This window comes from Xiphophorus couchianus, chromosome 9, assembly GCF_001444195.1.
Source record: "Xiphophorus couchianus chromosome 9, X_couchianus-1.0, whole genome shotgun sequence".
Classification (NCBI taxonomy): Eukaryota; Metazoa; Chordata; class Actinopteri; order Cyprinodontiformes; family Poeciliidae; genus Xiphophorus; species Xiphophorus couchianus.
This window is the reverse complement of record NC_040236.1, coordinates 21,522,610-21,574,375: the sequence shown is the minus strand read 5'-3', so window position 1 is coordinate 21,574,375 and position 51,766 is coordinate 21,522,610. Positions and strand designations below refer to the sequence as shown.

General features: G+C 42.1%; 2 protein-coding genes across 3 annotated transcripts; both read right to left on the bottom strand.

The window, feature by feature from the left end:
• Window positions 1-7,973: 7,973 nt before the first annotated feature.
• Window positions 7,974-25,565, bottom strand: LOC114151554 (sodium-dependent phosphate transport protein 2B-like). Of its 2 annotated transcripts, none has more exons than XM_028028832.1 (13): window positions 24,440-25,565; window positions 12,986-13,033; window positions 12,752-12,883; window positions 12,528-12,656; window positions 12,248-12,391; window positions 11,111-11,222; window positions 10,834-11,029; window positions 10,657-10,752; window positions 10,290-10,401; window positions 9,676-9,843; window positions 9,295-9,411; window positions 9,089-9,213; window positions 7,974-8,926 (listed from the first exon to the last, which is right to left on the bottom strand). In XM_028028832.1, exons 2-13 carry the CDS (start codon window positions 13,029-13,031, stop codon window positions 8,378-8,380), a joined length of 1,926 nt encoding a protein of 641 aa, XP_027884633.1. In that variant the 5' UTR covers window positions 13,032-13,033; window positions 24,440-25,565; the 3' UTR covers window positions 7,974-8,377. The 2 variants fall into 2 exon arrangements, with proteins under 2 accessions (XP_027884633.1, XP_027884632.1); XM_028028831.1 differs by lacking the exon at window positions 24,440-25,565 and adding an exon at window positions 14,207-14,308.
• A 128-nt stretch (window positions 25,566-25,693) lies between these two features.
• LOC114151555 (chymotrypsin-like elastase family member 3B) lies at window positions 25,694-30,412 on the bottom strand. Its single transcript, XM_028028833.1, has 8 exons — window positions 30,271-30,412; window positions 30,074-30,162; window positions 28,729-28,826; window positions 28,494-28,622; window positions 27,457-27,593; window positions 26,210-26,352; window positions 25,965-26,117; window positions 25,694-25,830 (listed from the first exon to the last, which is right to left on the bottom strand). Exons 1-8 carry the CDS (start codon window positions 30,311-30,313, stop codon window positions 25,813-25,815), a joined length of 810 nt encoding a protein of 269 aa, XP_027884634.1. The 5' UTR covers window positions 30,314-30,412; the 3' UTR covers window positions 25,694-25,812.
• Window positions 30,413-51,766: the final 21,354 nt, after the last annotated feature.

Here is a 51,766-nt window from a genome sequence, read left to right as displayed (position 1 = left end):
ACAGTTTTCTATTTTTAGAATGTCTGATTCCAAAGACAAATATGTTTTACAGTTTACAGAAGAAAGGGGTTGTCTGCAGTACAATGCCCGTCCACACTCAACAGTTTACTTATTTTTACTGGGAAATATACCATCCATTTCTGTTCACCCTTGTCCCTAAAGGGGTCGGGAGGGTTGCTGGTGCCTATCTCCAGCTACGTTCCGGGCGAGAGGCGGGGTTCACCCCGGATAGGTCGCCAGTCTGTCGCAGGGCAACACAGAGACATACAGGACAAACAACCATGCACACACACACTCACACCTAGGGAGAATTTAGAGAAACCAATTGACCTGACAGTCATGTTTTTGGACTGTGGGAGGAAGCCGGAGTACCCGGAGAGAACCCACGCATGCACAGGGAGAACATGCAAACTCCATGCAGAAAGACCCCGGCCGGAATCGAACCCAGGACCTTCTTGCTGCAAGGCAACAGTGCTACCAACTGCGCCACTGTGCAGCCATCTGGGAAATATACATTTTTCTTTTTTTCTTTTCTTTTTACAAATATAGGTAAAATTTACATCCAAACATTATGTAAATTGTTGACATGTTAACAGTTTACATCATGACGCGACAGTGATCACAATGGTTTTATTTGGAAAATTCGTCTTATTTTTTCCACAAAAGATTCTGCATTATGATTAATTAGGATTTGAGCCTTCCACATTTTTTAACACGAATGTGTAAAAATATATTCAACAACATTATTCACGCAACATTTTTGACCTGTTAAAACTTATTTTAACAGGTCGGATGATCTCATGACTTTTGTTTTAAACCGACAGTAAAGATTTCATCCAGCAGCTGGCAATAAGACTTATCAGTTGTTACAGATATAATATTGTCTACGACATTCATTTGTTATTTTGATCATAAATCTTAAGGAAAAACATATAAAGAAAATCCACTGAACTCAGATGTTGTTTTGTAGAATAGTATATCTTTTATGCTTCGACTCTCTTGAGAATCTAAAAAGATGATGTTGCTTGTGAATTTGCTTTAAATAATCAAAAAAGTATATTTCTTTGTCACGTAATATACCTGAAAACAGATGAATTTATCGTTTTTGTAAGCAAGAGAAAGATATGGGAGCTTGATGTTATCCAGCTGAGCTGCAGTGTGCAGCAATATTTTAATAAAGTTCACTGCATCCATCCATCCATCTTCTTCCGCTTATCCGAGGTCGGGTCGCGGGGGTAGCAGCTTCAGAAGGGAGGCCCAGACTTCCCTCTCCCCAGCCACTTCTTCCAGCTCCTCCGGGGGAATCCCGAGGCGTTCCCAGGCCAGCCGAGAGACATAGTCCCTCCAGCGTGTCCTGGGTCTTCCCCGGGGCCTCCTCCCGGTGGGACGTGCCCGGAACACCTCACCAGGGAGGCGTCCAGGAGGCATCCTGACCAGATGCCCAAGCCACCTCAACTGGCTCCTCTCGATGTGAAGGAGCAGCGGCTCTACTCTGAGTCCCTCCCGGATGGCTGAGCTTCTCACCCTATCTCTAAGGGAGAGCCCAGCCACCCTACGGAGAAAACCCATTTCGGCCGCTTGTATCCGCGATCTCGTTCTTTCGGTCATGACCCAAAGCTCATGACCATAGATGAGGGTGGGAACGTAGATCGACCGGTAAATCGAGAGCTTCGCTTTTTGGCTCAGCTCTCTCTTCACCACGACGGACCGGTACAGCGCCCGCTTGACAGCAGACGCTGCGCCAATCCGCCTGTCGATCTCCCGCTCCCTTCTTCCCCCATTCGTGAACAAGATCCCGAGATACTTAAACTCCTCCACTTGGGGCAGGACACCCCCCCTGACCCGGAGAAGGCACTCTACCCTTTTCCGGCTCAAGACCATGGCCTCGGATTTGGAGGCACTGATCCCCATCCCGGCCGCTTCACACTCGGCTGCGAACCGATCCAGCGAGAGCTGCAGATCACGATCTGATGAAGCCAAAAGGACCACATCGTCTGCGAAAAGCAGAGATGAGATCCTGAGGCCACCAAATCGGATCCCCTCAACACCTTGGCTGCGCCTAGAAATTCTGTCCATGAAAGTGATGAACAGAATCGGTGACAAAGGGCAGCCCTGGCGGAGTCCAACTCTCACCGGAAACGAGCCCGACTTACTGCCGGCAATGCGGACCAGACTCTGACACCGGTCATACAGGGACCTGACAGCCCGTATCAAAGGGCCCGGTACCCCATACTCCCGGAGAACCCCCCACAGGGCTCCCCGAGGGACACGGTCGAACGCCTTCTCCAAGTCCACAAAACACATGTAGACTGGTTGGGCGAACTCCCATGCACCCTCCAGGACCCTGCTGAGGGTGTAGAGCTGGTCCAGTGTTCCACGACCAGGACGAAAACCACACTGCTCTTCCTGAATCCGAGGTTCGACTATCCGACGGACCCTCCTCTCCAGGACCCCTGAATAGACCTTGCCAGGGAGGCTTAAGAGTGTGACCCCTCTATAATTGGAGCACACCCTCCGGTCCCCCTTTTTGAACAGGGGGACCACCACCCCAGTCTGCCAATCCAGGGGAACTGCCCCCGATGTCCATGCGATATTGCAGAGTCGCGTCAACCAACACAACCCTACAACATCCAGAGCCTTAAGGAACTCCGGGCGGATCTCATCCACCCCCGGGGCCTTGCCACCGAGGAGCTTTTTAACCACCTCGGCGACCTCGCCCCCAGAGATTGGAGAGCCCAACCCAGAGTCCCCAGGCTCCGCTTCCTCAGTGGAAGGCATGTTGGTGGGATTGAGGAGGTCTTCGAAGTACTCTGCCCACCGGCCCACAACGTCCCGAGTAGAGGTCAGCAGCACACCATCCCCACTATAAACAGTGTTGGTGCTGCACCGCTTCCCCCCCCTGAGACGCCGGATGGTGGACCAGAATCGCCTCGAAGCCGTGCGGAAGTCTTTCTCCATGGCCTCTCCAAACTCCTCCCACACCCGAGTTTTTGCCTCAGCAACCGCCCGAGCCGCATGCCGCTTCGCCCGCCGGTACCCATCAGCTGCTTCCGGAGTCCCACAGGCCAAAAAGGCTCGATAGGACTCCTTCTTCAGCCTGACGGCATCCCTCACCGAAGGTGTCCACCAACGGGTTCGAGGGTTGCCGCCGCGACAGGCACCGACAACCTTGCGGCCACAGCTCCGATCGGCCGCCTCGACAATGGAGGCACGGAACACGGTCCACTCAGACTCCATGTCCCCCACCTCCCCCGGGACGTGTTCGAAGTTTTGCCGGAGATGGGAGTTAAAGCTCCGTCTCACAGGGGATTCCGCCAGACGTTCCCAGCAGACCCTCACAACACGTTTGGGCCTGCCAGGTCTGACCGGCTTTCGCCCCCGCCACCGGAGCCAACTCACCACCAGGTAGTGGTCAGTGGACAGCTCCGCACCTCTCTTCACCCGAGTGTCCAAGACATACGGCCGCAGATCCGATGAAACGATGACAAAGTCGATCATCGAACTGCGGCCTAGGGTGTCCTGGTGCCAAGTGCACATATGGACACCCTTATGCTTGAACATGGTGTTCGTTATGGACAATCCATGGCGAGCACAGAAGTCCAGCAACAGAACACCGCTCGAGTTCAGGTCGGGTGGGCCGTTCCTCCCAACCACGCCCCTCCAGGTCTCACTGTCGTTGCCCACGTGAGCGTTGAAGTCCCCCAGCAGAACAAGGGAGTCCCCAAGAGGAGCACTCTCCAGTACCCCCTCTAAGGACTCCAAAAAGGGTGGGTAATCTGAACTGTCGTTCGGCCCGTAAGCACAAACGACAGTCAGAACCCGTCCCCCCACCCGTAGGCGGAGGGATCCTACCCTCTCGTTCACCGGGGTAAACCCCAACGTACAGGCGCCGAGATGGGGAGCAACAAGTATGCCCACTCCTGCCCGACGTCTCTCTCCCTGGGCAACTCCAGAGTGGAAGTATGTCCAGCCCCTCTCAAGGAGACTGGTTCCAGAACCAGAGCCATGCGTCGAGGTGAGACCGACTATTTCTAGCCGGAACCTCTCGACCTCACGCACTAGCTCCGGCTCCTTCCCCACCAGAGAGGTGACATTCCACGTCCCAAGAGCCAGTTTCTGCAACCGAGGATCGGACCGCCAGGGTCCCCTCCCTTGGCCGGGGAGGCCACTGCAAGTTCACTGCAATGGTACTCAATATTTCAGACAGATAGAAAAAAACCCTCTAATATCTCACTAAAAGGACTTTAAACATCTGTTTTCAGTTTATCTAACCACTGCTTTTGCTGACTCAGTTTATTATCCAAATTTAACAAGTAAATGACGGAAATGTACTTGTTTCCATTGTGCGAACTGATTTCTAAAGTAAAACAGTTCCCCTCCCCAAAAGATCATGAGAAATAAGGGTTAAAACAAGTCGAGATTGTATGCAAAATTGAACTCAGTTATCAAATAAAGGTAGGCTAACTACTGCACGTTTGAGAATTTGGAAAAAAACGAGAACAAAATATAAATAAAAAAACCCCAGTGATCTGTAGTGGTTATGGAGTGAAAAGCGCTTTATGATCCCCAGCTGAGCAGTTATGCTGCCAAGTTTTAATGAGCTGATAGCGCGACTGACCTTGACTGTTCGTTATTCAGTTTATTGCGCGATACGGCTCACTTAAAAGGCCGTGAAACATTATGAAGTGCTGCACAGCCAACAAATTATAATTATTATTTTTTTTTTCATCATCAGTTGATCCATTTGATTTTGTTCCCCCCCCCCAACACCCTTTTATCGTCCCCCCAAACGCAGTCAGAGCCACGTGGTCAAGTTTTATTGGTCATTTCTTGGTTTAAGTTGACCTGCTGAATGTCACACCGTCACTTAATCCTGACATCAAATAAAGAAAGTCCTTTATGCCGACACGGACTTGTTGAACTTTTCCTAATAGAAGCAGCCGACTGCTCCGGTTATTTCTGAGGTGAAACCGGAGAACATCTGAAATTAAACACACGATATACCGGCGCCGGACGATACTGGCTTTTGTGATACCAACTGATAAAAGTCCTGCTGAATATTTACACTTGACATTTTTCCATTGTATGTTTTCTGCCTCTGCGTTGTGTCGGCTGATATTTCCCTCTGAATCGTTGCAGCTGCCTCTTTTTTCCCCCCTACGTGATCCAGTAGGTTTTATGGTTGAATTCTGCAGATGATAAAAGTCCTTCACAGAACTCCTGAGTTTAACCCTGATAAGGACGGCGCGCACAGGCTGTGACCGACTGAGTTCATAACTCACCTGTTGCATGTGTTGTTGTTTTTTTTTTACACACTTATTACAGGCATAAATGATCCCTGTTAACCAATAAAGTGACAAATCAACAATTGTTTAGCATCGGTTTATGGGACATATGAGTATGAACGGCTCCATGTTTACAGTCTGACACATGGCTCCTGTGCCACAGCTAACACACTGTAGTGGTTTTCCACTGCACTGAAACCGATGGCTAGAAATTAATTATGATTGCATTATGATTATGTGAATGGAACAGAGTGCGATATCAGACTGAATGCAATGTATTCTAAGTCTAGCAAATCTCTTTCACCGAGAAATACCTGAGCAGAAGGTGCGCAGGTGTGGCAGTGTGGGTGGTAGACCGTTTATTATGGGCCTCGGGTCACCAAGTTCACTTAAACCACGTTTAAAGGGCCAATTCTGCTTTCTTTTAAAAGGGAAAGTTAGTGGGCTTCCGTCACGACATCATGAGCAGTCAATACGTAATGTGTGACGTGACTTTTACTGCATTTTATTTTTGCATATATAGAGAGATTAGGCTGATTTCCAACCCTTTTTTTTTGGTAAAACTGAACTGGTGACAAATATTTCATTTGATTCTCTTTAGGAACCAAAATAAACCGCATTCAATATATTCTTTGTTTATTAATTATGTGAACAAAGTATTTCCAACCATTTGTGTGCAACAACTAGCTAGGTTTTAGTCATTTAAAATGGATAGAAATGACTGACATTTTAAATCTTCTCGAGCATCTTACATTAGCGCCATTAGCAGAATTAGCATATCTAACAGCGGCTAACATCAGCGTTTCCTTGAGAGGGCGGACGCTTACCTTTTCTAGAGTGTTCAAAAGGTACCAAACATTCCCAACTCCAGCAAGCTCCATACAAAGAAAAGGCTGAAAGCTTAAAAGAATGGAAAAACAGGGCAGCTTTGCTGAAGTCTGTTTAGCCTTCACAGTATTTTGGCTAATGGTTAATTTGCTCCTGTGCCAGTTTGACCAAACTTCCCTAAGTGGGGTGAAAGGTTACAGTGGTTTCAGCAAAGCATAGACGTACTTTTAGATTGCCACAGCTTTATCTATCAATAGGCTTCAGCCTCCAAAATCTCTTATAAGTCTGCATAAAAATCTAATATGCCAACAGAGTATTTTATAGACAAAATGCCAACTGCTCATAACCTTCCAACCGAAGCCCAGCTTTAAAAAGAAAAAATCTGTACTACCACTTTAAGAACTTGACAACCTTTGTCTTATCTAAACCTGAATTATGTCTATATATATTTTACGTGGGAGTAGTGATGGACTCTGACCTGAACCTCCAGAGCCACATAAAGACAGTTACAAAGTCGGCCTTCTATCACCTAAAGAACATTTCCAGGATTAAAGGACTAATGTCTCAGCCAGATCTAGAGAAACTCATCCATGCGTTCATCTTCAGTCGTATTGATTATTGCAACAGCGTCTTCACAGGTCTGTCCAACAAATCAATCAAACAGCTGCAGCTGATCCAGATGCTGCTGCTGGCGTTCTGACTAGAACCAGGAAGATAGAGCACATAACACCAGTTTTAAAGTCCCTCCACTGGCTCCCTGTAGCTCAAAGAATAGACTTTAAAATACTGTTGTTAGTTTATAAATCACTGAATGGCTTAGCACCACAATACATTAAAGATCTGCTGTTGTTGTATCAACCTTCCAGATCTCTCAGGTCTGCCGGTTCTGGTTCTGCTCTGCATCCCCAGAACCAGAACCAAACGAGGAGAAGCAGCTTTCAGCATCTATGCACCACAAATTTGGAACAAACTTCCAGAAATCTGTAAAACAGCTGAAACACTGACTTCCTTTAAATCTCGACTAAAAACCCACCTGTTTAGAATTGTATTTAAAATGTAATCAATTACAAATTTATTGATGGAACTTGACTTAATGCTGTGTTTTGATTATTGATTCTATGTTGCATTGTGTTTCTGTGTTTGTAATGATGTAAAGCTCTTTGAAATGCCTTGCTGCTGAAATGTGCTATACAAATAAAATTTGATTGATCGATTACGACTTCTCTACATGTAAAAATGGTCTCTAGTGTAACATAAGGACAAATTCTACCTATTCAGCTGCGTGTTTTTGTCGCTTTGTAATTACGTGGTTTCAGAATGACATTCATCTCTTCGTTCAGCACACCAACGCTACACTGCAGAAACACCAAGTCTTTCCAAGTAGTTTTAGTTTAGTTTCTAGTGCAACTCTCTTAGCGCACTTGAAATAAGGCAAAACTAACGAGTAACTTCAGCAAGAGATATAGGAGCTTCTTTTAACTAAACAAAAAAATCCTTAATATTGATGGAAAAGGATCCGTTTCATCAGCAGATTATTTCACTTGTAACATGGGAGAAATGTCTTGTATTAAGTGGAATAATTATTGGAACTAGCACTTTTTCATCAATATTAAGTACTTATTGACTCTAAGCAAACTCCTAAATCTTGCTTAAAAGTTACTGGTGAGTTAGTTTTGTCTCATTTCAAGTGTACTAAGATATTTGCAGTGTGACTTCCTCACCAGTCATGTGAAACCTGCTGGAGCAGCTCAGTCTGAGTCACAAATTAGCTAAATATGTCATGTTGAGTAGAAAAAAAATTATCGCAAGCTGTAATTTACGAACATAACAAACAAACCATATTCAAAAGACGACAAAGTAGTACTTTAAAAATAGCCATTTTTTACATGTACAAATATTACACAGTTTTAAATACTGAGTGTTAGCATAGGCAAATAATAATGAATTTAAAATGCTACATTGGAATCCAAAATGTTCAGATGTGAAACAAATTTTCAAATAATAAAAAAAGCTTGTATTCACAGAAACCTATATGTGAACTTATAGAAGACAGGCGGTATGTACATTGATTTGGGAAACATTAAATAAATGTGTGGCAGTTTTGTCCGTAGTCTCCAAGGCAACAGGCAGTGTATATTACAGTTTGTCATTAGATAATCAACACCTTACCACAACCTGAGAAGGAATGAACAATTGCAAAATCTGTCACGAGAATACAGTTGCATTAAGTATTGCACCCGCTCACAGGAAACCCCGCGATGAAATCAGAACTGCGTCGCTCTCTCGCTCTCCATCTTTTCTTCGTCTCTGGACATGGCGGGGTTGTCGTAAGTCGCCAGGCTCTTCCTGCTGGCCCTGGAGATCTTCTCCGCCTCTTCGTCCTTTCGGCAGCAGCTGCTGCACTTGCAGCAGCAGCAGCAGTGTCTGCCACAGAGGAACATGGAGGTCGTTATCACTTTGTCCCACGGCGCCATGGAGTGCAGGGGCCGGGGCAGGAAGTCCCAGTTGCGAAGGAACTTGGGCAAGAAGCGGGCGCATCGCGACTGCATCACGTTGATGACAATCACGAATATGGCGAGGGCCGCGATGGGCACGCCGACGCCGACCAGGATCTGCCAGCCGGCTATGGACAGTCCAAACACGGCCAGGGGGAACACTAAGAAGCACAGGAAGAGGTAGAGAGCTGCAAACCAGCGGTATTTGGCGGTTTTGTTCCCGAGGCCTCTGGCTAATCTGATGGGCACCCGCATGAAGGGGATTGGATACCACAGGAGGATACCCATGATGTTGAAGAAGAAGTGGCAAAGTGCAATCTAGGCAAGAAGAGAACACGCACATTACATACATGTCTTAACAAATAAGCGATATTAAGCACAAAATAAGCGTGAGAAGCTGACTAGAGGGGCGGTATTATGCGTTTTCCAGCCACATTGTGCCTTTTTAAAGCACAATCAAATAACTACATTACTACATACCTGCAGCGAGTTGCCTAACTTATCTCCAGTGCTAGCCATTGCGGCCAGTATGGCGGTTGTTGTTGTGCCGATGTTCGACCCCAGGGTCAGCGGGTAAGCTCTCTCAAGGGAAATGACACCAATACCTGGCAAATGAAGACAGACAAGATTTAAGTCTGGATGTAAAATCAAACAAAAAGAATTTAAGTGGATCCAAGGCGACTTACCGACAAGAGGTGTTATAGCCGATGTGAAGACGGAGCTGCTCTGAACAATGAAGGTCATCCCGGCTCCCACCAAAATTGCAATGTAGCCAGTAACCCAACCAAAGGGGAAGGGGAAGTCTGGAACAGAACAACAAGTTTGGATCTAATGAGCTGGTAGCATATGATGACTACCACAAAAAAAGAAAAGTACTCGTACAAAACAGAATTTGTGCCTGAGCTCTCTGAGCGACGCTCCAGTACTGTTGGACCTGGAGTCCAGCCAGGAGCAACAGGAGGGCTGTGCCTGTGCTGCTCATCAAGAATCACCACGACGACGCAGGTGCGCTGACTATCAAACAGGCTTCAGAAAGCATGTGAACGTGTGGTGCTTAATGTCTGTACCTGTGTTGAGCACTTTCTTGATGACCACAGCCACTTGTCCTTTGAGCATAGAGTTGAGCAGCTTGACGATGAGGATGAGACAGGTGCAGAGAACGAGCAGAGAGAGCGCCAGCAGAATCAGGCCTATGGCGAGGTCTGGCAACTCAGCGTAGGCGAAGATGTGCTTGCCTGCAAATAAGTGTCAACATTTACAATGAGCGACCTCACTGTAAACTCTCTTAGACGTTTCAAGCTTCTGAGACGACTGGAAGTGTGTTTTGCGCAAAAGAACGCAGTAAGAATGAAGCACACAAAGCCAAACAAGTGATTTACTTTAAGCGTGAGCAGAATACTTTGAGTAAGTGATCCACGTAAAGGACTTGTGCTGGAGAAAGGCTGCATGAAAAGACTTATTCAGCAAGATAGACACTGAAGCTGAGGCATAAACCGAGGCACTGCAGCATCTCAATGGTTGGCATTGTCCACACATCAGAGGAGCCTTGTTTTGGCCAAATGGCCCGCTTACGTTTCACTGAGCTTTAGTGGATCAGGTTGTCCTGATTGCTTTGTAGTAGTCCCTCAACCACCCCCCAAAAAAGAAGGGAAGAAAGACAAAACATTCAGGGAGGCATTACATCTCTCAAGGTAGTTGGTCCATGTTTGGTTCATCTGAGTCCAGGTCTGGTTTCCCTCCATCCAACAGACGTAACCTGCAGGGCAGCTGTCCACGGTGGCATTCCAGAAAGTCTGAGACATGTCCCAAAAAAAGTGAGGGAACACAGTAAGCAATCCAGCAGCAGACAATCATCTTCCTGTTATAGCAAGCAACATTAATTCCTTTTAAAGAACATGACCTCACACAATGGAATCACTGTGGTCACAGATCGGGAAGGACAATATCAGTGATTTAGAGGAAGGATAACAGACTCTATTATCCTTCCTAGACTCTAATTTTTGCGACTGATTTTTCTTCATGTGCTGCAGCAATTGTTGATTTCTTACCGTGTTTTTCTCTGTCTTGCACCATCTTTTGACCAGACTCTTGTTCCTAGCATCGCCAGTGCCAGTTGCGATGTCAGTGATCACCGATTTGTCCAGCTGAGAGGACAAGGAAGTGTTTCATTTGCCCGAATCTTGAACAGTACATCCAAACCCTCCCATCTCGACTCATTTTGTCACCTGGATGATGGAGCTGGTGAGGGGGTCCGTGATGACCTTCAGCAACTCGGGCGCGTCCTCTCCAGACTCGATGTTGAAGGACTTGATCAGGAGGTCGGTGAGTCTGAAGAGGACGCCCGTCGCTGCTTCCAAAGGCAGAAGGACTATCACAGACAGCCAATTGAAGAAGTCGTGGACGGTGGCGCCAGCGAACGCCCTAAAAGTAAAGAAAGCAATGCGGTGAACACTTTGCTGGAGGTCACCCTTTGCATTTTATTACTTCCTGGTTCCTGTTTACCTGCGGAACTCATTTCGGTCTCCGGCTTGCATCACAGCCACGATGGTGTTGGTGACCGACGTGCCGATGTTGGCCCCCATGATGATCGGTACTGCAGATTTGACGTCCAGCACTGAACAAAAGCAGAAGCATTAATTGATGGGTCTCAATAATCCTGCTGTCATGCTTGCATTTACTGTTGGCCTAAGTTAAGAATTAGAAAAACGTATCTTGAGTTTTCAGTCTCAAGGTACGTCGCAATCAATCATGCACTGATTTGTCCAGTTTTGAACCACTGACAATAACTTTTTAACGATCATGTAAGTTATTACATTATTGACTGACTGTTGTATTTTTGGCATAAACTTTTAGCATGCTTCCATGTTGATGTTGACCTTCAGGTCTTTCAGGTCGGAAAGCCATTCTTATCCTAATCGGTAACGCTCCGTAGATTTTCTAACAGATTATTTTGGAGCTGGGCTGCTCCAAAAATAATAATAATATCACATTCAATAAGGAAATATAAATCGGAGGAATACTTTTTGGCTTAGCTGTGCTTTGATAAATAAGTTCAATGTTCTGAGATTCAGAAGCCGGATTGTAGTCATGTGACCTACAAGTGTTTTCAGAGCTAACATGCTATCACAAGGTTTCATTTAAACAAAACAATCAAGTAATAACTTATAACTCTACTTTATAATTGTTCTTTTCCTCACTGGGCTTTTCAAATTTCAAATCAGCCAGTTCGGCCGTTATTATGCCATTTACAAAGTTTACCCAGTTACGGTTTCAGAGCTATTTAAGTTTCCCACTTTCCAGTCCTTTTCATGAGATGTCCGAGGAAGCAAAATCAATAATGGAATTTTTTCTCAGGCTGTGTGAAATATGCAGCAACACAGCGCTCGTTGGTCCTCTACTACTTGTTGCGTCACACAAACTAGAAAGTTTTTAAACATGTGTGTGCTTAGAAATATTTATGGTGGTCCAAAACCAAGGTTATGACCTAAAGTGTTACACGGCCGACTGCATCGTCTACCTGTCAGCCTTACTGACTGACGTCAGCATTACTCTATTAAGAGAAAAGGTATTTTAGCACAAAATGATCATTCAGTGAGACCCTCATGGTGACGGTCCTTGTCCGTAAAGAGTCTTGCTTACATCCAGAAGACACCATGCTGACCACAATAGACGAGGAGGTGCTGGAGCTTTGCACCAGCACTGTGACTAACACCCCGATCACCAGCCCAGCCACGGGGTTGGACAACACAGCGCTGTCCTGGAAGATGTCACCAGCCGCTTTGCCTGTACATACACAAACCTCAAGGTTCAACGGTGAAGTACTTCATAGGCTACACGCCACGAAAGCACCCTATTGTCTAATACAGAACACAAATGTGCAATGAGTCACAGTGACCCACGGCACTAATTTGGTTTTCACCTCCGACTAGCTGGAAAGCAGAGCTGAGAACATCCAGCGAGCAAATAAACAGGTAGAGTAATCCGAGCAGCAGAATCAGCTTCACAATGGCAGTCAGCACTCTCATTATCTTCCCTCGTGTGTCCAGCTCTGTGCGGCAGGAAAGAAAAAAACCCAAAACAAAACACTGAGTCAGAGTCAGCTTTTAGAAAAAGGAATGGGATGAGGACGGCCAGCTGCCTCACCTGACCACTTGATCCCGGTGTCTTTGAGTTCTGGGAGATCCCAGGGATCGTCCTCAGGAGGCTCCTCATTCTCCAGGTCCAAGGTGGAGTAAGGTGGTGGAATATCCTTATCTTTACCCTTAGACCTGTCACCTAATGAAAGACAAACAGAGGGATTGGAAAACACCGGTGTTAATGACAGCTTGAAGGACTTTAGAAGTATCCAAAAAAAAAGAAAAGAGAAAAAGAGCCTACTCATGGTGGAGGATGAGTCGTTCCCCTCCTGTGGTCTCGGAGCCATGACTGTTGGAAAAATGACAAGAAGTTAAAAGAATGAAGTCGAAGGAATGAAGAAACACAAAGCAGACCTGATGTGACTTTTAGGGCTCGACCGGGGTTTTGGTCGTCACATTGACTGTTAATGCCACTCTACAGAGCGATACGAAAACCTGCTGAGCTGGCGGTGGTTGTTTTGTGAAACATAACAACATAACATAACATAACAACAAAAAAAAATCCAGACGAGGTGATTTTGTCATTTTCACAAGTTGTCTTTCATGCTGTTAGCCAGGTGTCCACTATTAAAGGCACTCATGTTTTTATCTGGAAAAATCTAAATTTAAAGTTATAAGTAGATGGGGGTTTTTTGGGAGCAAAATGTTCCAATACTGCTTTTCCAATAGTTTTGTTGATCTTTGAGAGTTGACTTTCTGATTCAGATTTTGACTCGTTTTTATTATGAATCGGGAAGATTTACATATAAAGCCCTACCACCACAAACATTGTTTTTTTTTAAAGTGAAAAGATATTTGTACTAATTTCTATAATGGTGTCTAAATGCCATCAAAACGTGCTGGTGCTTATCTCGGTCAATTTTCTAAATAAATTCAACTCTTTAAAAATATTTTTTCTGGAGGAAAGAAGGACAATCTGTTTACATAAAAAAAAAATAAAAAAAAAAAAATCTGTCACCAGTCAGACTGATTTACAATGGAAAGAAATCACAATTTCTACTGAAACATCTTACTAATAGGGATGACCGACATTGCTTTGCGGTTGGTTGTCACAAAGTGTGAGAGTTTCCTGAATGGTTAATTATTACGTTTAACTACAATTAATTTACAAAATAATAATAATAATAATAATAATAATAATAATAATAATGAGACCCATTTTAAATCAGTAACCTGAACTTTGATTTAAAGAAGAATGATTCAGTTATGATCGATTCAAGAGTAAAAAAGCCTGACAACTTCAGGAGTATGAGATACAAAAGGCTCTTTATGTTGTAGCAGACAGAGATTTAAAAAAACCAAAAACAATCACAATCATCATCAGAGTCAAAGAAATAACCTCGCGTTTTTTCCCCAAAACGCAGGTGCACCTCTTCAGCTCCGAATCGTAAATAAGGAAGTTTCCTTTTCTAAACGCCTTAAGCCCGTTTCGTCTCGGTGTCAAACGGGGGAACCTACTCACCTGCAGATGAGCGCCTGTGTGTCCGGAGCCGCCGTGTTCACCTGGGTTACCTGACGCTTTGCTCCCACGCGCCGCGCCGCCTTTATAGAGCCAGCTGCGGCGCGCGCGCCCGCCCGCCCCGATCGGTTCAAAGGTCGCGCACCTTGGGCCAGAGTACGAGTAGGGCAAAAAAAAAAAGAAACTTTGCGCCGCAGCAGCAGCAGCAACAACAGCAGCAGCATTTACCCGGTACGCCGCCTCGCTGATAACAGAGCCAATAATCTGATTAATAATAGTTACTCACGTCGCTGACAGAAACGACACGAGGAACTTCCTTTGAATCTTCTTCACTTAAAATGACCTTCATGGAAGACCTTACTGGCTCTTAATAAGGCTAAAAAATGCCAACACGGAGCAGTTATAAATGTTTAGTGTGGCTTGGAAACGTTTGGAGCCTCAGGTGGCGTCATAAAGGAAGCTGCCCTCTGGTTTCTGGAAAAGGAACTATTTTAAACCTTTAAAGTTGAGAGGAAGGTCACATGCTGAGTTCCCTGCAGTGACTTGGCTTATGAAACAATTGCTTTTCATTATACATTTATTATTTCTAAACAAGCATGCGGTCAAGATGCTGCCTTAAAGATTTCCGCAGTTTTTTATTGTGCTCACACTTCGAAGAAGAAGGCAAAGAAAAACCGATTAAATACAATCATTTTTAATTTGAGCATAAAAAGCTGTCCAGACCAGTGTGGCTCTTATGTGAAAATATAATCCACCTCCTTGTTAAATAAAATGTATAATTAACCACACGTCTTGGATAGCTGAGAATAAACACAGCAGTGGAAAAAAAAAAAAAGAACTAAAAAAAAAACCACGAAGCTGGCTTAATGATCTCAAAAGCAACATATCATTGGCCGATTTGGAGAAAATAAAAGAACAGATGAGGAATACCGTAAATAAGTAGGTCAGTGTAAGAAAACCTTATTTTTATAAGCTCAGAGAATAAACTTTAAAATGCTGCTGTTAGTTTATAAATCACTGAACAGTTTAGCACCACAACACATTAAAGTTCTGCTGCTGTATCAACCTTCCAGACCTCTCAGGTCTCCTGGTCCTGCATCAGAACCAGAACCAAACATTGGAGGCGGAGCATTCAGCTTCTATGCGCCGCAAATCTGGAACAAACGTCCAGAAAACTGCAAACCCGCTGAAACACTGAGCTCCTTTAAATCAAGCCTAACAACCCAGCAGTTTACAGTTGATTAATAATAACTGGAACATTGGACAAATGTATTTGTTGTGTATTTGCTTGATGATTTTGACAAAATTGTAATGTTAATCGCTTGTTTCAGAATTGACTTTTACGGCGTGAAGCACTTTCAACTGTCTTGTTGCTGAAATGTGCTGCACTGTACAAATAAACCTGACTTGAATATTAATCCCAGAATGCACTGCAATAACCTTTCGGTTCTAAAGGCAAGAGGAGAACTTTGCACAAACATCATGTTTTTTGATAAAAAAAAAACTCTGCCCTGAAGGAAGCCGTCCCTTTATCCGGCACCGCAGGAAACTTTTTTTCTTTTTTGCTTGCCGAAGGGAGATATATAAATCTGGATCCAAAGTAAATATTCCGTCTACCGTCTCGGTGACTGAATTCTGGCTGAGAAACGAGCCAGAATTGTTTCGGCTTATTTGAAATCTTGAAGGAATCTTTAAATGATGGATTCCTTAAGCAGAGACGCCGTCTCTGATCCGGCGAACGTCGGAGATAAACTCAAGTCCTTCATCTGTTGTATTTTAACGCCGCAGCCTGAGCAGGCAGGTATTCATTCCAAGGCTGAAACTATTTGGCTGTTCTTTCCTCATAATCAGCTGGTGCCCTTGATAAGTTTGATCTAGTAACTAACTTTGTTAATAACTGCATTCTGCATATATTCGTGGCCAAACTAAGCCTAATGTCACACCGCATATCTTTCAAAGGTCAAAAGCCATAAACCTCCCTGCCCCCACTATCTGAAAGTGTGTCTTTAAATAGAAGATATTCACCTTTTGTTTGTGTTGTATAACCGTTCAGTGAATATTTTAGAAAAATGAATAGAACAACACAGAAAGGAGAATGTCCATCAGTTTGTGACCTAAAGTCTAATTAAACTTGGGTTTTAAAGTAGGACAACGGCTGAATGACTACAGGAAAAAAAAATAAGGGAAAGATTTGAGGGGCATAGTCAAAGTCTGGAATTAAATCTGAATGAGATACAGACGAATAATCTGATTTTTTGGTGTAATTTCAAACATTAAGTGCGACAAAACATCACAAACAGAAGAAATCAGTAAGTTTAAAAATACTATTTTCACTGCACTGTTTCAGAACACACACTAGCTAACAACACACACACACACACACACACACACACACACACACACACACACACATATGGTTATAGCTCCCTGAATTTGTCTTATGCTCATAGTGAGATACTGCGTCGATAGGACTGCAACAACAACCCGTTTTACATCTGAAATAAAAGCTGTGTATATAAGTGAATGATTAAACCCTGGTCGTGTTTCAGCTACTCCCAAAATGCTGTAAAATAATCATGATAAATTTAGTGTGGCGTCAATAAAACGACTTCACAGAGTTGAAGGGGGGGGGGAACAAAACTCTGCACATCTGACATAAGATTAATAAAAATGTATATATAAATATACTGTATGTATTAAATAGACAAAAAATTGTTTTCAAATGAATGCTGTGATTATTATGATGCAGTAATGTTGCTACTGATTCTGGTTTGGCTCTTCCACACAACTCGCTTGTTTTGCAAAAACGCCAGGCTTTACATATGTGTATTAGTTTTCAATAAAAATAATTTCTCCACACTGTGAGAGCAACAAACACGAGTCAAAAGACTCCCGACGTGCCTGAATGGATCACCAAAATAAACTAATCTTGCTATATTTGGGGCTTAAACACAGTATATGATTGGTTTTGTTTTGCTTTTTCCACCCCATCTTATAGCTTCAAAACAATAGCTCACGACCAGAAATCAATGATTACCCAGAGCTGACCTAAACTACCAATCAGATGAGTGCATTCTGCAACTAGAGGCAGAGTCTAGAAGAAATATTATGGTATGGGTTAGACGTTAAGAAACTTTAAAAAAAAAAAAAAAAATTCAAATTAGGTTGTATAATCTCATAACACCTATTACATAATCACAAAATCTCCCCTTTCACCCTCCCATAATGATAATAGACCAAAGAAGACAAACTCTACAGGGACACATGAGGATGATTACAAGATATCTACAAGGAAAAAAAATAAAAAAGTCATGAGGTGTGTCCTGAGTAGCAGATGAAGTAGAGACATGACACATGGACTAAAAATATGTCTCCCTGTTTGTTTTGTAACGCTGCGTTTAGCTCCTGTAGGTAACAACATTGTCCAAACTCCTTGAACTTTATCTCACTTCCCCCCCCCCCCCCCCCCCCCCCCCCCCCCCCCCCATGTCCACAGCCTCAAACTTCACTGGGGATTATTTCGATTTCATGTGACATTGGCAGCAAAAAATGAGTGTATAATTCTAACATTTGTATTTTGCTTCCTCTTACTCTGATGGCCCCAGAGCGTGCGGCGGAGCCGCTCAGAGTTCAGCGGATGACGGGCCGAGCTAAATGCAATCCTGTTAGAGACGCTGCGGAAGACTGGAGACGGGGCAGAGGTTTCTGGTAGGAGAACCACATTGAACATGCAGACAGAGCGACAATTTTATGAAAATTAGCTGTTTTGCAAAAAGAAAAAAAAAAGATGGAAGAAAAAGCTAGGAAGGTATGCCTTTCGGGAGCAGGAATCATGCAAAACCTTAAGATTGTTGTGGAAAATTGTACAATACTATGTATTGTTTTTTTCACAACTTAGCACCCATTTACATATTTTGTCACAGACAGAAAAATATTCCATTGGAGTTTTATGTGGACGACCAACACAAAGTGGTACACAATTATAAAGTAGAAAGAAAATTATACATAATTCAACACTTCTTTTTTTTTTAAACAAATAAAACACTAAAAAGCGAGGAAAGGTTCAAGGAGTATGAATACTTTTGCAAACTACTGCATGTTAGTCTGTTGCATACAAAATGACAAACTATGAAATAGTTCAAATGGTGTGAATCCTTTCCAGCGTACATGTGCCGGACCATATCCGAAACATTATCAGAGGAAACCTGTCTCTATGAAAGATATTACTAATTGATGAAACCCAACCGGATGACACTTGGCGTTTAGCAAAAATCTCCACACAAAGGGCCAAACTTATCTTAAACATGGGAAAACTTCAAGACTGAAACAAAAAATCAGGTCCTCTAGCCATGAGCAAGAGAGGAAAGTGTAATGCCGCCTCGTTTTAACTGACATCTAAAAAAACACCACCACAGCATTTTAACAGAAGCAGATGAGCCTCGTTCATTCGGGTCAAGTGTCATAAACAAACAGGTTCAAGACACTCTGGAACCAAAACATGAGATTAAAAATGTTGCTTGGGTCTTGTGACTGGGTAAAGAGGAGAAATGTTTACTGCAATAGACAATGTTAGGGATTAAAAAAATAAAAAAAACCCAAATAAATCAATTTAAGTTTTAAAACCCAGATTTCCGTGGATATTACAAATGAAGTCCTGCGAAGTAGGTAAGAAGCAGTTCATATCTTAATGAATATTATTGAGGTTAATTCCAACAGTGTTTGATGAAGCTCAAAATCCCTGAATTGTTCAATAGGTGCACCAGTAATGATCTTCCTGCGTGAAACACATACCAAAAACAAACGTTTAAGTTGATACCGAGCATTCGAAAAGGCAGTGTGAGAATTAAATATAGCCGTGCTCACCTAATATTATTCCATAGAATATTTCTGTTTTCAGATGCCAACTATAAACACTTCACTTGTTTAATTAAAAGATGTTTCACATACATATCTAAAGGTGATTGCCTTCTGTGTTAATAATAATAATAATAACAGTTTCAGTGTTAATAATTACCCAATGCATACGTGACAATGCATTAAGGCACATAAAATAGTATGAGCATTAAACTCCAATGTGTTTTTCAGAAAGTGTCAAATGTAAACCATCTGGTAATAATCTTGACATAATATCTAAGTCATCAGGTTGGTGCTTCGCAATCGACATCGGGACCACGACCCTGACATGTGGGCATCTTTATGTTCATATGATGGACTGGACAGTTTTCTGTGAGATGTTTGAAGCTTGGGATATTGTTGTCCAACCAAACGGCATTAAACTCTTCCACGTCTTTTTCTGTCCGCTGTGCTTCTTGCCGTTCATGACGCTGTGTGTTTGCTAATGTTCTCTAACCTCGGAAAACTGATATGAAATTAGAGTTGGGCGTTTATTTTATCAACGGTCATTGATAGTGATACGGTACTTGTCATGATAAGAATTGTGATTTATTGTTGTCACGATAAATCACAATGAAATGTTGAAAAAAAATCCCCTCTGCAGAACTGGCTGTAATGTGCGGATTGACATTTTCGCTATTTGCAGACTCTTCAATTGAAGTATCAACAAGTGTGGAAATGTGATTAAGCGCAATACAAATGGGAATGTTTTCCCAAGAGCTGTATTTGTGTTTTGTGGGACTACAATTACTGTGAGAAACAGTCACGGTCGTAACGGTTACCAAAAAGAGATGGAATTAACACTTCTTATCATCACTTTTATCGTGATCGCAATATTACCACAAAATATCGTGATGAGACTTTATGTCCATGTCGACCATGTCTGTATTAAATTCTACAGAAAATTGGGTGCGTTGGATTTTCTTGGGCGTATTCGGGAGGGGAGAAATAAATACATGCCACACTTTTCAGATGAATAATTATGAAGAACTTTGAAAGTCAAGTTTTCTTTGTCTTTATTATGCGTTGGCGTAGCACGCGGTCTCTCCATGTGACTTCTACAGATACAAGTATTAGATTATATATATACTGTATATATATATATATATATATATATAAGAGCACTTTGCGTGAAAGACCAACTATGTGCTGCTTTGTGTTGGTCTTTCACATTAAATCCCAACAAAATACATGACGTTTTGCGACTGTAATGTAACAAAAAGTGAAAATGTTCAAGAAATGTACAATTGTTTATAAAAATCAATGCTTGACAAATGCGTCCTGTTGTAGTTCACAACTTTATTACCATTGCTGGATTTTTATGGGGCACAATTCTAAGTGACTTTATTAGCTGCACGGATAACGGAGATACACGCAAGGTGGAGCCCTCAATCTCTAGCTGAACATTGATTCAATATCTTTTATTTATCTCTCTGATAATTGCCCATATGTACCGATTCCCAGAGCAGCAGCTTCTGTGCAGTGACAGTAGAGCCGTCTCGTAATGGGCGTTTTGATTCTCTTCAAAGCTTTCATTTTCCCTCCCTCCCCCACCCAGCCTTGACCTTTTCGTAGCCTTCGCAGTAACGTGGCGGGAGGACGACTGACAGCCCCGTGTGTTGCGAACCAATTAAACATAAAGAGCCACCTAAAAAGACATTTTTACAATTACCTCGGTTATTTATTGACTAACCCATCAGAATGGAGGCAGAACTTTTTCCTCCATGTGACTCCGGGAAGACCCACAGATGATGGAAGAGGATCAGTCCAGGCTTACCTTTGACCTTTGGAATGCTGCTTTCACCGCCTCTCCACCCACATAATCATGCGTTCATTCCCCCCACACAGTTCCAAATGAGTTCTGGACATTCTCCGTTTTATTTTCGGGCAGTTATCGAATGCAAGTCAATGATTGCCTGCCGGGGAGGTTGAGCTGTTTTTGCCGCGTTGCCATGCTGGCACAGTCCACAGAGGGTCAAACGGTTTTCGCCCGCGTGTTCCAGCCAGGGACGGCCAGCCCTGTAGTACTACACACACACCGTGCGTGGGTGGGCCGCGCAGTAAAACCATAAAACCGTGGCTGGTGGAGCTCGTCCAAACTGGCTGAATCCCTGCGGGTGGCGGAGCAACTATCGAGGTTCCAATCAGGCTGACACAGAAATGACCAGAGATGGAGGCGAGGAGGTCGGCGTGTTTCTGCCGCTTTTATCTTCCGCTGTCCTAAGAGGCCAAACTGGAAAAACAAAACGCGAACAAAAACAGCTTTAAATGGCCGCCAAGGGAATGTAGTAATCACAACAACGACTCGGCCTTTATTGTGTTTCGAGGCTCGGTTTGCTGGAGTTTTTTGGGGGGGTAACATTTGGAAACGTGTTGGCCCAGAAGAATCCTTTCAACTAACTCAGAAGTACGACAGTTATTTATCGGAGAGAGAACATGCTGCTAAAAGCGTATCCCGGTGAACCGAGTTCTGTTCTGCGGCCCTCAGATGGACACAGTTCCATTTCGGGCATTATAGACTAAAACAGAGCTCTCGAAAAGCAGCTCGCGTTTAGAAAAGTAGATTTTTCACACTCATTTCACATAAAAACGATAAACTTCCTTGTATTTTAATTAGGGTTTCACAAAATGGAGCCTAGAGTGTGGGGAAACAGACGCTCGGTTTTCCAAGTGCTGACGTAGGGCCGGACAAAATGACTCCAACGCATCGCAATAAAAGCGTTTCATATCTGTCAAAATCGATAATTATTGATTAGTTTTTTTATTTAAATTTATAAAATTCTGCCACACTGGTGGTATGATCTTTCCTGTGTCATCCAGTTTTCAATCCATTATTTTTTTAAATTATTTTTAAGCAGTTATGAGGCATGGTGGCGAAATATGAAATTGCTACTGCGCGAGCTTCTCAACAGGTTGTTGCTAGGTGACCAAAGACAAACTGAGTTAGTTGATGCCACTCAGCTTTGCTTAGCTTTCCTTGAGCATTTGAGCGGCTAAAGTCTTTACTCTGCCTACATCCCCCAGAATGCTGTGCAGTTCTAGCTCGGAATTCAGCGGAATTATTGAACATTCAATCAGACATATAATCTGCAGATATTGATCATGTGTGTATCGCAATATATATTGTTATTGATTTATTTTCCAGCCCTGCTGACAGCTGTGTTTTTTTCTGAGCTAATACTTTGTACCTTCTTTTCAAAAAAAAAAAAAAAAAAAGCTCAAACTCAGTCTGATCGAATGGAAAGTGTCTGTAAACACCAGACTCAATCCCAGATTACCAGATTATCATTTTTGATTTTCTGCCTATACTTTGACTGGGCCATTGTAACCATGCTTTGATTTGAGTTGTCAAAGCAATAATTAATGTTGAGTTTTGATCACTCATGTGTGCTGTCTCCCTCTCAGGCCTTGTTTTCAAACTGCAAACACGACCTCTAGTGGTTGGTTTCAGCAATGACTCGCTTGCATAAGGTTCATAACCAACAGTTGATTTTTCCACCTGTGCCACACTTTTTGGCACAACATATTTAACTGTGAGAAGTGGAAGGCTCACTAATGTTCCCTATTAAAACCTCTGAGGCCTTCGCGTCCATTTTCCACTTCTCCTTGTGTTGCCGCTTTTTTCGCCACGGTCAATAATTTATCTGAATAAGATGACACCGCGCACATCGCTCGCGTGACACGAGCTGGACAAATTATTTGTGCTGCTCTTCACATTAATGCCAACAGGATGCGGTCAGGAATGATACTGTGGCAGCGTTTCCTGTGAGCTGGATGCGAAGCTATCATTCATACATTTAATCATCTAATGAAGTCCACGTTAGCTTCAGCGGTTAGCGTCTCCACCCGTCATGTGGGGCACTGGGGTTCAGTCCCTGGCAGGTGTTCTTGATGAAAGCTATTCTCTTTCTCTTTTATTTCTCTCCATCCATCATGAGTTGCTCAGTTTTGCTTTTTAGATGGCCGTCCCTCCGTCGGGACCCAGTCAGAATCTGACTCCTTTCATTTTTATTAAGCGTTCTTCATTGGTCGCAAGTGAAAATAGAGTAATATTTTCTTCAATCAAATAAATCCCCCCCACTGTTTGTTTTTTTATTAAGCAAGTGAAGTGTAGAGAATAAAACTTTAGCTCTATGTCAAATCACACGCACACGTTGACTTTGTCTCTTCCACCCTAACTCTTGCCGTTTTGCTGTTGTTTTTTTTTTGTTAAATATGTTTTGGTATTTTTAAAGAGAAAGAAACTTTGAAGCTTCCTCTTCCTCCCATTGCCATGGCGAATCGCATTTTCTGCCTTCCATTGATGAAGGTTTCTGACATACTCGCACTCAAGCTTAACTAACAAAGCTAACTTGACTATGAAAATCCGGAGCCCCGTTTGCAGCCAATAAAAGAACTGATTTCTAAAACATCTTGAAATTGTTTTGATCCAAAACCTCCTTGAAAAACACGGTTACTACAAAACATAGCTTCACACCCCTGAATAAATTAACATATTACTTAAAAGTGAATAAATCTAATATATTATTGTGACGCACATGTATATTATATTTACAGCTTTGCCATTTTGTAAAATATAGTTTTACAAATGATCGATAAAAAATAAATAAAAATGTTGTGTTATGGCCTAGACGGTTATGAGCATTACAGCTAACTTGACAGTTATTAATTTGTCCAAAGGTCATGTGCGCGTTTATTCAGAGTAACTGCGTTCTACTCTGAATTTGTTTTCTGAAATACGGCCCTGAAGATAGTTCAGCTTCTTTGGATTTTATTTTGGATATCAGACTAAATGCACGCCATATTTTTAGATTTACTATAAGCAAAAATGAAAAGAAAGTAAAACAGTAAAATTCTACCAAAGTAAATTAAAGCTCGTGGCTAATGTGACCAGATGTAAAAAAGATTCAAGTCGTATTATGGCGTCTGTACACATTTAGAGGGCAGAAAGCTGCTGAAACCTTCCTGTCGAAGCTTCGTGAGGAACATGAACGATAAAAATCTGTCTCGGCTGCAACGCTGTGATCCTGGCTGACAGTGAGAATTTTCATTAAGTGTTTCATTAAGAGTTTAGTTAGAGAAAAATGTAATTAATCCAGTGTTTCTGCTACTTTAAGGCTCCTGTTTGTGGTTTGCTTAAAAGATTTTGTAATTAAGATGTGCAAAGATTGTACAACTGCACTGCTGGAAAATACTGTGTAAACATTCATTAGTTTTAAACAGACGCTGTAACATTTCACGTCACGACCTGCGTTTGGATTCTGGCTCCTCCGCGCAACCAGTAGAAGCAAACACACACAGAAAAAACGTATCCTATGTGTGTGATATTTTACAAAAACTCACTTTTTGCAGTGTGTTTGTTCAGCGTCTTCTTCTGTGTAGTTCCATCATCTACCAGCAGATGGAGGCAGAAGTATATGCAAAGAAAAAGTCAGTTCAGCAGCTTCATTTGAAGCTAAGCCTAACACATACAACAACGTCCAGAATAATTCATAACCCTGGCAGATTTAGATTTAAAGAAATCTTTAAACTTAACTACAAAGTATATTTAAATTATGTGAAAATGTGATACTGCAATGAACCGGTGATCTATGCTAAAAACAAAACAAAACAACAAACAAACAATTTCTGGAATTTCCCATTCCAGACTGGTTTGAGTTTGTGGGAGAATCCAAGGTTCTACAACCTTCCAAATCGTCCTTGCTGACCTAAAGTATCCTAACCACCACCCCGATTAACTGGGAGCAGCTGTTTTCATCGACATAGCAGGTGATAAACGGGAAGCGTCCCGCAGTCAATTTGTGGTGACGAGTAACGGCTGAAGCAAAGGGAGCTCAGTGAGGATCTGCGGCTGTGCATTACAGCCGACCACAGCTCAGGAAAAGGATTGAGGCCCCACAAAAGTTTTTACTTTTATTTCCGTGTTCATTGGTGCCCAGCTGCCTCAAATGAAATCTGAATCAAATACATCAGCAACGTGACAAACTGTGACCGAGTTCTGTAGATTTGAATACTGTGCGAGAAAGACGCCGTCATTATTTTAGCCTTTACTGACCTCAAAGTACTTCCGTACTTGTGTCTGATTATTGTTAGAAAAGAAAAGAGCGCTGAAATTCCCCTCAATCTTCCCAAGCCTGTGAGTTTGTTATTCGTAATACCTTAAAATCTAAAATTTTTTGTCTCAAGCTACAAGCTCATGTGGGAAAATCAGCTTGTCTCTCCGTCAAGGTAACCTATTTGCTGCAATTTATCTGGTCTGAGAAGAGGCCCTGCAGCTTTCTTTCTTTCTTTTTGCCTGAAGGCATCAGACAGTGCGTTCACCTGCACAGACATTTGCTTGACCTTGGCGGTGATTGATAGACTCTCCTGACTCATGAGTCCTCCACCCACCGCGGCGGCGGTCAGTCGGTCATCCGTCACTTGTTTTATCACACAGCAAGGAGTCATGGAGTGTTGAGAGGTAGAGCAGCCTGGGAAGCTGCATACACCAGCTCTGGATTTTTTAGGAGAGGGTTTGATGGAAAACTGCGGCATTAAACTTTGTGATGCCAGCAAACGGATGTGGCAGCTGATGGGTTAACATACTGAAAACATCAGTAGAATTGAATCAGTTTTATTTTATTTTTATTGAGGATTTCAGAAACTTTTGTTAAGTCTTTCGAGCTCGCCTACAAATTCCTTGAACGTATTTGTTTTGGTTGGCCTCCTGAAGACCCTCAGTAATTCTGGATCACCTGCAGAAACAACAGGTAAAACAGACATTCCACGTGTCTTGCTAATTGTTGATACCGGCTGCAGTACTTTAAAATTCAATTTTTTTTTTTAGCTCTACAGACAGACGGACGTGCGGCCGCACGCTGATTTTTACCTCGTTGAGCCACTCGGTGAAAGCAGAGGTGCGCGTGAAGACGGTGGGTTTCTGCACTTCGTTGCACACGGCGGAAGACACGAAGCTGGTCACGCCCTGAATGTACCACCTACCATCCTGACCCAGGCAGTTCAGAGGGCCCCCGGAGTCCCCCTGTGACACAAACACAGCATGGAGCCTCAAACCGAGTCCGGACGTAGCTGCTGAAGCTCAAACAGGTGGATTCTGTTGATGCGTTTACTCACGTTGCACGCAGAAACGACATCACCTCCTGCGCACACCATGGTGGTCTTCACTATGTGGCCCCACCAGTCGCTGCGGCTGCAGATGCTGTGCTCCACCACGGGCAGCGAGGCCTGCTGCAGTATGTCAGGCATGGGGCCGTGGGCTGATGATTCACAGAGAAGACGGAGCGACGTCAATACATAAACGCATTCAGCTGAAAACGGCGGCGTTATTATGGAAAAACCTATCAAACTAATTTGGGAACAACTCATGCAAAAAGCTTGAAAACATCCAATGTGTAAAGAGGCAATAATATGTATTTTACAGTCACATAGTGCCATTTTTTAGCACAACCAACTAACTATGTGACCTTAGGTTGTTACAAAAATGCTGTAAATGTCAAACATGACTTAAAAGAAATTTTACCTTTGTAAATTAACACCTTGAAATTGGGCCTCTGTCTCTTTAAGAAGCTCCTGCTCCTTCCGACACTAAGGCATCGCAACAAAGTTTCTCCATTAAGCCTCTAACAACATTTTTAGGAGCGTTTCACTGAGAAGTAGCTCGTATAATGAGCTCAGCAGACGAACAGTTCCTCTGGGTGTTTGCTAATTGCTGCTGGCTAGTCTGAAGGAGCCGAGTGGGGGAGTCGCGGCTGATGGCTGCTCTGTGAGACGGAAACTCAACCCCCTTTTTAAATTGCCCAGCAGCTTTTTGGATATTTCTATTGGCACTTTGAACATTTGTCTTTGCTGCTGAGCTCCCAGTGTTTGAGTGTTAGAAAAAACTCTTTAAATCTTTAGCTCCTCCCACAAATTCCAAAACATGAATAATTTTGGTTTGAAAATGCTGACCATAACTGGAACTGCTTCCTCGTCAACGTCAGAGGGCTTAATCATTGGGACATGCTGACTGGAGTCATACCAGTTGATGCAACCAGATGCGGACTGGTCATCGGGACGTTTCCCGGTGGCCAGTCCGCTGGTGCAGGTGGAGTCTAAGTGAGAACAGAACTGCTGCTGATGGTAAAGCGAACAATTTGATTTAAAACTCAATTCAATTGTGGTGGTTTGCGTTAATTCTATTAATGGCATTAAATTCATGGCTTGGATTAAAGTCCCAGTCTGGCCCTGCATGTGACGACCTGCTGCTACATGGTGCACACTCTCTAGCACATACGTCAAAGTTCTGAGAAATCGAACAGTATGTTCAAAATAGTCTAGTCCAGGGGATAAACAGCGTGAGAGAGGAGTAGCAGGGACTTTACTGTAAAGGTTGCCCCAGCCGGAGATGAAACAATGGGTCCCGTGGGCCAGGATCTCTCCTGCCTGAGGAAGACAAGCCACGCCGACGCTGTCGTTCATAATGGGGCTCTTGTCCAGCTTCAGCAGGGCGAGGTCGTTGCTAAGAGAGAAGCATTGTCACATGAAGAGTTTGTCTGAACAGGAAGGTAAGCACTCTGACGTGTCGTCTGTTTTTTTGATCCTGTGCGTTTATTTTATTGCCCTCAATCGATTAGAAAAGGTAATCGGATTCGTCACACTCAAGAGTTGTGATCAGTTGCGATTAGTCGTTATGTTTAACTGTAAGCTTGAAGTGTTGAAATTCAAAACATTTCAAAAAATGTTTATTGCCACAAACCGAATTGGATGGAGATTCCCAATTTTCCAGGTTTTCATATCCAGGAGGGTGTAAAAGAAGTAATTTTGTTTCAAACGTAATTCAGAAATGTCAACGTTGCACTATGTTGGTGCTACCCTGGTTTTATCCAAACGTCCTTGACTGTGTCTTGGTTGTTTGTTTTTTTACGGCTGTTTTTAAGGATTGCTTTGTCACCAGTGGTCTTTATTTGACAGTAATCTGGCAGGAAAGGGGCAGCAAGAAGACATGTGGCAAAGGAACTGAGGACTATACGCTTTGTATATGGGGTGTTCGCTCTAACCGCAGCGTTTGTTAAAGTGAAAGTTGCTGCTTAGCACACCAGTCTGACTCTCCTTACTCATCTTTTCGCTTGCGACTCAGCATTGTTGACCACAGCACAAGACCGTTAAATGTGCTTTTTTGAGTTAGGCAACCCTCTGCCTGAAAGAGGCTTCTAGGTCAAAATTAATATGCATTATGTCATATCAACGTGTTAAGCTTTTTAGATCAATTGCATGCAGCCCTAATCTCTATTATTTTCATTTGATCATATCTGCTGTGTGGCAAAGTAGCCATTTGCTGCTTCGTCTTGTTGATGAATTCGTTAATCTGTTTTAGGTGGCCGAACTCTTCGCTTCATCCAAACAAACCGAACACACCCACCCGTTGGCCACATGGTCGATGTCCCACTCAGGGTGGACAACGATGCGCAGGATGTCTCTGATCTGCTCCGTGCCCTCCTGCAGGCTCATGTCATGCTCCCCCAGAACCACGCGGTACACATCTCCGGGCCTTCGTAAGAGAGAACACACTCATTACTCACCAATATGTGGCAGCACCATTTCACTTTAATTATAATGTCACATTGTATTGGCGGTGCTGTGAGTAGTTGGATCACCAGATGCAGTGTCCAGCAGTCAGCACCCAGCGAGGAGCGACCAGCATTCCTCCACATGTGTGATGGAAGCGGGAGCCATGTTGAACTTGCAGGGAGATCTGTGAACGTTACGCCTTATTTTATGTTCCAACAAGCCCAGATAAAGCAATGCTCATGGTGCATGAATAAGACAGTGCGAGGCAAAAATACTTAAGTTTAGCAGAGAGTGGCTACTAAGGTGACTACTTTTAGTCAAAGTGTTCACTTTAAAGTCGCATGTCGGACCATCATCACTTAGCACGTAATAGTGAAGCGTTCAGAAAAGAACACACAGTTTTCAAAATGCTTTACAAATTCAATTCAGAAAAGTGTGGAATATATTTGGATTTCACCCCTTTATTCCGATACTACTAAATAAAACTCTTTACAACTAAATCTGGCCTCTACAGAATCCTGTTTGCAGTTTGGCGAAGTCTCTGTAGGGGGCACTCAAACATGAATTAAAAGATACCTTTTTGTGAGAAATACACCATACCCACAATAAAAAATGGCCTCAGCAGCATCATGCTGTGTGGATGCTTTGCTTCAGTAGGGACAGAGTTGGCTGTTGGGAGTTGATGGGCAGGTGGATGTAGCTAAATGTAGGACAATCCTGGAAGAAAACCTGCTAGAGTCTACAAAAGACTTGAGTCTGACTGAACTCATCTTATTTTGCAATGAAAAATTGGCAAATATAGTATGTAAAAACTCAATTTTGCCATTCTTTCACATTTGTGAGGTCAGACATTGATGTTGGATGAGGAGGTCGTGGCCAGTCTCAGCTCTAACTCACTCTGAAGGTGTCCTATCGCGTAGGGGTCAGGCCAGTGAAGTTCTTCTGCACCAACTCACTCATCCACGTGCTTATGGGTCTCGCTCGGCGCATTGGCCTACCGTCGTATTGAAACAGGAAGTGACCATTTTTGAACTGCTCTCAGAGTCGGGAGCATTACAATGTCCAACATGCTGAAGCATGAAGAGTTAATTTTACTAAAACTAAGGGGAGATGTCAAACTCATGGAAAAAAGTCCCATACAATAACCTCGTCTAAATAAAACTTTACGTTGTAAATAATGCATTAGGCAAGCACTGGTCACCTGGCAACGGCCAAATCCAGACTGGTACACATACAAAATACACCACACTTTTTTTACTTAATATGGTAACCATGTATTATTGTCCTTCAATTTCATGTTGAGATTTAGACCCATATGCATACTTTGCTTTAATCCATCACAAAGAAATTTTATTTTACTTTTTTGTGGTTTTGAATGTGTGCAAATTGACCCTGGGTGTGAATACTTTTGAGAGGCGCCATATGATTTACCTGCCAAGGCCAGCTATGGGGACGAGCATCCACTCCATTCACGACCCTGCTGGTGTCTGGCTTCACTGCAGGCGAACCGCACCCAAAAACTACGGAAAACATCAGAACAAATCATTCTGTAAATAAAGCCTAATATCAGGTAAATACGTGACAACTGTATTTTAAAATGAGAGAAAAATTTTTAAAAAAAACCTCACCAAACGCTACTTGCAGCAGGACGACGACTAGAGTCCGCAGCATGTTTTCAATGGAACAGAGGATAAAAATCCTGTTCAGCTCCTTTTATATCGCTGTTGTCCTGAGAATCCAAAACGAGACGCGGCTGTCCCCGTGGAGCGGCCTTATCACGACCCGCTGAGAAAAAGTCCCACTTCCACAGATGCGTCGACTTTCCAGCCAAAACCTACGACAGCAGCGTGCGCTCATAACTCAGCCAGGCCATTTCAGTGAGCGCATTGTCTGTCAGGTAGTGTGCAGAGAGAATTTTGGTATTTTGAACATCCGACATCTATTGAGTTTGTTGTTTCAGTTTGGTTTCCTGTGCAAGTTATAAAAAGGAGCGACATTTCTGCACTACACCATTCCACTCAATGTCAGCTCTCACGAGACAGAAAATGTCAACAGAATTGAGTTATTTGGTGGTAATTTAACAATCAATGCCTAATTAAAGTGAAAAACTGAATGAATGTTGCAGGACAAAAAGTATGTCCTGCTTTCTAATAATAAAAAAAAATGCTCAGAAATGTTGCTGGTGTTTGCCAGCTTTCCTGGGTAAATAATAAATCTAATCGACTTCAGTAAGACGGTTATCAGTTTGTGACTCGACACATGGGACATTTCCCAAGGCTGCTGGGTAAGTTGGATCAACTTCAGGGAAATCTCTTACGGAATAAGATGCTAAAAACATTGAAATTGCACAGGAAGTTCTGTAAACTGAAGCAGTTTCTTTCTATGGAACTAAATAATGACGCAAATATATTGTGCAGGTCATTTACATGCAGGTGAAGAACATTTACAGGTGAAGAACCCATCTTGTATCTTGTTTGATGATGGGACTTACAGCTCTTTGAAGGGAACTTCACTTTAAAGAGCCGTTTAAGTGCTACGTTTTTGAACATTTACACTTTTCTAACAAGCAATTTGATCCCTTATGCAAGTTTTGAAATTCACAAGAAAGTAGGATCATCTGTACTAAGAAAAATTCATATTTGTTCAAACGTTATGAAGAACAACCTCGGTGTGTTCTTGCAGAAAAAACAGTGTTTTCATAAAATATAACATTTTCAGATACAAATGTCAAAGACCTTTATTGTACTTTGTATGCGATTTTAGGACTATTTGTTATTTAGAAGCAAAATGTAAGAAAAAAATTAACTTGCTTTGGGAGAAACCAATAAACAGGCAGCATTATGTAAAACCATTTTTTTTGTTTTAGCATTCCATCATGTTATAATGTTATTCCCTCACCAAAAACATGCCTGGTTGTTTTCATCCTTTCATGCATGTTTGAGAAAGTCTTTAATCTCCTGTGGCAGCTATTCAAACTGTGCAAAACGCATCGCCTTTTCTGCGCAGCTCCTTCAGACTAGCCTGAAGCAATTAGCAAACACCTTGTAGGACTGCACATCTGCTGTGCTCATTGTGGGAGCTACTGCTCAGCGAAACGCTGGTTAAATCGTTGTTAAAGGGATAATAGAGAAGTGATGTTGCGATGACTTCCTGAAGGCGGAGTTTTGGAAAGAAAGGGGATTTCTTAAGGAGGCAGAGACCCAACTTCAAGGCATCAACCTATGAAGTCAAACTTCTTTTAAGTCATATTTAATATATCCAACATTTTTATAACAACTGAAGGTAAAACGGCTGGAGAATCCATGATACTGTCCCTTTAAAAATAGCAATGGTTCACCCATTTCTATCAATTGTGTATGCAGAGCGTTAAAAGCAAGCCAAGTGGTAAAAAAACAAAAGAGCTCTCACTAACAGAGTTGAGACTGTTAGTCTGAACTGCAACAAAACACAACCTGTTCCTCAGAACCAGATAGCTTTCTGGGTTACCTTGGAGAGAACCGGTCCTGTAACAACTGTCTCTGCTCTAATAGCAGGCTATGCGTTCACAGAAAGGGGGGCCAGCGCTCCAGCTGAGTCTGGGGCCGATTCTTCACGCCCCACTCAGACAGTTTCCTCTCCTCCTCGGGGAAACCAACGTCGCTCTCTGGAGAGGACGCGGCACATCCACAAATTCCCCCCCTTTTAGGGGCCAAATCAAATCAATAGCGCCTGGGCAGCTAAGAGGCTTCGCTTGTTTTTCCTGCCATGTCCAAATAATTCCCTCCTCCGCCAGAGACGGCGCAAAGATTTATGGAGCAGACATTTGCTGCGTGTTTGCATAACACGGCAGTGACAGAGCTGTGAATAATTCGGATTAGGGCCGGCGAAACGGATAGCTGACAATGAATTAGTCACCGACGCCGTTTACAGGAGCCTCGCTCAAGTGGAAGTTACTCTTTTATTATGGATGGGTTTCTAAAGAGCAATCAATCCCATAAAGCTGAACAACGTGGAAAAGAACCAGTGGCACTTTTCTGAATCGTATCCGTGTTGATGATTTACCGCTGCTTACAATACAAATATTGTGTTTCACAACGGGACTCTCATTCAGTGAAGTTCATCAACCTTTCAGCGCTCAGAAGCCGGGAAGCCACGCAGAGAGAGAACAAGAACCACAATTCAGTTCAGGTTTACTTCATTTTGGTAAATTACAAACACAGAAAACAAAAACAATACAACTTACAAACCCATAATTTACCAAAAAAGGAATAGGCGGAAGCAAGGGCTTGTGCTCGCCTGCTTTGATCACAATGCTGACGGAATAGTAAAGCGTTGAAAACAAAATTTACGGTGCCTAGTAAAAGTATTCACACCCCCTTAACTCTTAGGAATCATGTCATGTTACATTACAAACTTCTATTGATTCCATAAGACTTTTAAACTTTGTATATTCCAGGCAAGCGGTAGCATTTTATAACTCAATCGAGTAATTATGTTACCATCAGTTGATATAAAAACGCTGTATATATCAACCAAGACTTCAAAGAAATTTGACTCTGGAATTTAACATCTTGAAATTGGGCCTTTGTCTCTTTAAGAAACTCCGCCTCCATGAAGTCATCACAACATGGCTCCTCTACTAACCCTTTAACAACGTTTCTACCAGCGTTTCGCTGAGCAGTAGCTCCTATAGTGAGCTCAGCAGATGTGTAGTTCTATCGGGTGTTTGCTAATTTCTGCTGGCTAGTCTGAAGGAGCTGAGTGAGGGGAAACTTGGAAACTGCAGCTGGAAGGCGTTGCTCGATCCACGCAGGCGTTTTTCACAGCTGAATGGTTTGCCGCGAGAGATTAAAGGATTTCTCAAACATGCGTAAAAGAATCAAAGCAACAATCCAGGTTTGATTTTGATGAGGGAATGACATTATAATATGATGTAAAGCTAAAAGAAAAAAAAAAGTCAATGTTAAATAATACTGCCCCTTTAAGTGATAGATCAACACAAAATGTAACAAAGTCTAACATTTTCAAAAGGGTTGGGTGCATTTATTGTCACTGAATAATGTTGGTGAAACCTGCCACGTCGAAAGACTAGAGACTTAAGGCGCTACTTTTGCTAGCTTGACCTCAAATAAGTGAGGCTCTGTTTTTAACTACCAGCAAAAATCATTAAGGTATTTTATTACATACAGGCACATTGCATATATTCAAGCATTGATTAAAAAGAACAACAATTTGCTCCAAATTATGTGAGTTTTTCCTAAACTGTCTCGAGTTATAACCATTTCTAAACGTCCAGAATGTCTTTGTTTCGTTCGGTCCGTTGTTCTGCTCAAGGTATGAAAACTGATATTTCCAGGGGAGAAATATGGCTGCCCACAGAAGCGGGTCTGCCTTTCATTCGGTGGCGTCTCCAGACAGAGATAAATGGTCTGAGACCAGGCAGCTCGGTTCAAGAGCCGAGTACGCATCTCCCATGGTTTTCAGAAATGTCAGAAATCTGCTGAGGGGCCACAGACACAGGAAATGCTGCCAATTAAACCTTTGAGACATAAATCACATTTTAGAGCTATGTCACATTCAGTGACCAAAAATCTGGTCTCCAGTTACCAACAGCCATTAGGTTAAGATATATTTGCCCAATAAATTCATCACATTTAGGTCAGCATAAGCTATCATTTTCACAAAGTAGTAGGAAAGAAAATGCAATGGCGTGTTTTTTTTTTTCCCTTTCCATTGACTCTTTTAAATCAAGACACACAATTGGGGACTGAAACCAGGTTTTCTTGTGCTACACCTCTGTCACCTACCCTTAGCTCCTCCTGGTGAAGGTGTATAAATTGGCTTCAAATAATTGTACATTTGGTTGCAGCAGGATAATCATTTAAGAAAAATTTAATAACTGTTTTTTTTTAATTCAAAATGAGTGAAAAAAAGCTCCCACCAGGATATTTTTTTATATACAAAAAAACTTATATACATATATATACTTAAAAGTTATAATGTCAATGACTATTGACATTGTAGATTCACACTGAAGGCATCAAAACTATGAATAACACATGTGGAAATATGCACTAAACAAAAAAGTGTAAAACAACTGAAAATATCCCTTATATTCTAGTTTCTTCAAAGTAGCAACCTTTTGCTGTGATTACTGCTTTGCACACACTCTGCATTTTCTTGATGAGCTTCAACAGGTCGTCACCTGAAATGGTTTTCACTTCATAGGTCAACCTGCCCTGTCAGGTTAATAAGTGGGATTTATTGCCTTATAAATAGTCATGAAAATAAAGAAAACCCATTGAATTAGAAGATGTGTCCAAACTTTTGGTCTGTACTGTATATATATATATATATATATATATATATATACATACAGGATATATAACCTGCATATATAACCCATAAGGTTGAATATATGCAGTCAATGCTTGAATATATGCAATGTGCCTGACAATGTGCAGGTTAATGACTGGATTAAAAAAGCCTGCTTCCAACACTTACTGTGGTTATGTGTTTTTCACCCTAGCAACGTTTTTTCTTGACTACTAACTTTTAAATATCATGTCTCAATTGGTGTCAGAGAGTCTGCTGAAGCTCCTGACTGTGTGCGATCTGCTCCGCCGCTCCTCTGGCCCCTAACTTGTATGCACTTTAAAACAAACTGGCAAGTTCCCAAAGTAAAGGGAAAAAAAATGGATTTAGAAATAAGCGACAAGGCCAAGAGCTCCAGGTGACCTTTTTTTCTTCTTCTTCTTTTTTTAAAAATCCAGAACATCATAGAAGCTTCTTACTCGAGTTCCTCTGCGTTTGATCCGTATCGAGGCCGACATGCAGAAGCCGGACGGCATTGACCTCTAAACGATGTCCTGCCATTTAGCGTCTGCAGCACGAAGCAGCGGCCCTGACCCTACATGGTGTCGGTCAGCAGTTATTACACATTTAAAAAGTTGACACAGATGTTAACATTGGCTGGTTTTTGGGAGCAGAAAAAGTAGCAAAAAAAAAAAAAATCAAAGATACTGGAAGATCAGGGTCGCCGTCGCTAAGTAAGCTGTAACACTGATGTTGTATCGTTTATTTTACCACTGAAACCTGCCACGTTTTTGTACTTTCTCTACATTCAAATGATCATCTCTTGCTCTCTGCTCTGTTTTCCTGCACAGAATGTGGGAATTTTTGCCTTGAATCTTTTGCTCACTCTCTGTCCACACGGCCAGAACTGCCTTGAAAAAGACGTTTTAAACTCAATGGGCATTTCCTGATCAAATAAAAGTCAAATAATAATAGCAAAAAATACTGTAAAATATACAGGACCTAAGGCATTTGGAGTTGAAACTAATGATTATTTTAATAATTGATTATTCTATTAATTTTTTTTGATGATTAATCAATTAATCGGATAAAAAAAAGAATTGGCATGTACTACAGATTTTTCATTTAACTTCTCCATCAAACGTGGAGAAGCAGCTTTCAGCTTCTATGCGCCACAAATCTGGAACAAACGTCCAGAAAACTGCAAAACTGCCGGAACACAGAATTCCTTTAAATCTAGAATAAAAGCCCACCTATTAATAAATCGAACACTGACCAATATATTTGATGTGTACTGGTGATTCTAACATTTATTACTAAATGTAATATCTTATTGGTTTCCACAATTGTTGACTGTAGGATGTTTTTTTAAAAAAAAAAATGTTTTTAAGATGTGAATCACTCTGAACTGCGATGTTGCTGAAATGTGTTACGCAAATAAAGTTGACTGATTGAATAAAATCTGTGGAAAGGCTTCAGAGTCGATGCCTATAGCGACAACCTCTGTCCAATCTGACTGAACTCGAGCTTCTAGCGAAGACATTTCTGCCTCTAAATGCAAATCCGGTGGAGATGTTCTCCCTAAAAAACTTGCAGGTGCAAATTGCAGTAAAAGGCCATTCAGCGAAGGTTCGGGGTCAGATGGACCGAATACAAACACACAGCAAATGTGCACAAATTCTCATTTCTGGAAGGCACTGCAGAAGAATGTTAAACATCCCCGCTGCTATCTGTTACGTATTGCGATGTTAAAGGGCCATATTGGGCTTGTTTTAGTTCGGGGCTTGTTTTTGTCTTTTTTTTGGCTCATGTCAAAGATGGAAACGGACGTATCCCAGCTTGTTGTTGTAAGGTCGAATTCAGCCAAGAGACAAATTTGTGTTCTGCCCTCAACCCTTTTGATTCAATTGACAGGTCACCGTCTGAGGGAGGGACGACTGTGGGTTTTCTTTTTGTCGTCTGTCGTGAACTTTAAGGTCAAGAGAACGTATGAGAGGAGGAAAAATTCATAACAAGAACCCCTGTCTGATACACGGAGGAAACCTAAATCCAAATAAGCTCAGCCCTAGCAGCCGGGGCTCCACTGGTTCATCAAAGACGAATCTTCTCCAACCATCATCATCTTATGTTTCACACCATGTCCGACCTTAACACCTTGGACTCCCACCAGCCGCTTCAGGAATAGATTTTGTTTTTTTCTTTTACCAGTAATTGACTCCGTTTGGACTCCTGCTGCATCACTTTCCAGCTTGATTCAATAAGAGCCTCCTATTTTTTTTTCTCTCTCCCTCTCTTACCTCCTCCTCATTCCGTTTACTCGCCAGCCGTCCAAACCGGAGACTCCCTGCTCGGATTAAAAACAGTTTAGCCCCACGCGCTGGCTAGCATCAGCGGCGCATAAACACAAATCGACTCGGTCACGTACAACAGAGGCGCCATGATTATCACTGCTCCTTTAAATCACAAATCAAACAGTGGGCTTAGCCACAGGCCCCCGACGTTGTTGAAGCATTTCATTAGGTTGTTGGTGGCGGGGAGTGAAAATGAGAACTGTGGAGGCGAAACATCAGGGTTTGATCCCGGCGACGAAGCACAACTTCAAGCCCCGCGGCGGTAAAAACCGGTAGTGACAGTTTGGGGGGGAGCTTACGGGTAACAGTTTGTGGCAGTAACTTTTCTGGGGTGCCACCTGGCGATTGTAAGAGTTAATTGGACCAAACAGATTCGTAATTCAGGGTCGAGGACATCAAAAGGGACGTTGACATAATGAGGGTTAATCTTTAACTTTTCGCCGGCTAATGACCCCGAAACGAACTGTCGGGTCAAATTAGACGGCCCGGCGTTTTACACAAACCTGACGGAGGCGAAATGAAAAAAGAAAGAAAAAAATGCCGCTGGATTGAAGTTTGAGGTTTCAGAGAGAAGCTCTTAAACTTCCAGAGGGACAGTGACAGAAACAAGAAAAAAAGAAAATAGCAGACAGACAGTCGTCCTCTTTGGTCCCTTCTGGCCACGAAGGCTTAAATTTCTTGGTTGCTATTGTTTAATAACAAGAAAGCCTGCCGTCGTCTCTGCTCGCCCATATTTCACAGTTTAGGACTTTTCTTAGCTCTCATGAAAACGGAAATTCTGTTGTTTCACTCGAAATGAAACGAGGAAACCACATGGAGGCTCCTCACGGATCAGGCAGGCTTTGTAAGAAGATGACATTTTAAGTCAGGCGCTCGTTCTCTTTTTTTTATTATCTCCTTGTCTTCCAGGGAGATTAAATTTGTGCTTTTTGTGTGAAATGTTTCTACATCTGTCGCTGCCTTACATTTCTTAAAGATACTAGGATGAAATCTAAGAACTTTGTTGATCCCAGTAGTTAAGTTTTAAGGCGTTCAATTTTTCTTCCCCTGTTCATAAAACTTGACATTTATTTTGACAGGTTGAGAGTTGATTTCAGAAGCCAAATTTGAACTGCTCGTCCACTTTCTTAAACCTTTCTACGTTTTTAATGTCATACACACAAACAGTGTATTATTATATTGTCATCTTTCTTCCTGTCTTTATCTTCTTTGTGGTTTTCACCAGTGGCACTGTTGTTAATCATGTCACTGATATGACGGGAAAAAGTGTTTCCATTGCGATTTTCCACAATAAACCAATTTCAATACCACCTCATCCTAGTGCCAAAAAACTCTCCTTTTATTGAAAAACGAGAGTTTTTTTCAAAACTGATATGTTTCCACTAAGCAAATTTATTTTTGAAATGTCAAATTACGCCATACTGTATGGTCTATGGAAACTCTCTAGCACTAATCTTTTGTCTGTTGCACCGTCTGGTTTCCATGGTTTCCTCAGCAGAGTTCTTTATTTGCTCTCGTCTCACATTTGAGAGTTATGAGAAAATATTGTTTACTCACAACAAAAAGATGGAACTTTTGCAAAGGTGTGGCTCCCGTCACATCTGGTGTAAAACCAACAAAGCCTTTCAGAAAACAAACATCATCCGTCCAGTCAAACACATAAATTGCCCGTTTCAGGAAATAGACAACGTGCCGTCATTGATGGAACCAGAGATTCTTCGCTCTACCAGAACGTTTTGAAGGAGTGTTAAGAACAAGAACAAGGAAGCCCAGCCCTAAATTGCTCTAAAACACAGAACGATTAAGATTGTGGAGTGGTCTAGTCAAAATTTGGATTCAAATACGGTTGAAATGCAGTGAAATGATCTTGAACAAGTCATTTATGTTTTCAAAAACAAACCAATATGGCTGCAAAGAAGCTTGAGATTAAAAATAAATAAATAAATACACGGAAAAAAGAGAATTCAGATTCAAATGTAAAAGATTTAGTTAATGTAATCGCGTTAAATTTGTCAAACCTGATTTAACACGACAACTCAATAAACTTAATATATTTACTCACCCAAACTTAATTTGATTACTTGACTCCATTTTTTTTAAAAGCTGGATCACCGGTTTCCTTTTTTTAGTGCACATTTTACATTTACTCTTGTCATTTTTGTCTGATCTTCAAATTTTGTTTGATCTGAAACCTTTAAGAAATCTGTGACACACGGTTTTCAAACCTACCGAGTTTAAAGTTCCACATCTGAAAAGAAAATGCATCGGTTCCTTAACACTAAAGCACAACTTTAGACGTTTTGCCGCCTCCCATGTTTTGCTGAACAGCTTTCAAGCCAAGTAGAGACACTCTGTGCCTCACAATGGCTCCCATTTTACACATTGAAGCATCTCACCAAACACAATGTTGCAGAAACGCGACAATTATTAGAAGTGGAGCCAAAGCATTACGCTTTATTACCCTGGAGGATGGCATATTATCATGTCAAATAACACAGAGAGAAATATATGAAGAGGGGAAAAAAAGGAATGAAGATATGAAACTATAAATGGGAACACACACACACCTCAGGGCTTAACACATAAATACATCAGGAAGAGTGGTGGAGAACTGCTAATGAGGCTGCATGTGTGATCTTTACCCTTTTTTTCTGCTGAAAATGTTTGACAAATGCTCTGTGTTTCTCTCTGAATTAACATTCCCTATAAAAACACAGGAAGTGTGTGTTAGTGCAGGAAGAAAGGGCAGACAAATGTTACAGTACACAGAGTTTTGCAAGGCTCTTAATACCAGTTGATACTCCGCTTTTGCTTCTTGTCACCTTATAATAACAAACCTATACATGACAATTTAAGCGTGTTTTCGTTTAACTTAGATGTCGTGAATTAACGTTATTAGAGTCTTAAAGAGCGATTCATCGGCTTCTGGGCTTTTCTGATTTTCTTTATAGCAATTTTACTAAAACTTTGAACTTGAAGAAAGTGTCAGAGGTGGGTAGACTAGACAAAAATCAAAAATTGTACCCAAGTATAACAGTAGCGCTACTTCAACATATTTTTGTTTAAGTAAAAGTAAAATGTAGGCATCCAAGAAATTACTCAAGTAAAAGTTAAAAGTATTTGGCTATACAAGTACCGATACTTTGATTGATCAAAATAGCAATCAATTTCTATTTTAGTCCATCTGATAATGTACTTTTTACACATGAAGTTATGTGGAAACTTTACATGTAAAAAAAATACTCCTAAAAGTACATTTTTTCCTAAAGGTTTCTCAAGTAAAAGTAACTGAGTGTAAGGTTTCTCCATGGAAGCCTGGTGGTTGGGTGACAGTCATTCATCCAGCGGCCCGTCGTGTTTTTGAGTTAAAAAATGTTTGACGTTGACAGGAAATTTGAAAATATCACTTGATAATCCTGTGGTATTGAAAGATTAACACCTGAACTACTACTACACAGTCTTTAAAAAATGCAAACATTTTTAAAAGACTTAAATAAATAAGCAATGCTTAGCCTGGTGGGGGAACAAGTAAAGCCTGGAGGCCTGCCAGGCTTATGATACTCTGTGGGAAACCCTGGAGTTACTGTAACTGTAGTAACCACCCAACCCTGCATTATGTTAATCCCAACCAACTTAAAACAGGACAAGTTTAATCTGATTAAATGTCAAACGGAGAGGTAAGATTATGCATATGATCTGCTGGTTAGTAATAATGATTTCATTTCACTGATATGAAGTGAAATCGTCCATGGTTTTCGAATCATTTCAAAAAGAGAATTACAAAAAGTGTGGCATACATTTGCTTTTAGCCCCCTTTACTCTGATATCCCTAAATAAAATCAAGTGTAACTGCTTGAATTAGAAGTCTTTCTCCACCCTGTGTGGAATTAAATAGCGTCCCACAGAAACACGGCTGATAAAGACGTGAAAAGGTTCCAGGGGTGTGAATGTATTTGCGGCGCACTGTGTTGCTGCGTGTCCCATTGATGCAGTCTAAAGCTGTAGTATGTAACTTTTATTAAAATTTTTTCTTTTTCTTTTTTTTTTTTTTACATATTTGTTAAAACTGGCACTATGTTGGGAGAGTATGAGACAGCTAATCTGTGAGAAAAAAAAATCAACCAATCAGAGCCAGGAGGAGGGTCTTAGCGCTGTCAACCACCTTAAATACACGCTGTCCCAATCCTTGCCTTTGCTCTCAACCGCACAACAACTGGTACACCTCAACAGAGCCTGTCAGAAATGCTAAGGGTCGTTAGCATGGAAACGAATGAAGGCGGATAAACCATTTTTCTGGAGCGGCGAGCTCAAGGTTGATTGACGGCGCTATGACCTTCCTCATGCCTGTGATTGGTTGCGGTGAATTTCTGCAGTTGGCAATATTAGTGAACTGGGAGGAGGTGGAGGAGCTAGATTTTCTTAACAGATTTTCCATCTCTTTCCATTAACCATAAATTTGCGCAAATCGAAATGACAAAAACAAACTTGCTTAGTTAAAACACTCCAATTTCGGAAAAGAAACCACGTTTTTTTTTTTTTTTTTGCCAAAACGTTTTTTTGTAGCCGTACCAAAACGCGTTTTTCACATGACACAAGTCACTCGATCAACAGCTAGACGTTACTACTGGCAAAAACGACAAAGAGGACAATAGGAAGCGACAAGAGGATGACGGTTTGTTCCGCAGCTGGCTCCACCGGAGCTCTCGCAGCGTTCATAAAAAGCTGTGTCTCATTTGAATGTGTTGAATCCACACGTCTTCTGTAAAATCGCCAACCTCTCCTCTGATGGCTGATAGATGATGAACGCTAGCCTTGTTCGGGTCATGATTTTTAATGACCTGAACGAGCTTATTAAATTGTGTATTTCAATATAGACAAAGCTTTGCGCACATTCGTAGTGGAAACACAACTACTGTGACAGTCCTAACAAATATATAAGAAACATATTTCTTATTAAAGTTGCAGACTGCAGCTTTAAGAGACACATGGGGGGATGTTTTATATATATATGTATATATATATATATATTTATCTTTTACTTCGTTTCGGGTTCACAATCAGGCCACTGGCCAGCTGGAGCTCTCCTCACACTTTTCCTGACACCTCCAACACCACTGCAGAGCCGCGGGCGGAGGTGGTTTAATATACAGCGCTGCAAGGAGTTTATAAATCTCCTGCAAGCTGGCTGATCCTCCAGCTTCGAGGCCACAGAGGAGGAAGAGACCACTTGAGATGCACTGTGAAAAAACATAAAATAAAACTTGCTCAAGCATGTCATGCATTGAAAAATATCATTACTTCTTGGAGAGGAAAAGGTGGAAAGATGCATGAAGACAGTGAAGACAGGTAAGAACACATGGCATGAAATTATTGTCCAGTCTAGTTTAATGGCTTCCCACAAATGAACTGCAGTTTTCATTCCATTAAATGGATACCTACTGGTGACCACAAGGTAAAAGTCTGTAACTTTAGCTAGCCTTCCAGTTCCTTGGACTGGAGCGCCAACATGCTAATGAAAATGACACACACTAAGCCGGGTCTGAAACCCGAGGCTTACACAAACACACACAAATCACCTCCCTGCTGGTGTACAACGCCGCCTAGCCAGCGCCTCGACAACCTGATCCGGCCTCCCCCCCACCGCCGGCTCCCTCGTCACTGCAGGTAAATACACCTGTATATTTAGAACGCCATCCAAACATTAAGTAAATATTGCCACAAAGTCGCTGACATGAAGTCGTGGGGCAGTGGGGGGCGCAGGGTTCGCAGTCTGCCTCCCCCTCCACTGAAGTTTGGATTCAGGCACAAAGAGCTCTCTGTGTAGCGCGCAGAAAGGTTCACACGAGCGGCTCGCGCTTCGACGTTTCTGACCCAAACAGCAGAAACACGCAACGTGCCAGAAGGCTGTGGATATGAAGGTTGGGAATAATGCAATTTGAAAGTGTTCATTCCTCCACCCATCGTCCTAGAAAATGTCTCGTTGCCTCTCTGGTTTTTATTTTTTTTAAATTTTGGAAATCAATGAGTGGAGGTCAGGATTGTGGCGATTGTGCCCATATTAGAGCCCATGTGGAAGTGATTTCCCCACCCGGCCCCTCTCCACCGTATACACACTTGGATGACGGCGTTAGGGCCCGAGCAGCCAGGTGTCGCCACAGTCAGAACCTGAGTTTCCATTGACCATATAATTGAGCAAATCGGAATTACAAAAATATATTTGCTTAGTGGAGACAAGCAAAAAAATAAAATAAATTGTTTGCGCGAGGATGAGGTGATTAGTTGGCTGTATCAAAATGTGAGTATTTCACAAGACTGCAGTGGAAGTCTTTTTTTCACATCACCGTCATGTGATCAACAACCGGACATTGCTACTGGCGGAAAAGACAAAGAAGACGACAGGAAGTGGTGGCAGGATGATAGGGGTGGGGTTTTTAATGACGCATCACGTGAACAAACTTATTCAAGTTTGATTTTAATCCTATTTCTTATTTAGTAGAAACATCGTAATTAGGAGATTGTGTTTTTTCGACATTAGTGGAATATCAACAAAATTTTTCAAACATTTATGATGAAAATGTAGCTGTTGTCAACAGGCCCTCTGATTCCAAACATGGACATGAATATTCATGTGTAAGATATATTTTACTAGAAAACAAGGTTCCATATTCTGTTGCTTGATGTTTTTTAACAACATTTTGTAAAGATTATAGAGCTCCTATCAAGTTCTGGTTTTCTTTTCATCTGTTTCACCGTGCAGAAAAGGCATTGAGCTAAAGGGTGGTTCAGAAACTCTTGGGTATTGAGAAGACCCCGTTTTCTCAAATATGACAGACATTGTGGGAAAAGTAAACCAAGGGTATTACAATGAATTTGAAGAAGTTCAGTTCAATTCACTTTATTTTGGTCAATTATCAACAGCATCCGAATAATTTCTATGATCATCTGTAATTCACAAATTATAACAATTACACAGATTTTCTCGGCTTTTGACAAACATAACATTAATACATTTTATTATTATTTATGGCAGCTGGAGATTTTATTAATTAAGGAAAAAATGCCACCAAAGCAAGTCTGATCTGAGAAAGTACCCAGCATCCTTTGGTAAGTAATTAATCCCTTGTGACTAACCACATTTTTTGGTCCAGATTCACTGGCCGCACTCAAGTCTGATTATTACCGGGCCTGCAGAACCAGGAAACACTTTTACTAACTAAAACCTGCTTTTGTTACATATTTTTAAACTTCAGTTGATTGTTTCTTTATCGTTTTAGTCAAAGCGTTTAAGAGACATTATGGAAGGCCCAAGGAGTCAGTTGTGGCTCCGGAGCCATATATTGCAGACCCCTGGCCTACTCAAAGTGCAGACATACATTTAATTAAGAATTCTGCAAATAGTATTTTCTATTCATGGATGCGCCATTACCTGCAGCTGTAATGACAACAACAGTGATTCTAGTGAGTTTGGACGCAGGGAAGCTGGACAGAATTGCATGCCACACTTTAAGATTTGCATTTGCAAAAAAGAAAAAAATTGAATAGGAAATTGAAGAACATGCGTTCTATCCTTCCCAATTATGCACAGCCCAGTTTTAATATGAAAAAATATGAATTTCTTGTGTTTAGAGGGGCACTATTATGCATTTTTCCGTTCATATGCTGCCATTTTATTGCACAATCAAGTAACTTTGTTAACTTAAGTTATTCTAAAAATGCTGTATGTGTCAAATATGACTTCAAAAGAATTTGACTTCATAATTTAACATCTTGAAATTGTGCCTCTGTCTCCTGCTCTTTCTGAAACTCCACCTTCAGGAAGTCATCACAACAGTTGCTCTATTAACCCTTTAACAATTTACCAGCGTTCCACTGAGAAGTAGCTCCTATAAGGAGTTTAGTGGATGCTCAGGTCCACCAGCTGTTTGCTAATTGCTGCAGGCTAGTCTGAAGGAGCTGACTGAGGAAAGGGTCATCGGAGGAGGCTCCCCTCTTCCGATGACCTTGGAAAGCTTGGAAACTGCAGCTCAGAGGAGGAGCTTTGCCTCAAAGGCGGAGCTAGGTCCACCCAGGTGTTTTGCACAGCTAACCGGTTGACACGGGAGTTTAAGAAAGTTCTCAATCTTGCTTGAAAGAATCAAATCAACACTCCAGACATGTTTTTGAGGAGGAAATAACATTAGAACATGATATAAAGCTCAAGAAAGTCGATTGTACATAATCCTGCCCCTCTAACATTACGCGGTTTCTGGTATCTTTGACTAGATACTACCTTTAAAACTCCAGCCCACGCTCACGGCTCTGACCGACAAACTCTTTGTATTTACCCGAAGAGGCTTGAACTGCTTAAAATTCTTTAAATGTGATGCAATTTTCCCGAAGGCAAGCAAACCAAAGACGTCAGTGTTACAGCCCTTTCCGCCTAAAGTGGTTTTCTAGTAATTCCTTTAACTCCATTCACTGAGATGAGTCAAAGTTGATCTGCTCTCCGTCAGAAAGCAGGTGCTCTCTGATCTGGTGGGTGGTCTACAGTGCCGCTGTCCGTCTCCAGGCGTCTCCAGGCGTTCATCTGGATCATCCGGTCCAAACTCGCGCGTTCGTCTCCACGCAGTTCCTCTAAGGGCAGAGTGTTATTCTCAGGTCGTCTCTGAATCGTTCGCAGAGTCATCTGATCGGGGGAATGACACGCTGGCCGTCTGAGAAATGTTATGACAGCCTCTTTAGTGCTGAGCAGATGTTCTATATTACACTCTGAGCTGCATTAATCTCCTGTAGGAGCAGGGAGTGAGGTGGGGAAAGGTGTGAACAGCGACTTCCACTAAAACACTGGATTTATTATGATGGCTCAGGCTATTTACTTTCCAAAAGCCGCTCATATGCAGAGCGACGAGATTTATCGCCCCGCAGATGTGCACCTGTTCCACTGAGCCCCTGATGACGCGTTGCACTCCGCTGACTGACACACTCGAGGTAAACAGGTATGAGAGTTTTTCTGTGCTAACCCTAAGGACTTCAGGATCCCCTCAGGGGATTTTTCAAAGCTCATCCAGAAGGGGGCAGTGTTTCAAAATCTCCAACATATCACCCGATTTTCAGTGTGTGAGGCTCTCGGTTCTGATATCGGCAAACGGATGTGTTGGCAAAAAAAAAAAAAAAAAAAAAAAAGAAGCAATCAAACATTTCTCTTTTACTTATCGCCCAATCCTCAACAGCCAACATGGAGAGAGGCCTGCAGGATGTCCGACATCTTTGGAGAAGAGTTTTTCTTCAGACTTTCTGTTTAATGAGACTGGCAGCTGGACAAACACCGGAGAAGCCTGACTTCATCAGAATAAGCAGCTCCTGTGTTCATATGGCAAACACTTGCTGCTTTTTATTCCTGTTTTTCTGGCGCCGGCCGCTCTGTTCTCGCACCACTGTTGTGAGGTCATATTTGGACGAGGGAGTAACGATCCTCCTGCCGCTGCGAGTCGAGGGTTTAATTGGGAGGTTGTTTTTTTTTTTTTGCGTCAGCTGAAAATCATCAACTTTTTTTTTTTTTTTCTTATCGTGTTTTATTGTATTTTATCTTTTTTTTTTCTCTTCTGAGTGGGGTTTCAGATTTCTTGTTCGTGGAGCTCAGAGTGTTTCCAGCAAATGGAAATATAAGAAAGCGATCCCTCGCTCTGAAAAGCAGCCACCATCCGGGGCAGGTGCTGCTCCTCTCTGCGGAGGAGGACGTGACCACAGCAGCCGCCACTAGATGGTAGTAGTGAGCAACTCTGGAGCTGGTCTTTGCTCCACAGAAGTCGTTTCCATTTATTTACTGATCATGTGATTGATTTACAGCGGCTTGTTAAAGTAACCACGCCCGTTGAACCTTTTCACGTTTTCATTGTATTGAAAAAAACTAACATCTATATTAGTTTTTATTATTATTATTATTTGTGATAAAATAGAACAAAGTAGTGCATAACAGTGCAGCGGAAGGAAAAATGTGGAAAATGTAACCATGTTTTTTCTGATATTGCTAAATAAAATCCAGAAAACGTTGGCAACTTTATAAGAGACGCAGAGATTCAGGTGAAAGAAGTTGTTTACAGGATCTAAACCCAGCAAAATGGCAATGTCAGTGTAGAAGGAAAGACATAAAAAGTGTCACACCATTATAGAGGACTTAGCAGGTATGTTTACGCTGCACTAACAAAATCTTAGGAAGCATTTCTGGTTTAGATTGTAGTGTAAATATCTCAGTACGCTTGAAATAAGACAAAACTAACTTATAAGTATCTTTTCAGCACAACAGGAGCTTGGTTTAAGTCCACAGTTTCATATTGATGAAAAAGCACAACATGGGAAACGTCTTAAGGGAAATTGTCTGCTAATGGAGCAAGTATACGTTTTTAAAAACCAATATTAAGGAATTATTGAGTTAAATCGATAAGAAAAATTTCTTGTAGTTTTGTCATATTTCAAGTGTACTGAGACAACTCAGCTAGAAACTAAACCAAAGTCACTTGGTAAGATTTTGTATTTCTGCATTGTAACAAAAAGCTTTATTGCAGACACTAACCCCCCCCCCCCCCCGATCCCTCTCAAAAAATAAAAACAAGATAAAATGTATTGCACATTAGTAGACATTGGAAAAACGATTTATAGCTGTGACTGCAGGGAAAGGTCGAAGACTGAAACATTTTAAAGCCTTTCTAAACTTTTCCTTCCATTTTACTGCTGCAAGGTGGTCTGGCTTTTTTTTTTTTTTTTTTTTTTTTTTTGGAGGCAGTGAGTTATCCTTTATTATATTTGCCAAAATGTCTTCATATTTAGCTCTGTTCATGGCATTCGGCGTGTCATCTTTTCTCCAACCGGTACATCCTCCGGAAACAACAACCAAAGACGTGGCGCGGCGATGTCATGGAGGAGGGTGAAATAATGGAAGCCTTTGTCAATGTGACTTCACATAAATCGTGGCGAAACATGATGTAATGCTAAAGTCAAAGTTTTATTAATATTACACTTGGTGACATGAATTCATGCCGAATCACTGTTTACCGCAAACAATGTCGAGACGTGTGTTGACCGCCGCCTTCCCATGCAGCGTTGGGAACATGACACAGTTTGTCCGAGATCAAAATAGATGTTCATATGTGTTATTTTATTTTAATTTTCACTGTACATATAACGGATTTCGCTGTGAGTGGATTGGAGCTGCACAATATCAGGTAGAAATTAATAACATGGCGTGGTAAATAAAGATATAACTAACAAATGCGATGTTTTGGTGAATCGCAGACATAGAAGGCGGCCTCTGGGAGAAAAATAAAATTACAAAAATTCTATGTGGCCAAAGCTTTAAAAGCTGTAACAGTAGCAGGGGGGGAGTGCCACACAAGATTGTGATTGACAGCTTTAAGACCCGCCTCCTGGCTCTGATTGGTTGTTTCTAGTTAGCGCTGGGAGAAGGCAAAAGAGCTCAGCTTTTTTCAGACCATCAGTCTCATACCACGCAGTCACGACATGGTGACGGCTTCAAAAAGGGTGTCAATTTTTTTAGATGATAAAATTATAAGTCGTTATGAGAGTAAATAAGCACCGTCTTCATGGAGAAATACAAACGTTAACATTTTCAGCCGAAATGCTACCGCCTGACCTTTTTGTATGTGGATGCCTCAGAGTTTCACGCTGCTTGATGTTCGTATTCGTCTAGATGACCTCTAACAGCAGCAACTCCTACTGATCCAGGTCCTAATTAGGAATAAATGTCCTGCTTTATGACAATAACATAATTTATCAAAGTAACAGCAACAGTTTACGTGGTTTTGATGCGGAACAAAAAACCTTGAGATGAAAGATTTTAGAGGCTCCTGCAATGTTTTTTTTGTTTTTTTTTTCAATACAAACTAAAGAAGCCAGAGAAAACTGAAGAAAACTAAATCTCAAGAATATTTATTTTTTTATCAATGTTCTGATCGTCGTATGGTGTGTGTGAATGTGTACACAGGGTTGCAACAACGGCAGCAGGATTGTTTCCAGAAGGCCACGGTGAAACACAGATCATTTCAGCGCGTCGTAAACTAATAAAGGAAGACAAACAACGGCTCACGAATGTAATCAAACCCGACGACAAGTGACAGGCTTGGCTTTCGCTGCGTTTAAAAGGAAGAAGAAAAAAAAAGAAAGTGCTATTTACCTCTCTGGCAGGGCTAAAAGTCACATTTGAAGGGTCTTTGAGGAGTTCATGGAAGCGATTATGATGCCGGCCTGTGGTCCGGTGAAGACCCCAACAGAAACATGAGGTCAGAGGTCACGCAGACCATTAGCAGTCTCATTATGGGGGAGTGGGAAGGGCTTGGTTGCCTGGCATTTACAGCTGGGATAAAGAAAGACGCACAATTAGAGCTGTCAAAGCCGTCGGAAACACTCAGCGATCGTGTCTGTCTGTGTGCGTGCTCTACGCACACACACGCGCACACACACCAATAAAGTTTAAATCTGCAGGGAAGGAGCTTTATGAGGCAGCTGAACACACCACAGTCTTAGATGGACCATAATCCAGCTGATCTCTGCGATGCTTGCGGAGCATTAGTGAGCTCGATTTCACTGATAACCCACTTTCTGGAGGCTTAGATGTGCAGCAGAATGTGTTGGAAAGTGATCTCAGGGAACAAAAAGCTCCGTGAAATGGACGGTTTAAGGAGTTCAGGGCCGAGTGACGTCCATCAAACCAAACGATCGCCTAATGTAATTACATGATCTCCGGTTGATCTCCTGGTAAGTTCACAGGAACGAGCAGTGCGTTTGGTCTCGCTCTAGGAGCTTGCTAGAAGAGTCTGACTCCCAACGACCTTTCCTCTCAGGGCGCGCTTTTGATTGTGTGGTCATCGTCTCTATGCTCCGACTGTCACAGTCAATAAAGCCACATTAGAGAAGGCATTAGGTGAGGGGTGAGGGGGCCGACACAAGGGGTTAGGACCTTGGCGTGGAGGGAATATAAAGCGCCTAACCCCCTCCCAGAGTGGCATTCTGCTGCTATCTCCAGAGCCCCGGCTGTCACTGTGGCCCTTTGTGAGCGCCAATGACTCATTCTTAACTCGGGGACCAGCCTTAAAAGAGTCCCAAGGATCTGAAAAGTTGTGGGGGCGGAGAAAAAAACCCCTCCAGGATCAGCTTCAGCTGATGTGTGTGTGTGCGTATTTGCATGTGTGTGGAGCCATTTTGAATTAGAAAAGGGTAAGCTCCGGCAAATTTCACCACGTCCTTCATCAGATATCACTTACCTCGTCCAAGGCCCCTTCGTTGTCAGGTAGACTTCTCTAATGTGTTCAGAACCCACACAAAGAGCGAACCGGGAAGAGACGTGACGTGGCTCACACGCAGCACTAAAAGGGTTTTTACACGCGTGACTGCGGCTCTCATTTTACGCAACTCGCCGCTTTCGAGCCACCCGTCAGCGATAGTCACAACATGTCACCGGAACCAGGCGAGGCGCGCGATCACCGCGGCGATAACCTCCAAGCCTGGGCCGCCCTCAGAGAGAGAGAGCCCGGCTCTCAGCCGTCACTCTCTCTGCATCTGGAGACCACCGGGCTTGTCCCGCTGACCTCTGCGTGACCCCGCTCCACCTCACTGTCACTGACCCCCACTCAACACAAATCCACCCATCGCTCCACTCGCTTTAAAGAAAAAGAAGCATTTCCCAGCATGAGCCTTTATATATATATATATAAATATATGTATATGGAATAAATAAAATGGGGATTCATTTTGGTTAAATGTCCCGTTTTGTTTACAGGCTCAACTGTCAAAACAACGACGCAACGTTTATTGCTCCAACAGGACATCTTTTGCTACGCTATGAAATTTTTTGGCAGATGAATCTGGGTAATAAACTAAGTGCATGCACCCACAGCCAGATATGAAGTCACCTACGTCTAGGCATCTGTAATTTAGCTAATAAAATAATTTTTAAAAAAGGCTAACAGAATAAAAAGATTGTATAATGCAATGGCACTCCAAACTATGACACTTAACCGTAGAGGAGCGGGGTTATGTGTTTTTCTGGCACATAGTGGCATTTTATAGCAGAATCAAGTAACTATGTTGCCTTAAAATGTGACTTATAACATCTGACTTTGCAATGTAACACTTTGACATTGGGCCTCTGTCTCTTTAAGAACGTCCTAATTCTGTCCAATTCCAAAGTTTTTTATTACGTCCCCAAATTTTACCACTGCAGTGTTTGTTCCTTCTTCGTTTCCGTTTGGTCATGACTTTGAATCGCATTGTTGCAAATATGTGCTATGTAAATAAACTGGTCAAAGTCAAATAGCGTCCTCTATCTGGCAAAGGAGGATAAAATACACAATTATGTTGTTAGACTAACTTGTTGGGGCCTGTGGAGTTTTGACAGAAACCTGAGCAAAGCAAATAATCACCTTTTTGGCAACCTGCCATCATGACAATCCCTGACTTTTGAGGTTTGGTGTTGTTCATTGGCACGCAG

Bases quoted from the DNA above. Each gene is read 5' to 3' on its own strand.
- LOC114151554 (XM_028028832.1), bottom strand. From the start codon at position 13,031: ATGGCTCCGAGACCACAGGAGGGGAACGACTCATCCTCCACCATGA. The intron at 9,844-10,289 runs GTAATGCCTCCC...ACTTATTTGCAG, and splicing joins GACCAACTACCTTGAGAGAT to GCAAGCACATCTTCGCCTAC. The intron at 8,927-9,088 runs GTATGTAGTAAT...CTTCTTGCCTAG, and splicing joins AGTTAGGCAACTCGCTGCAG to ATTGCACTTTGCCACTTCTT.
- LOC114151555 (XM_028028833.1), bottom strand. From the start codon at position 30,313: ATGCTGCGGACTCTAGTCGTCGTCCTGCTGCAAGTAGCGTTTG. The intron at 26,353-27,456 runs GTAAAGTCCCTG...GTGAATCATCAG, and splicing joins CGGCTGGGGCAACCTTTACA to CCCACGGCCCCATGCCTGAC. The intron at 26,118-26,209 runs GTGAGTAAACGC...TTTGTGTCACAG, and splicing joins ATGTCGTTTCTGCGTGCAAC to GGGGACTCCGGGGGCCCTCT.